General features: G+C 36.5%; 3 protein-coding genes across 3 annotated transcripts; 2 read left to right on the forward strand and 1 right to left on the reverse strand.

Annotated features, from left to right (window-relative positions):
• Nucleotides 1-1,391: 1,391 nt before the first annotated feature.
• Nucleotides 1,392-9,847, reverse strand: LOC113095106 (FACT complex subunit SSRP1-like). Its single transcript, XM_026260714.1, is given in 17 exon segments — nucleotides 1,392-1,490; nucleotides 1,615-1,738; nucleotides 2,096-2,141; nucleotides 2,597-2,635; nucleotides 2,638-2,728; nucleotides 3,276-3,281; nucleotides 3,413-3,485; nucleotides 4,943-5,164; nucleotides 6,044-6,172; nucleotides 6,489-6,592; nucleotides 6,713-6,842; nucleotides 6,937-7,037; nucleotides 7,524-7,717; nucleotides 8,748-8,853; nucleotides 8,957-9,142; nucleotides 9,210-9,316; nucleotides 9,741-9,847. Coding segments are annotated over 16 exon segments (1,644 nt in total). The 5' UTR covers nucleotides 9,264-9,316; nucleotides 9,741-9,847; the 3' UTR covers nucleotides 1,392-1,451.
• Nucleotides 9,836-11,913, forward strand: LOC113095107 (DNA polymerase delta subunit 4-like). The gene is made up of 5 exons (XM_026260715.1): nucleotides 9,836-9,980; nucleotides 11,002-11,103; nucleotides 11,279-11,368; nucleotides 11,590-11,701; nucleotides 11,785-11,913. The coding sequence occupies exons 2-5, from the start codon at nucleotides 11,004-11,006 to the stop codon at nucleotides 11,807-11,809; spliced, it is 327 nt and encodes a 108-aa protein (XP_026116500.1). The 5' UTR covers nucleotides 9,836-9,980; nucleotides 11,002-11,003; the 3' UTR covers nucleotides 11,810-11,913.
• A 1,330-nt stretch (nucleotides 11,914-13,243) lies between these two features.
• On the forward strand, nucleotides 13,244-42,109 carry LOC113095104 (sarcoplasmic/endoplasmic reticulum calcium ATPase 2-like). Its single transcript, XM_026260713.1, has 23 exons — nucleotides 13,244-13,675; nucleotides 14,434-14,553; nucleotides 14,678-14,695; nucleotides 15,044-15,126; nucleotides 16,227-16,331; nucleotides 16,461-16,599; nucleotides 18,915-19,081; nucleotides 20,233-20,388; nucleotides 22,658-22,799; nucleotides 27,799-27,965; nucleotides 28,215-28,303; nucleotides 28,541-28,643; nucleotides 28,721-28,856; nucleotides 29,478-29,602; nucleotides 30,308-30,529; nucleotides 30,676-30,787; nucleotides 31,448-31,689; nucleotides 31,763-31,983; nucleotides 32,352-32,554; nucleotides 35,089-35,174; nucleotides 35,309-35,442; nucleotides 36,291-36,408; nucleotides 39,858-42,109. Exons 2-23 carry the CDS (start codon nucleotides 14,436-14,438, stop codon nucleotides 40,143-40,145), a joined length of 3,174 nt encoding a protein of 1,057 aa, XP_026116498.1. The 5' UTR covers nucleotides 13,244-13,675; nucleotides 14,434-14,435; the 3' UTR covers nucleotides 40,146-42,109.
• The last annotated feature ends 14,541 nt before the right edge of the window (nucleotides 42,110-56,650 follow it).

A 56,650-nucleotide genomic window follows, 5' to 3' on the forward strand; every position in this document is an offset into this window, starting at 1 on the left:
TGTATATATATAATCATTAAACTGGTCTTTTTAAATTCCCATTGAGGTAAAATCTTGGAAGACTTCATTAGTTGTGTATCAAAATTTGGACAGAATTTCGCATTATGCTTAATTTACAATCCGACATAGTAAATATATAGGCAACATGTGATTGAAAAAAAATGACTGCTTGTTAAGCTGTGGTCACACAAGACTTAGTGACCACATGTAATGAAACTGCGAAGGCAATGGGTGAAAAAAAAAATCTGTTATTCAAGAAATACACCAATTTTGACAGCCTGACTTCTCAGGGTGTGACGTATGCAATACTCTGTAATCTTTTTCTGAGCAGCCACCTATACATTTAGCCACCAGTAATACTATGGAAAACACTGCTGCTGTAACTATGTTAACGCATGAAACAAATCTGTGAAGTGATTGTTAGTGTGTTACCTTGCGCTTCCGTCCCTTGCTTTGTCTGACTCTGATGAGCTCTCCTCACTGGATATGAACTCTCGACTCTTGAAGCTGTCGTTGCCTGTAGCTCGCTCCTCTCTTTTTCCCTTCCACCAGCTGACTTCCTTTTCCTTTTCTTCATTCTTCCCTCCTTTCTTCTTTTTCTCCCTTCAGGAATGAAATGTGGGAAAATGGTAAGACACGGCCAGTTACTTAATGCTAAGATCATATTTGGAACAATATGATGGTGAGTAAATACACTGTCCATTCAAAGTGAGCAAAGGACAAAGTTGTGAATATTTTGAGTACTTTTTTGAGCTGCCCGAGGAGCCTCCTCCACTCTCCTTGTACTCTCGCATCGCTCTATCATACTCTTTCTTTGCTTCCACTGCTTTCGCATCCCACTCCTGGTGGAAAAAACAAAATATCAGTTCAAGTTCAAAGGGAGACTGAAGGAGAAACAAGACAGTTAGAGGAATCTAATACATTAAAGGGATAGTTCACCCAAAAATGAAAATTCTGTCATTAATTATTCACCTTCATGTCATTCCAAACCTGTAAGACCTTCACTCATCTTCAGACACAGTTTAAGATATTTTTGATGTAATCCAAGAGCTTTCTGACCCTCCATAGACAGAAAACATTTACAAATTTCAAGGCCCAGAAAGGTCGCGAGGAATACCTTTCTGGGCCTTGATCGTGTTAGGATCCTTGCGGTCTATGGATAATATCTTCATTTGTGCTTTGAAGATGAACAAAGGTCTTACGGGTTTGGAACGAGATGAGGGAGAGTAATTAATGACATAATTTTCATTTTTGAGTGAACTAACCCTTTAATATTGTGGAAAGTCCACTGAATGTGTCAGTGTTTAGAGAGTGTATGTCACCTCTTTCTTCTCTTTGCCAAGTTGTTTCCACATCTCTCCAGCCTTTTTGGAGATTTCTGTGATAGAGATGCCCGGGTTCTTCTGATTTAATGCGGTCTCTGCTCGAGTTCAGCCAGAGCATGTAGGCACTCATTGGCCTCTTGGGGCGCTGCTGTCCTTTGCCTTTTTCTACACACAAGAAGCATTGAATTTTGAGTAAAAAAAAAAAACTTACTAAATGTACTTAAAATATATTTAAATAACCATTGTGCAAACTCTGTCACCCACATGTTTTATTCTTCCCTCTTCTCACCTCTTTCTTCCGTGGTTTTCTTTCTTTTACAAATTTCGCTTTCTTGGCTGGTTTCTTCTTCCGATCGCCATCACTGTCTCCGTCATCAGCGCTGCTTTCACTGGCAGAGGCCTTACTGTCATACCTGACACACAAATATGACTTAATGATTTATCACCCTCACCATTAAATAGTGTAAGCATGCTTGCTGCCTCAACATTAAGGTATTCTGAGGTTTTTAGTATCAAATCTCATTGATAGGGTATTATGGGTGGTTTTATAGATGTTTTTTGACAGTTTGTAATATCTGCCAGGCAAAAATTGCAAGTCTCTTCTTAACAAGCCTCATGACTTGAGGTATCAAGAGGTTTTAAACGACGCAGCACAAACTATACACCAAAGTTTAATACTTACATTTAAGAGTTTGTTCATGTATGAGAAATAAATAGTAATAATAAGTTTGTCTTTGCTAAAACTGGCATATCAACACAAAGCCTCTTACTCCTCTGCAATTTCATCGTCTTCTTCTCCAGGATTAAAAGACTCATCTAAAAAAAAAAAAAAAAGTAAAATGTTAGTGTCATTTTTGACATCTAAACATCTGCACCTAGGGGGGCAATATGGCAACAAAGTTATCAAGCTTATAGAAGAATAATAAATCATCATCACTAAATAAAAACAGAAAAATAATAATTTCAAGCAATAGAATAAATCAATGTAACAGTACAGTACAAAGACACAATTGAAATAAATCGTTTTTCATTTATGTCTAACAAAATAAATACTATAATAAAAATAACAAGAACATATCAGAGTTTCTTTTGTGTCTTATTGTGCCATCTATTATACCATAATTTATGCGAGAGTGTAGCATTATAAAATGACATGAACGCAACTGCAACAATCTGAAATCTCTACTGACACATTTTTTTACCGGTTTATTGTGTGTACACCGGTCATCTAAACACAAAATCATTTTTAGCTTGCAGACTGATTGGCTCACCACTCTCGCCCTCTGAGTCGTCACTGTCATTGCCCTCTCACGGATCTTGCCCTCTTCTTTCATGCGCTCCAGGTACGCATCGTGCTGGTCGTCGTCTGAGTCACTGTACATGTTATCATTACCTTTCATGCCCTGACAGAGTACAAATTAAAACATCAGGGCTATAAATAAAATATCATTGGTAAAGTTAGTATTTGTAACAAAGCAGACACAGGAAAGCCCTCTTCCAAGCAAAAGATTTCAAACCCACTCATGTTCACATACTCACCGGCCTTTATCTCTCTCACACACACACACACACACACACTCATATAAGCAATCCAGTGCTAACTCATTCAAAAAGCACTCCCTTGAGCAATGCTGTCTTCAGCACACAGAATTATCTATCATACAAAAGGTTTTCTCGTAAAGTGACCACAAAATTATATTCAGGTTTCGGGCACAATACTATTGTGGTCTTAATGAAAGTCTGTGTGATCTGAACACAGCGTTAAGCTGGTCAAATCATAACCAGCAGTCCGCCTTTCCACATTTTTGGTGGATGAGACATCTGCCTTAAGCCATCAAAGATATGAAAGAACACATTTGACACTCGGGTTGTGATTGAGACACGCAAACAAACACCATGCAGCAAGTTATTGGAGCACCGACACCGGACCAAACTGCAGGCAATACCAACCTTTTTCTACATGAACACAATACAGACATACACCACAAACACAAAGAGCAGAATAAGTGTCCGTCCACGGTGTGAGGGGTCTATGGACATGTCTAAGTGGATGAATATTATGTAGTGCTTGATAGAAGAAGACGTACCTCTTTGAAGCCTCTGTTCTTGATGCTTAACTTCTTAGCATTGACGAAGTCAAAGAGTTTCCCATATTCCTCCCTGAAGAGGAAGACAGAGGCAAAACAAACAGAGGATAAAGACTCTTTTAGTGAGTTAAAGCTTGTTCACACCAAGAATGATAACTATATGTGACCCTGGACCACAAAAAAATTCATAAGTAGCACAGGTATATTTGTATCAGTAGCCAACAATACATTGTTGGGTCAAAATTGTAAATTTTCTTCATGCCAAAAGTAATCAGGATATTAAGTGAAGATATTTTGTAAATTTCCTAAACTAAATATATAAAAAATTTCATTTTTTATTAATAATATTAATTTCTAAGGACTTAATTTGGACAACTTTAAAGACCATTTTCTCAATATTTAGATTCCTGATTTTCAAAAAGTTATTTCTCGGCCAAATATCGTCCTATCATAACAAACTCTACATCAAAGGAAAACGTATTTATTCAGCTTTGAGACTTTTCCTATATCTCAATTTTTTTTAATTTAGCCTTATGACTAGTTTTGTGTTGCAGGGTCACCTATTAGCTTTCATAAAGTTAAAGTTTAAAGTGTATCCAGAGGTTTTGTAAACTTAAATGCTTGAACTCTGGATTCTGATTGGCTGTCAATGTTTTCTTTCATAAGCTCAGGGGGAAAAAAAGAGGAAAGAGATTCAATCAATATTGTTCCCCTGTGCTTTTATCATTATAAGCTGTGGTGTGGTCATCCCTATCCCATTTTGTAATTGAATAACTATCTTTAGTACGTTATATAGGGAAATCTTGAATGTTTTAGTGAGATATGTTTTAGTTCATTAGATATGAAACACAGTATGTACAATGAGTATGAACAATGAGAGTTGTGTGTAGGATTTTTACAAAAATACAGAACCAGAATGTAGTGCAAAAGTGTGTTTAAGTTTGCTCAAAAAATGACCTGTTATTATTTACTCACCCTCATGTCTTGTCAAACCTGTATGACTTACTTTCTTCAGTGGAACACAAAATCTCAAGTGTGTGTTTGTTTGTTTTTGTCTACACAATGGAAGTCAGTGGGGTCCAATTTTGCTTGGAAAAAAAAATAGACAAAAACAGAAAACTTTTGGGTAACTATCTCTTTTAGTTTTGCAGAAAGTGTTGTTTCTCACACATTAGTGTGATGTGATTAACTGATGTCTTGGTGTATTGATTCAGTCATAATGTGTGTTAAATTGAAAATACTTTAATGTGCATAAAGTAGCTTTGATTTTTCCCCCCTTAACGTCTAATGTAGAAGGGGTCAGGGCACTAAAAGAGAGGGGCAATTTTATTCTAGAATAACAAATAAAATCACCACAAAGAGGCAGCACAGACCTTCTATGGCAGATGGGGGTAAGTGCTTAGGGACATAATGGCAGGAAGTGCCTTAAACAGGATATGGACACTGGCCTTTTCATTACTGGTGTGGTCAAGTTCCCACAAAGTTATGTTCTCAACAAATGGACAAGATTAACTGTGGGCTCATGGGTACCTCTCGATGCTGCTGAAGGTGTATTGATTTCCCTGCTTGGTCTCGATCTCGAAATCAAAGGAGCGGGTGGTGGTGGTTCCACGAGCGAAGTTCACACAGGCGATCTCCTCGAAGCGCAGGTGCACTGGGGGCTTGTGCACATAGATGAAACCTCTTTCCAGAGGATACAACAGCCCTGAACTGGCCTTGTATGAACATGTTATACACTGAGCACCTGAGTGACTAAAGAGAAGAGTGAGAGGAAATAACACTGGAAGGGGTTTTCACAAAAATACAGGCTTTACTGAATTTGCACAGATATTACTGTTTGTTCTACTACATAATTCCAGAATATACAGCAATATCTGAAACATTAAAGAAATGCATACTTTTATGCAGCAGGGGTGCATTCAGTTGATCAAATGTGACAGCAAAGAGACATTCTTATAAAAAAATCTACTTCAAATAAATTATGCCTTTCTATTCATCAAATTATCCTGAAAAAATTAATCATGGTTTCAATATACGCATTAAGCAGCTCAACTGTTCCCAACATTGATAATAACGTGAAATGTTACTAGAGCACCAAATCTGCATATTCCAATGATTTCTGAAGGTTAATGTGACACTGAAGACTGGAGGAATGATGCTGAAAATTCAGCTTTGATCACATGAGTTAATTACATTGGAAAATATATTTAAAAAGAAAAAGTTATTTTACATTTTAATAGTATTACATAATTATTATTTTTTTTATTATAAAAAAACGCAGCTTTGTTGACCACAGGAGACTTTTAAAAACTGCAATATTGAATATAACTGACCCCCAAACTTTTGTTATTAAATTACTATTAAAACATACATCAGGAAGATTCGCTGCAACTGTATTATATCAGATATTTAAAAAACTGCATTTTGGTGTATATTGTATTATATTTATGTATTTTATCCTCTTTAATCTTGAAAAACATAATATTAACAATATGTAAAAGTAGGTATATGTTGTTTTGTTTAAAATAATTTAAGCTAATTTATACTTTTGACTTGTTAAAAAAGTCTTTTTGCAGTTGTCGGTTTTTTAAATCTAATTTTCTTTCACCGAAACGTTTTTGCAGTGCTTACCCTTGGAAATTTCCAGGCACTGTGATCTTTCTGTTGACCAGGGCCTTCATGACTCTGCTGACCATCTCATAGAGAGAGCCAGACATGTTTTTATGAAGTTTCCCCTCAAAACGTCTCTCAACCTCATCCCTGCAGAACACGAGAGAGAGAAACCGTATTGCTGGATGGCAACACATTTTGAAGAATGAGTGTAAATGATGGAATACGTTTGAGTGACATATTCTTTTAATCCCAGGTTGCTCCAAGGTGACTGTCCCTGTAATAACTCTACTGTAACTTGCTTAGGATAAATGCATCTGCTAAACGACTTCTTGCTCTAAATTAGTTTCATCAACCTTGCTGAAATGAATGAAAGCTACCTTTCTACTTTTAGTCTTGGCAGCAAATGTAAAGAGTTTACATCCTTCAGAGTCCCTCATTCACTCACTCTCACTCACTCACTCACTCATTCATGTTGAGAGTAAGGCTGATATCCTCCTCCTTAGAAAACAGAAGAATGAGAAAATGATAGCGGGTTTGACCTTGTTTAATAGGCGGGTCCAGACTGATCTGAAACAGACAGAGAGAGAAACAGATCAATGCAAAAGACAAAGCCCTGTGATACTAGTACTAAAGATGGATCCAGACAGAAAGCACAGGTTGTTTAACAGACAATGATGCCACACTCACCACAAAGAACATTTGGCGCTGATCCTTATGAGGCAACAGGAAAAGGCGGAGCACTGTGGTGTATGGGATCTTGTAGTCAAATGTCTTACCATGCAGATGGAGGAATGTCGGATAAATGCGGATATCGTACCTACAGAGAGCAAAAACCATCAAAACTTTGCTAGTTCACATTATATTTTAATAAGATAGCAAAACAGTGTGGTGTTATGTTTATGTATATGTACCTGCCCCTTGGTGTGAGGCACTGCAACTCTCTGAAGATACACACAGCATCTCCTGTAGCCTGGATGACATCTGCCTTTGACAGAATGTTCTGAGCAAAAGCCTAAAACAGCAGAGAAGAGTACCGTGACCTCATTAGTTTTCAGTTGAAGTGGGCTTTACGGAGGCAAAGATTTTACTTTAGGGCTCTAACTGGAGTCTGTATAAGCTTAGAGAAAAAAAAACCTGAACATACAAATGAAAATAAATAAATTGATTAAAATAACGAAATATTACAATACAAAATGTACAAATTAAATAAATAATACATCTAACAGTACAGTACTATATAAAGTAATATAAGAAAAAAACATTATAATATTTTATACATTTATAATGTTATTTTTTCTATTCAAATTAGATTCAGTTGGGTCTTTTTACATGAAAATGTGTAACATAATTTTAGGACGTGTGTCACTCACACAAGGACGATCATATTTTGGGTCATCTAAAGACTGAAAACCCCTGCTTTATAGGCATATTATGATTATTACTTTTTAGACTGTGCCATCTGTTGGTCACTGTTAGGTAGTGGCCCACACACACTTACCTCCACAGGGTCTGCACCCTCCTCTCCTGTGGTGGGTGGGACATAGAAGCGCACCTCCATCAGGGATACCTCTGTGTCATCATTCTGATGAAACTCCACAGTGACCTCGTTCTTTCCCGTGGCACACTGGGACACACTGTTGAGCGGAATCTCAAACGCTGGACTCTCATTCACCTCAAATGAAAGCAGCGGTCCTGAAAAGCCACAGGAGGACAAAATATTTAACACTTGGATATGGCAGTGAAAGCTATGTCTATTAAAATGCAAAGCTGGTTAGTTATTAACAGTCTTCTATTATTTCTATTAATTATTTTGAATTGATTTATTATTTCTAGTGATCGACCAATACAGTCTGTTGATCACAACTTGTGTCTTAAAAATAAGGATGGCTGAAAGCTGATATAAAACTAATAAATTATATCACAGTATTTTACTTAAAGAGCCTAAGTAATGCATGTATACCAAGTGCTGTAATTATTATTTGTTTTTGTTTTTTATTTCTACATAATATTTACTAAATTAGACATTATTCAAATTATAGAATTTATTCACTATTTAAAAAAATTATAATCTGAAATTGATCTTAAAAATAAACCTGTAAAATAAAATAAAAATTATTCTTAGCTATGCTTGATTCTGTAATCCTATTAAAGTATTAAAAAAAAAAAAAAAAAAACGCTGATTGCAAGTCTATGTGCACGGGTAATAATTTTTTCCCTCACTGTAAATATGACACAGCACAGCATTGTTTGAAATCAAGGATTTAAAGTTTGTATATGAGGAAGTATTATAGTGTTTGCCTTTCTATTATCACTTTAGTAATAATAGTAATAATGTATTATTAATCTAGTAATATATATAATAGTAGTCTATTATTACTTTCTATTATTACCAATAATTTAGTTCACTTAAGAACTGTTAAACCAAGTAAATTAATAAAGAATGAGCACTCCAAAGTGTCTCGCTTAAGCAGCGCTTTTCAGGCAAAAAGAAAAACTTGTTTGTCGTGGCCAATAATTACAAAAGTGCCAAAAATCAGCAAATTTATGGTGAAATATCAGTCAACCACTAATTATTTCTAGAAAATCAAAAGTCTATTACTGTGAAAGTTAGAATATTGTACCATTCATCCTACAGCCCATAGAAATCTGAATTAAGGTCACTATAAAAAAATGTGATACTGTACATTTCTCAGAAATGGTGTTGCGTCAGGAATGCACTGACCATTAAATTTAGCAGTGCCCCAATTCCAGCCCTTCACACACATATCTTTCTCAACCAGCTCCACCTTGTAGTTGGCTTTGAAGTACTCTGAGATCTTTTCAAGGTCCTTTGCATAAAAAGAGAGAGAAAAATCGAAGACATGTAACGAAACAGTGGAGGCTGGAGCAAACTGATCTACTTTTAGTATTTAATCTGTATCTCAGACTCACAGTGTCTTTGAAGCCATCATATTTGTAAATGTTGCCGGTGCTGGTCCACAGCTTGATGCCGTGACCCAGACACACTCTCCTCCACTGGGCTTGAGTCAGCTCAGACACTGGAATGCTGTCCACCTTCCCAGTCTTACTGTTTTTATACACCACTGTCTGTTTACTGAAGCGAAGACGCCCATCGTTCTGCAGAGAGAGATCGGTCAGATATGTTCAAGAATAAGATCTGCAGGCTGTCATAGCATCTACTCACCCAGGTGCCCTTGACCTCCTGATAAATCTCACTGAATTCCAGAGTGTCGTTCATGTCTGCCACTCCAGCTTAGACAAGAGTGGACCTGTGACGTTCAAAAGCTGCGACTGCAGAGGTAAAAATCATACATATATACATTATACAGTATTCATATAGATTTTTTGTAATCGTCTCTTCTTCTATCTTCGTTTCAAGAGTGTTGTCAATGATCGAAATTTACTAACTGATGCTGAGTCTGCACTATTTTCATTGCAAGATGATTTGGATGTCATTTAGCGTTGTGCTATACAATAAGTATCTGCGAATCTTAATATAATGAAGAGGCACTTCAAATGCTTTTCTAAATCTAAACAAATAAATGGAGCTAGCGAAGCTATCATATTCTGGCATCCAGTAGCGGCTGGTGTTTTTCTGTTTTTATGACGAACGACAGATTTTAAATTGTCAGTAAATTTCTAACGTGGCTAGTTTATTTCGAACACGTTTATGGCATATGTAATTAAATATGTGAGATATTTGAATCAGCATTACTGTTATTCGGCGAGAGGATCGAGGCCGAGTCCCGTGTGCGTAGATTTGAGGAGCGCAGCGAAGAGGTATTGTTCGTCGTGACGCCATCACGCTCCGTGCGTAGCCCCGCCCTTCCTATCGAATGTCAGTTTTGTAAACGATCGAGCCACAAGAGCGAGAATTTAAAAGGCTTTATTGATAAAGACTGCTGTCAACATTGGCAAGTAATTGATCGTAAGACAACATCCAAGCAGCATTCAGGTATGCCGTGAATTTCATATATATGTAAGGGGATGCACGTGCAATTTTGCAAAAGCTTTAGTCCAGTCGGAAGCAGTGTTTTTCTATCGATCGATTAATAAAAATTGCCTTTACTGGTCATTTTAATGTTTTTTTTCTTATTCTACACAAAATGAATTGTTTTTGGGCTACTTTGCTGCATACGTGAGCATCTTTGAATAAAGATACTTTACTGTGCTTTGCTGCGATGTTTCCTATTTACAATGTATTGTAACAACCGCACAAAGGACAGTGAAGGCAGAGACCCGCACAATCAGATGGCAGTTTATACACGATTCTTTATTGCTTGTTAAAATATGGCATTATCTCATAAAACAGATTACCCCCCTTGTTTGCCAAAATTGGCCCACATACAAAACGGACGAGCTCACGTCAGGCGAGGAGGATACACAGGAAATCTTCAATTATCAGTTTATGAGTCCACCTAATCAGCTTCTGCAATCTCTGTACTATCTCAAACAGTTACATCGGTCACGAGCTCTCCTAGCCCAAAGTAATATCCCTAGCTTCCTAACACATTTACCCCACCACTGACTGCCTATCTTCACCGCCGGAAATACTAATTATCCCGAGCGGCCGTCTAGCGTTTCCCCATCAGTGAGAGCTCTCGGAATCTCTCTCGAATAGTACTCAACCCATCCTTAAATAATCATCATCTCCTCCTACATCAGCTGTACACTTTAATTCAATTAAGCCACAACAATTCATTCAAATTAAGGGGCGTGTACATTAACACCTAAATTCCAATTATTTCCTTCTCATTACAGTATCAAACGCAAGTGTTGTGTATACAATAACAATATGCATTTACAACATACTTGATGAATGATCTGAATATTAATGATTTAGACTTATCATCATGATAGATCCCTGTAAGACTTTAGTTTACAATTTTTTTTCATTGTTAGGTCAAGTTAACTAATCTTTCTTTATTTTCAGATATATTGTTAGATCAAGTTAACTAATCTTTCTTTATTTTCAGATATGACACCTAAGCGTGGCCTCATAACCGATACCTTCAAAGTTGTGAAGAAGGCAAGGAGGGGGGGCAAGAGAGACAAGTCTCCTCCACCGCCAATAGCAGGTGGGACAGGATGTTTGTTTCTGTTTGTGTATCTGCATGTGCATATTTCAGTGAAAGCAGAGATCTGTAATATGTCATGATATTCATAAAGTGTGCAAATTATTTAGAGCATGCAAATGCTCCAGTGGTGCACCATTGATGCAGCAGCATTTATAACAATGTTATAACTTATCAGAGCCTGAGCCCCCACAACTGAGTGAAAGAGAAAAAGATCTACAAGAACTGAAGAAGTTTGATCTGGACTATAAATTCGGACCATGTACAGGTGCATTAATAATTTTACTAACCGATCTCTATGTGTAACATTATGTCAGTATTTTTTGTCATTTCTGTAGTCTGTAAAGCAAAATAATCCTGAAATGTATCAGCCTTGTCACTTTGAGCTCTTGAATTCTTTTCAAAATAAAAATAACATATAATAGTGTGTGTGTGTGTGTGTGTGTGTGTGTGTTTGTGTGTTTGTGTGTGTGTGTGTGTGTGTGTCAGGGATCAGTCGAATGCAGAGATGGGAGAGGGCAGCACTGCATGGGCTGAATCCCCCGCAGGAGATTAAAGACATTTTACTGAAGGAGAGCACTGACCCAGAGTACACACAGAGGTATTAATGATATGCACTCCTATACTCTCTCCTTCTCTTTCTCTCCCTTTTACTGTAATGCTCATGTTCTTTCTCTGTTTCAGTCTCTGGCGTGACTATCCCCTCTGAAAAAAAGATGAGAAAAGAAGAAATACTTTTGTAGTGTTTGATAATATGTTTGCTTTGTTGTTTATTACACTACATTTTATTAAACATTTTATACTCAAAAGTTATTGTTGAGTCATGGTTTACTCTATGTGCACCTGTTCTATATGCATAATATCAATCACACATATCCTTATATGCCTTTTTTATTTAGTCTCTTTATTATATATTTTTTTATCTTTTTGGTATATTCTGTCACTTTTTATAAATTTGTGTTACATTTAAATTTTGTAAGTACCTTATAATCGTAAACCACAAATTAAAAGTTAAAAGGCCTATCTGACAATATTTTAGCAGCATTCGGTAAATCTCAAATATTTAAGTGGATCCCAAACAATTTTGCTAAAAGCATTAATTGTTTAACATATCGATTAATAATGATCACTTTTACCGATGCTTTTAAATGTTTTTATATGTAATTGAAAGTGGGCATGCTACATAAAAATGTTTTATGTTTTATTATAATTCTATAGGCCCACTTGCTTTTATAGATCTAAAGATCCCCTGTGCTGTGTGCTGCAATATTTCCTAATTAACAAAAGTTTTATATATATCATTCACACATATATAAATTACACTTACTGTAAAAGCTATTTTAACAGCTAGAAGTGCAAAAAAAAAAAATGCAATTGTCTATTGAGTGGTCAATGACATATCTGTGAAGTGAAATCGAAGTCAGATACATATTATTGATCACCCAATAGACAATTAGATTTTTCTTTTTCTTTTTTTTTTTTTGCACTTCTAGCTGTTAAAATAGCTTTAACAGTAAGGCATATGTATATGTAACATATGCATGCAGGAATTACAACAGTCACTCTCGAGAATGATATTAATTAGGGGCAGATAATTATTGCAATCACTGAAATAGGTCAGATACCCTTCCACCCATCAACCTGTTTGTTTGGCTAGAATTCATTATAATATTTTCACGTCGACGTGGATTATGGGTTTGACCAAATTTGCTGGCTCTGCATATCGACCTCATTCGTATGGTCCTAGTATTCACCAGCGAGCGCGTCATCAGCCTCCCTTGAGTGACAGATGGATGCGGGGGGAGGAGCTGGATTTATTGACCCAAGCGACGTTGTCCCGCCTCTTCGGTTAGAGCTGTTTCTCATTGGTTCACAACAGCGTCACTTAACATTCACGTAGCCTGAGTGGTTTATATAAAAATAAATTATATGGCGTTTATTGTCGCACGCAACGGTCACTAGTTAAACAGAAAGCCACAGTGTGGGTGGAAGCCTCGCCCTCCTGCAGTAAGAACGAGCAGGCGGAACTATCAGTAGATGGACGAAGCTGATTTGTCCACTCCATCCGTCCGGATGAGGTTTTGATCGCTCATTGGCTGCAGCGTTGCCCTTCGATACTGCGACTGAAGCGCCTACGGTAATAATGTCGCTCAGTGACCTAGTATTAAATAAAGCGACGGTTATGTGGAAAGGAGGTAGCGGTGGATTATAGCATCGGCTTGGCAATTTTAAATACTACCGGTACATTCAGGAAGACTTGTCAGCGTCGAAAATTTACAAAAAAAAAATCAGTCATTCATCCCACAGTAAATTATTTTTGTATAATATTCCGGATCATGCTGAAATCTGAAGGAAAACGTATAGCAGAAAATCCTCACTTGCCTTGAGCAGCGCTGCAGTGCGATCTCTGCCTCTCCGTCCGACTGGATTTCATCAGCAGATCGATCTACAACAGCACACACCGCATTGGGTTTTAACTGGGATATATTCTCTCTTGTCGCGGTTTAGCAAATCGGTTTGGTGTAACTGAAGTTATTGGTTTGCAGAGGACCGAATTAACGTTACAATTAAACTGGTGAGTAAGGTTTTGTCGGTGTGTCTGATACAGTAGATTGGGAAGTTATCGATCACAGTGCCTGCAGGATCAGTCATTAAGGGAATCTGATCAGCGCTGTGTGCGTGTATTTTGCCCAGTCAGCTGTAAGCCAAACTTGACAGAAAGATACACAATTCACAGCTCGTAATCACTCGCTATTATTTACATTTACAACATCATTGGCATAAAATGAACCGAAACGTTTTGCCTGGGATATTTATGTGTGAGACCTAACGTTATAGAGTTAAATATTATCCTGAATGGTTATATTCAGAAAGTCATCGTTATAACTAAACCTGCAGGTAACGCACAGTAATAACAGGTAGTTTCGCGTCTTAATACAGTTTCCGGAAAATATAATATCCTGGGTCTTTCATTCAGGGAGGTATCTTACGGTTAATCATAAATACACAGCAGGTGCGCACAGGTGTTTACTGTTACGTTACGTTTACGTTAGGATACAGTTTTTTTTTTAAAATATCGAAAGTTCCTGCTAGTATCTGAGCCTTGTTTGAAATTGAAAGCTATTATTCAGATAAAAATGAAAATATGACATGTTGAATCCCTTATGTTGGTCCAAACCTGACAGAAATCACTTTCATTGTTTCTTGTGTTCATGCAGTCAAAGTGGACAGTGACTGCGACTATTATTTTTTACATGGGAAGGTTGTCATTTTCAGGTAAGGCTGAGTAAAATATGATGGAATTAGATTTTGAAATCTATTATTTCCTTGCAGGGATGGACAATGCCCATACAAAGACGGTTGAGGAGGTGCTGGGATATTTCGGTGTCAACGAGACAACGGGACTGAGCTCTGAGCAATTAAGGAAGAGCAGAGAAAGATGGGGCCCCAATGGTACTACATATCTTCCACAACTGTTTTGTCCATTATGAACAATAGAAAATGTCATGATGAGATTGAATTTAACCTTTATATCTTATCTTCTGCTCATTTTACTTTGCTATAACCTGTGCCACAGAGTTACCTGCAGAAGAAGGTGAGCTGCTCCCTTGGGTTTGTGTAATTATTAGCAGATCTTTCATCATATTCTCTAAGTTAAAAGTCTCTCTGAGCTTACCTTTGTTTCATGGGAGATGCTGGTTGTCTATATAATTAGTTATTATTAGACTCCCTTGAGGAGGTTGGATGAGGTTTGCACTCTGTTTGTAGCTGAATAGATCTTGATTGAATGTTAAAGATGTATTTGTAATGTTTTTTTTTCATGTTTACGAGGTTTACATGTTCCAGGTTTTAGTTTTCTGAGGGTTCTTTTTCACTTAATGGAAAGTGATGTTGAAACTTTGTGACCACCGTAGGTCTTTATCATTTTTTGTTGTGTTTACAGGTAAGTCACTATGGGAACTTGTTCTGGAGCAGTTTGAGGATCTGCTAGTTCGGATTCTTCTCCTTGCTGCCTGTATTTCCTTTGTAAGTATAAATCAAAGACTGTGTTTACTCTCTACACAAGAGTAGTGCTGCCACAGCCCAATAGCACAAGCTTTTCACATTTATAGAGACCAAACATATATGCATTAATTCTACAAAACTCTAGCAATCTCCATTCATCCACAAATACTACTGCCAAATATCTATCCATCCATCTCAAAATATCTGTATAATTGCAAATTGATTTTAGGTAACAATTCAATGAACAATAAGTTAATATTGTGCTTACTGACACAATATTTTCAGTACTTCTGAAAAAAATTTTTGTCTGTTTTTGCTGAACAATTTGAGTGAGCTGATGATTCAGTGAGCTGTTCATAAAGACGGTCACTTGCTTTGTTTTTGAATGAATCAGTCATTTGAGCAAGTTGGTTGAATGGATCATTGAATTACTCACTTGACCTGCTGCCACCTGTTGGTGTAGTTTTAAATTTCATATTTAGACTATCATTTTATTAAAATAAAAAATTATATATATATATATATATATATATATATATATATATATATATATATATATATATATATATATATATATATATATATATATATATATATTTCAGTATTCAGCAAAAAATAGAAGAAAAACATTAATGCCTATTCAAACCCATTAATTGGCATTATTTATGCAATTCTAATAGCTAATTTTGGCCAATTCTTTTTAACATATCTTCTTTACCCTTTTTTTTCAAATATATTTTAAATGCATGTAAATTAAAATCTGTATTATCCTTATTTTAAGAATACATACTAACTAAAATAATGCTTTAGTTATCATTAGTTTAATTCTTGCACAGAGTTACAATTAAAAGCCTGGTTTGCTGTCTCAAGCTTTGCATACACAAATGTCCACACAAAAAATATGTTTGCACTAGATTTAAGATAAAAGTTAGAACCAACTGAAAGCCTTATTTAGAATCGATTAGATTTTTAAATGGAAATGTATGTTTATGCAGTTGTTCTGAATCTGGTTTGACATTTGCATGGGAACATGGTTTACATTCTGTTGGAAATCATAAAGCTTAGAGAAAAATTCATATTGCCCATGTTTTGCATTACATTGTTCTTTCTCTGTCTTTCAGACTCTGGCCTGGTTTGAGGAAGGGGAAGGAACAATCACAGCCTTCGTAGAGCCATTTGTCATTCTCCTCATTCTTATTGCCAATGCCATTGTAGGAGTGTGGCAGGTAAAGGCTATGTAAATTCTTAAATACCTCTTAAATATGTTAATATAAAATATATGAAGCCTGTGGATGAGACAATAATGCCGGGTGATTTGCTAGAAATTACAATTCACTGTGTGTATGATTTTGTAGGAGCGTAATGCAGAAAATGCCATTGAAGCCCTAAAACAATATGAGCCTGAAATGGGGAAGGTGTACAGACAGGACAGGAAGAGTGTTCAGAGGGTCAGAGCCAGGGAGATTGTGCCTGGAGACATTGTGGAGGTGGCTGGTAAGAATTAGAACTAGATTTCTACATCACTTTTTTTTTAATTTGCCAAATTAAAATGAATTTAATGAGACATTTATTTTTAGTTTGTTCATCGGTACGCTAATGTGTTTCATTTATGTCCCAGTTGCCTTTTATAATTCATTTCTAAGAGGCTGGAGTAAAAGTTAGAGAAAATAAAATAGATGTGGTAAGTGTTTCCATAAAGAAAAAAAAAGAGGTCCACTCTCAAAGGAGATGTCTGGAGATAATTTTAGGACATTGCTGAATAGAGATGGCTGTGTTCTGATTGTTTGTCAAAGCCAGTCAAAACTGCCTAGTACAGTCTGTCTCAAATGCATTTCTCAGGAAAATAGCCAGCTGTTCCCACATTTAGGCAAAGTATTGTTAAATTCATGTTTGGCATAGTTGGATTCTTTCCAAAAAACAGGCACATTGATTATCTGAAGTAATGACTCCCGTGAGACTGCTGCCCAAAATATCACAGGTCCCCACCATGTATTTATGAAAAAAATCTAATTTTACTTTTTTTAGTGAACAATGTTTTAGATTCCTTAAACAGGTTATTTACTTTTGCATTAATAAAATGCTACTGTCAGAATTTCCTGGGTTATGAGGTTTGTTTTAAATACTGTTTACATTTCTGAAATTATGCTTGGGCTTTAGGCCAGTTATGCATTGAACTGTCCTATTATTATTGTTGGTGAGCTGTGACTTGCAGCCACAGTTCCTTTTGCGTCAGTGAAGTTTTTCCAGATTTATTTGCGCATGTTATTTTTATAGGCTGTTTCCCTGGACGCATTAAATGTGCTGCATTCTGCACCTGCAACTGTAGCACTTGGCATCTTTGGAACACTGTCAGTTGCCTCTTGTTGCTTTGAAAACTCACATCAAAGTCTTAATCGTCTGAACCCATTTATAGCTGATGCTTGCTGCTAATTGGCAATCAACCTAATTTGACTCTCCTTTGTAGCTGCATTTGCAATTATCATTTGTTCTCTTCAAAGTAAATCTCATATTCATTTACATACATGTAACATATACTGTGAAAATCTGAGTACTCAAAATCTAATTTAAACCTGAAAAAAAAGAGATTGTTTTAAGATCTGAATCATTCATCCATCCATCTATCTTTTCCCCTCCTATGTAGGGTCACAGGGAGGATTTTAAATGGTTTAAAATAAATAAAATGAATGCACTAATCAAATAAGTGACAATGACAATGTAAATGTCTTTTAATTCAGTCATTCACTCAAATTTTTATGCTGATAATACATGATGTATTTTTATTTGAACCAATTTTTGAAGTGTTTGTGGTGTTTGGTATCAGATTTGACACAAACGGTTAAAACACAGTCTCAGAATTTGTTTTGGCCCTCCACTCAAAGTTCCATTCTAAGAGTTCCAAAGCTAATGAATAAAAATAAGGTTGACATTTTTTTGCGTCGAACTGTATCTTGATTGACATTGGTTTCTAAAGATAGATTGTAAAGTATGGGGTGCTAATCAGCAGTATTGTAGTCTAAACCTCAGAGTCCCACTGTAGCAAAAGGACAGTAGTTATTTAAAGCACTTAAATACCTTTTTTCTTCTTCAATTCCCAACATTTAGTGATAGAAAAACATCCCAGTATAGACTGCTTTTTTTCTGAGTGTTGCAGAAATGCTACAGGGGTCCTTTTTAATGTAATTAACACACCAGAGCACAGTCAATAATATATATAAATATTAAATATAAAAAGAAAGTTTTCTAAAAATGTTAGTTTTTTTTTTTTTTGGGGGGGGGGGGTATTTTTGCCTTTATTTAGATAGGCTAGTGTAGTGACAGGAAAAGTTTGGTGGGGATCGGGAAAGGTCCATGGGCTGGGATTTGAACTCAGGACACCCGAAGCACGATGGCGATATATGTTGGCGCTGCCCAAAAGTCTGTCGGCACAGACTATTTGAAATTATTTTTGATGCAGTCTAATAAAATAAAACAATTTGTTACCTTAATTATTATTGCAGTTTGAAACCTTTTCAACAAACATCATCATTTTATCATAAGTGGCTCCAAAAATATATTTCATTGGGAAAAAAAAGGAGAGGATGATAGTTAAATAGAAAAAAAGTCTGTCTGTTGCTCAAAAAGTGCTTTAACACATCAAAAGTATGTTTTTATACATTACCTAAACCCTTTCTCATTTGTGCTGATTACATTGGTTGCATTTCTGTAAAAAAACATGTATATCTTTGATACCTTTACTGTTCTCATCGCATAACATGCCTGATAAAAAAAAATTACACAAGTTTATCTTTTTTGCATCTGCTTTTCTCCAGTTGGTGATAAAGTCCCAGCAGACATCCGACTGACCTCCATACGCTCTACTACTCTGAGAGTGGACCAGTCCATCCTGACGGGGGAGTCTGTATCCGTCCTGAAACACACAGACCCAGTGCCTGACCCCCGTGCCGTCAACCAGGATAAGAAAAACATGCTCTTTTCTGTAAGATTATCTGGAGGGATTATGTTAGTTATCTGTCCATCTGCAGCGATTCTTTATGAATTTCAAGTTTTGTTTTTGTTACCTTTGGTGATTAGGCACTGGATAAAACTCGGCCAGATGTGGATGTGTATGATGGTTTTTGTACTGTAGTGGATTATTTCTGGCAGTTAAGTCTGTGTGTTGAATAAAACATCACTCATATTGTTTGCTCCCACATGGCTATAGACTGAGTCATCACATCACACAGGCTTTGAGCTCTCAGATGGATAATGACCACAGAGTACCAGCCTCAAAGACTCCAGCCCCACACCCACACACGCACACTAAAGCCTCCATTACTTCTGTCCCGCTGAGAAACTCTAATAGATGTCTGGCCATGTAAGGACAGGAACATAAACAGTGACTTGGAGGACCCATCCAAAATGAAAAAGCAAAACAATGATTGAAATGAGTAGCACTTTATTTTACAGTCCTGTTCTACTTGTGCTTACTTATGTATGTATTGTAATAATTATAATAACTGGGTAATTACTTGGTTCTAACCCTGAACCTACCCCTGAATCTTATCTTAACCCGTAAAGTTACCCCATATTATATTACAGTACTTTTTTGGGTAAGTACACTGTAAAATAAAGTGTTACCATGATATGACTTTAAATATCACACATCTAGGCTCCAAAATTAACTTTTTGTCTCAGCGGACAATGGTAGGTGTTAAAAAAGTACCTACTAAGTGCTATGAAAATATTATCAAACATATATGATGTTATTTGTTATTTATGATTTCATTTTCATAGCTTAAAGTCAGGAATATATTGCCCATAGATTTCTAAAGTTGGTACATTTTCAACTGAAGTAAAAGTTGAGGTAAAAAGATACTTTCTCTTTTAGTACGTCTAGTACTGCTTAGATCTAAATTAAATTACTTATCATTTATAAATAGCATTTTAAATAATGTATTATGTCACAATTCCTGTCCAACTGGCCAATAAAATTTTATTCATTTGTTCATTTTCTTCAATTTCTTAATTCCCAAGTTTGTTATAAGTACTGTAGGTGATGTTAATCAATCCTGGAAATTCAATTATGCTCATAGTAATTACTCTATATGACAGTTCATCTGATCCACTTGTGAATATGTGTTTGTGTAGGGGACAAACATTGCAGCAGGGCGAGCGATAGGTGTTGTTGTGGCCACGGGGGTGCATACAGAGATCGGGAAGATCAGAGATGAGATGGCAGCCACCGATCCAGAGAGAACCCCTCTACAGCAGAAACTAGACCAGTTTGGAGAGCAACTCTCTAAGGTAGGAATCTCAATTATCTGTGCTCTCTCTTTTTGATTTTGCACATTATCTAAATTTTCTGTATGAAAACAATGTGCAGTAAGAAGCAGAGCACTGTGCTCATTTTCCTTGATTTGTTTAAACAAAATGTGATTAAAATTACGAAATAATCTTATTTATTTTTTAAATATGCAACATTTTAGCATATATTTAATCTTGTATGTGCATATGACTTTCAAAAAGCTAGTTGGCTCTTTAATATATACTGTGCCATATATATTTCAAAAGATTAAAAAATCAGACACAAAATCTGTATCATATTCCATATTCTGCCGTTTGCTTAATTTAGCTTTTTCCTTGCTATACTTGATTTTTTTTAGAGCATATAATTTGCACTGTGATGGCAATTTGCCATTTTTGTACCTCATTATTGTACCTCATTATCTTTACTATTTCTGACCTTTTTGCTAATAATTAGATATATCATCAAAAAGTAAATATAACTTTGTAAATATAATATCCAAAAAGTGAAACTTGTATATTATATTCATTAATTACACACAGACTGATATATTTCAGATGTTTATTTCTTCTAATTTTGATGATTATAACTGACAACTAAGGAAAATCCCAAATTCAGTATCTCAGAAAATTTGAATATTACTTAAGACCAATACAAAGAAAGGATTTTTAGAAATCTTCGCCAACTGAAAAGTATGAACATGAAAAGTATGAGCATGTAGAGCACTCAATACTTAGCACTTATACTTAGTTGGGGCTCTTTTGCCTGAATTACTGCAGCAATGCAGCATGGCATGGAGTCGATCAGTCTGTGGCACTGCTCAGGTGTTAGGAGAGCCCAGGTTGCTCTGATAGTGGCCTTCAGCTCTTCTGCATTCTTGGGTCTGGCATATCGCATCTTCCTTTTCACAATACCCCATAGATTTTTTATGGGGTTAAGGTCAAGCGAATTTGCTGGCCAATTAAGAACAGGGATACCATGGTCCTTAAACCAGGTACTGGTAGCTTTGGCACTGTGTGCAGGTGCCAAGTCCTGTTGGAAAATGAAATCTTCATCTCCATAAAGTTGGTCAGCAGCAGGAAGCATGAAGTGCTCTAAAACTTCCTGGTATACGGCTGTGTTGACCTTGGACCTACCTCAGAAAACACAGGTGACAAACACCAGCAGATGACATGGCACCCCAAACTATCACTGACTGTGGAAACTTTACACTGGACCTCAAGAAACATGGATTGTGTGCCTCTCCTCTCTTACTCCATACTCTGGGACCCTGATTTACAAAGACATTTACATAACTTTGGACTACTCGGCAGCAGTCCAGTCCTTTTTGTCTTTAGACGCTTTAGATGCTTGGACAGAGAGCTCTGTGAACAGGCAGCCTCTTTTGCAATGACCTTTTGTGTCTTACCCTCCTTGTGCAAGGTGTCAGTGGTCGTCTTTTGGACAACTGTCAAGTCAGCAGTCTTCCCCATGATTGTGTAGCCTACAGAACTAGACTGAGAGTTCATTTAAAGGGGCTTTGCAGGTGTTTTGAATTAATTAGCTGATTAGAGTGTGGCACCAGGTGTCTTCAATATTGAACCTTTTCACAATAGTCTAATTTTCTGAGATACTGTATTAGGTTTTTTTCTTAGGTGTCAGTCATAATCATTAAAATTAAAAGAAATAAACATTTGAAATATATCGGCCTGTGTGTAATGAATGAATATAATATACAAGTTTCACTTTTTGAATGGAATTAGTGCAATAAATCTACTTTTTGATGATATTCTAATTATATGATCAGCACCTGTATACACATTGCCATTTACACTATAATTGTCATCTGCCATTTATACATCATTATCACTGTATCTGCACCCTCTCTTATTTTTTTTCTTTGTCATTTGCATTTAACTTATCTCTTGGCATCTATTCCTCATATCATATAACTGTATTTTATTGGCTGTGTACTTGTACTTTGCCCAATAACAATTGAAGTGAATGTATTCTTATCTAATCTAATATAGTATTCCACTCCCAAAACAGCCTTTGTTAAATAAATGAACCCAAAAATACAATGCAAATGTAAAAATACATTTACAGTATTTCATTGACAGATCCTCTCATTTGCTACGTAACATTTAGCATGCACTCTGCAGCAATTTGTCAGCATTGTCGAGCTCCAGAGGTTGGGTCAGAAGTAACTGTTTGAATTTGAGTCATTCTTTCTCTTTCTCTTTCTCTTTCTTTTTCTCTTTCTCTTTCTCTTTCTCTTTCTGTCTGAAGGTGATCACAGTGATCTGTGTGGCGGTTTGGGGCATTAACATCGGTCACTTCAGTGATCCAGTGCACGGAGGCAGCTGGCTGCGTGGAGCTGTGTACTACTTTAAGATCGCAGTCGCTCTGGCTGTAGCCGCCATCCCTGAGGGTGCGCAAATATTAACCTATTTTTTATCTTTGCCATAGCCATATAATTTAAATCTCCTTTTCTCGGGAATGCTATATGTTGGGTTCCAGATGTCTGAAAATATTTTGACTATCTTAAATTGTAAAAAAAAAAAAAAAATCACCTACAGAAAATAATATTTTAGGTTTTTGAAAATGTAAAGTTAGAAAAAGATTAAACTTTTTTTTTGTTTTTTATGGGCCCTTTACACATTCCCTGGTTCTTGGAAGTGGAAATTGGTTGGGTAAACTTAATTGGGTAAACTTATATAATGGTAAACAGAGCAACAAATAAAAGTTTTTAAATATACTGCAAAAATATAATTTCTGTCTTCCCATTTACTCCAATAGCAAAAGTAAAAAAAAAAAAAGTTTTAGTCCAGTTTTAGTTTTAATTATTTCAGTTACTTACCACCCGTCATATGGGCCGTCAACAACAAATCTCCAGAGTCCTCTTTCCGGGGCCTTTCTTTGTGGTGTCAGCTTCAAGGTCACGCTGGCAGGTTTTTCTTGGACAGTCTCTCCTCTGATTTCCCTGGGGGATCTTCCTAAGTGCCTTGCTGGTGATTTCTTGTGTTGTGTGAAGGCTGCTCTTGCTTTGCCAGTCCTTGCTTTAATGTCTGCATTTGTGCTGCCCTGTTGGTCTATGATGCTACTAGGGGTGTAACGATACGCGTATTCGTATTGAACCGTTCGGTACGACGCTTTCGGTTCGGTACGCGGTACGCATTATGTATACCGAACGGTTCGTTTGAGTAATTAATTATATTTGAAAAAAAAAAAAAAAAGAGAGAGAGAGAAATATAATGATATGCGTTCAACAAGGTAGCCCAATAACCCAAACAACGTAACAGGCAACGCCCCTGACACTCCCGAAGAAGAAAAAAACACCATCTTATATGTTTATGTTAGGCTACTCAGCAGGCGCTCGCTCACTCAGTACGCGCTGAAGGCTCGTTGCAAAATAGCCAATGCGTTTAACAGACTAGAAATGAGAAGATCCTCCAATAACCAACAGGTCTGGTGTTTGGGTGCACTTTGGATTCCCTTTAAGCTATAATGGTGATGGCAAGAGAGTGGTGGATAAAAAAACAACGGTATGTCGCATCTGCAACATGACAGGGTACACCAGCGGGAATAAAAAAAAAAAAAAAAAACACCAGCGGGAATATCTGGGATATATGCGTCAGTACTATCTGGGAAAAGACGAAAAAAAGGAGAAACATGCACGCAGCAAACTATCCCTGCAGCATTTAGAAACTATAGCTTACAGGGAATCCAACCCAAACACCAGACCTGTTGGTTATTTTAGGATCTTATATTTCTGGTCTGTTAAAGGCATTCGACATTTTGCAACGAGCCTTCAGCGCGTGCTGAGTGAGCGAGCGCCTTAGGGGCCGTTCACATATCGTGCCTAAAAACGCATGGAAAACGCTAAGCGCGTCTTTCTCCTCCTTTCCAAAGCGCTTGGGCAGAAGCGCTCATGAGGCGTCTGTCTTTGCTAAGCAACAATGACGTGCTCTCTCCATGAGACGCGGAAATTTCAGCGAAGGATAAATGGATTTGCAGCTCTAAAAATCGCTTGCAGTAGCGCTGCTACTAAATTTATTTCAAAATTGCAATCCATATACAACTATGATCAGCTGATCCTTCATCTTGGCTGAGCTCTCAACGTTGTTACGGGAAAGGATGAAGCTGATTGGTTAGTTCTTGTCACATGACCCGTGATGCGCTTGCGGCATTCTGAAAAGTTGAGATGTTTTTACATTTTGATGTATCTAAAACGTATCGAACCGAACCGAACCGAACCGTGACATCAGTGTATCGTATCGAACCGAACCGTGAATTTTGTGAACCGTTACACCCCTAGATGCTACACAGGTAGGTGAAGGACTACACTTCATTCAGGGGAATTCTGTGTAGAGCAATTGGCTCTGTACTGATGGTACCGACCTTCTGAATCTTGGTCTTTTCTTTGTGGATGTCGAGGCAAACTTGTGATGAAATTAATGCCACAATGTTTATCTTATCTTGCATCTGTTGTTGGCTGTGTGAAAGGAGGGCAAGATTGTTGACAAATTCCAAGTCCCTAGCTGTTTCCACAAGGTCCACTGGATCCCCTTTCTGCGTCCACCGGTGGACGACTTCATTATCCAGTCAATGGAAAGAAGGAAGAGGATCAACAACAAGCATCCTTGACGGTCTCTGGTTCACACCTGAAAGCTGTTGGTAAGCTGTCCTCCATGGATCCCCCTGCAGGACATGTCATCGTAGGAGTTCCTGATTAGGTTGACCATTTTTGCTGGAACTCCATAGAACCTAAGGAGCTTCCAGAGGGTCTCTTGGTCCACGCTGTCTGTCTAATGTTTTCTCATAGTCGACGAAGTTGATGTACAGTGGGGAGTTCCATTCCAGTGACTGCTGAACTTTTATGCAGAGTTTTGCAATCTGGTCCATGCAGGATCTGTTTTACCAGAAGCCTGCCTGTTCATCTCACAGCTGTAGGTTGATGATGTTCTTCATCCTCTCTAGAAGGACCCGGCTGAAGACCTTTCCTGGCACAGATAGTAGTGTGATACCCCTGTAGTTGTCACAGTTGCTGAGGTCACCTTTCTTGGGAAGCTTAATTATGGAACCTTTCTTCCAGTCTGCTAGTGTATCTTCTTTCTCCCAGAAAGAAGAGTTATAGCATATCCACTGACACATCCAGGTTTGCTTTTAGCACCTCTGATGGGATGTAGTCCTGTCCAGCTGCCTTCCCGTACTTCATCAGGGTAATGGCCTTCCTGATCTCGTCCCTAGTCAGCTTCGATGTCTGGGGTTTCGGAGTTACTGGGTTTCTCAAAATGTTCAGCCCATCTTTTCATCTGCTAGTCTAAGCTATTGATGGCATTGCCCTGCTTGTCTGGTGGTATCATACAGCTTGGTGGTATCATACAGCTCTTTCATGTATCCGCTGTATGCTGCCTGCTTCCTGCTTCCTAATACTCCTCTTCACTACTCTGTGAGCTTCTGCATATTCTTCTTGAGCCTTGGCCTTTGCTACTCTAGTCCTGCGGCTGTTGACTGTTTCCTTCTTCCTCTTCCTGTCTTCTATCTTGGTCAAGGACTCTGCTGTGATCCACTCCAAAGTGTTTCTTAAACCCCCACTACTCCTTGGCATGTTGATCTTAGTGTCTCTTTCACTTTCTGCCACCTGTTGATTACATTATCTTCCTCTTCGAAAAGGTCCTGAAGTACTTTGAACTTATTTTCCAGTGCCTGTCCAAACTGTTCTCTTATCATGGGGTCTTTAAGAAATGGTAAATGGACTGCATTTATATAGCGCTTTCAACAGACCACATGGCCATCCAAAGCGCTTTGCAAGTTGCCTCACATTCACCCATTCACACGCTCATTCATACACACTGACTGCGGTGTCAGCCATGCAAGGCGCCATCCAGCTCGTCGGGAGCAGCTGGGGTTAGGTGTCTTGCTCAAGGACACCTCGACACTTGGTCAGGTGGAGCTGGGGATCGAACCACCAACCTTCCGGTTTGTAGACAACCTACATGAACCACTGAGCCACTGCCGCTCCTCTTCTGTCTGAAGCATCTGTCTGGTTTCTCTTCAGCTTCAGTTTTAGTATTGAAACCACCAAGTGATGGTCGGGCGCCATCTGCTCCACTTCTCACTCTAACATCCTGCAGGGATCTTCTGAATTACTTGTTAATGCAAACGTGGTTGATCTGATTTGTGCTGTATAGTGATGTCCATTTACATTGTGGATCCAATTGTTTGGAAAGATGCTACCTCTAATGACCAGGTTGTTGAGTGCACACAGGTCCTCAAATCTCTCTTCATTCTCGTTCATCACTCCGAGGCCATGGGTGGCCATGACTTGATCGTATCCAGTTTTGTCTGACTCAAACTTGGCATTGATATCTCCCATGAGGATGGTGACATCCTTGTTTGCATAGGTCTCAAGGATCTTCTGCAGTCTGTAGAACTGATCTTTATCCTCTTCTTCACTATTGCTCGTTGGAGCATTGCACGGAAAGATGCTGAGATGATGCTTGGGCCATGCGTCTCCCATCCAATCAGAGCCCTTTGCACTTGTTTGGACAACATTAAGCCTACTTCTTGTGTGTGGGGTGCATCACTGTCTTCATGCCCTGAGTACAGTCAGCAACAGCTCTCCTGTCATCAGTCATCTCTGTCCAGCTTGGGTCCATCATGCTTCACTGATGCCTAACAAGGTCAGGTTGTTGTTCCTCATCTCGGCTGTCTGTTTCCTGACTCGTACATGGTCCTGACATTCCATGTGCCAATGTTTGTTTTCCTTAAGGAGAGAAGGGTAGTTGTGTTTTACAGTTACAGTGCGTTTCAGTAAATAAAATCCTTATTTTTATTTCAAGTAACAAAAATGTGTTTTATGGTTTAAGTTTTAACTATAGTAACCCTGACACAGCAATAGCATTATCTAGTATTCAGTGAAATAACTGGAAACACATCATATATGTGAAAAGGATCCATTAATCAAAGTTGTGACATGATTATGTGAACTCTTTTGTACAAAAGGTCAGATGCATTTTGGATAACTCTTGTAACCTTGAACATCAAATTTTACTTCCAAATTGAGTGCTGCTTTTAGGAAAGCAAAAGAATTTAAAGAAAGCAAATGCTAAAAAAAGCATTTATATTCACTTTGCTGTTAAAATAACTTGGCTCATATTTAAATATTTCATAGTAAATTAGAAAGAAGTGCACAATAGAAACCCACTGTTATAAAGCTTCCTGAAAATTAAATTTCATATAAATAAATATACAGCATTTAAATCTACACGCGTTGTTTGACAAAGTTTGATTTTCTTTAAAAATGAAAGGATTTAGAGAAATTTTGTTTAATATCTCATTGTACAATAGTACATTTTACTGTGCTCCACTTGTGCTCCATCTTTTTCCATAACTCATTCACTGATGTCTTTTTTTCTTTCTCACAGGTCTTCCTGCTGTCATTACCACATGCCTGGCTCTAGGCACACGCCGCATGGCCCGCAAAAATGCTATAGTCCGTTCCCTCCCATCAGTAGAGACACTTGGCTGTACCTCTGTCATCTGCTCTGACAAAACAGGCACTCTTACAACCAACCAGATGTCAGTCTGCAGGGTGAGAGAGACTGTGTCCAGAGCCACAGTTATTCTAAATGATGTACTTATAATAATAATTTCTAATAGTGCATAAAAATTCTAACAGATGCATTGTGGGATTTTATCATTCTATGATAGCTAGAAGATAATAATAATAATATTATCTAATAATAACATGGAATGATGCTTGAAAACCACGGATCAAACTTACTAATCGTGTGTGTGTTTGTGCATGCGTGGCTGTGCATGTGTGTTTGTCTGGGTGCAGATGTTTATTGTGGACATCGTGGGAGGTGAGAGGTGTTTACTGAACGAATTTACAATAACTGGATCTACTTACGCCCCTGAAGGAGAAGTGTGAGTTTATTTCACATCTAACTACACACACATACACACAAACTCACAGGAATCTCTTCTTAACTAAGCTGTGGTTTGCCTAAACATTTATGGGATGCCTTTCTTAAGATTTTTGCTCTATTCCTAATCGAACGCTTTTTCTCACTTTACCCATTATTTTTTCTAATTTCAGTCCAGAATTTTCTATTTGCTGTCCTCCTCCAATGCCTCCCATCCTCTTTTTTGTCTCTGTGTCAGGTATAAGGACGGTGTAATGGTATGCTGCAGTCAGTATGAAGGGCTGGTGGAAATGGCCTCTATCTGTGCCCTGTGTAATGACTCTTCACTGGATTACAGCGAGGTGTGTGTGCACATCTACATATTCTCTCTATCATTATGAAGCTGTAGAAAACTAATTTTTGCTGCATTTCCTCTCAGAGTAAAGGTGTGTATGAGAAAGTGGGAGAAGCGACTGAGACGGCTCTCTGTTGTCTGGTGGAGAAGATGAACGTGTTTGACACAGACCTGAGAGGCCTCTCGCCTGCTGAAAGAGCCACTGCCTGCTGTTCAGTGAGTGTTCATACAGTAATATGTTGGCCAACACAGAATCTCCACTTGGTGACAAGAGTATGATATGGTATATTACACATAGAACTATTTAAAATACTATTACTATTTAACGTATTATTATATTATTTTGAATTTACACACACACACAAATATGTGTGTGTGTGTGTGTGTGTGTGCGCGTGTGTGTGTGTGTTAATTAATACATATAAAACTATAACCTTTTAGCCATATTACCGTAGTATTTTTATTTATGAATTATTTGATCGTACGCACTTTAATATATTCTCTTTGTTCTGTATAGTTTATTTGTCAAGAGTAGATGAATGCACATTTTTGCATGATACATTTTTTACAGAGAGAGAAAAGTTGCTTTTTTATTGTTTGTAAAACTTCACCCTCAAGGAACTGAAAACACAACACTGGATTTTTTTTTTCATCAGCAGCAAAGAAAATTGGAAAAAAAGTGCAGATTCTGTGTGGACCTTATAAATTATTTTTATATTTATATTATTTGGTGGCTTTTGTTTAACTGCTGCTTGTGAAATTACTGTCACTAATGATGAGTGAGTTAAAGAAACCATCTAAAATGTACTTCCTTACACACTTCACTTGCGTCTTCTCTCAGGTCATAAGCAGTTAATGAGGAAAGAGCTGACTCTGGAGTTTTCTCGAGACAGAAAGTCCATGTCTGTTTTCTGCTCTCCAAACAAACTCACTCGCTCTGCTTCAGGTGCCAAGATGTTTGTCAAGGTCTGGTTTTCATCTTTCTTTAAAGCTTTCTCTATTCCATTCCTTTCATTTTGCATTTTTGTTGGAAGATCACTGTATAAAACTGTAACTACATATTTAAACAAAATAGACTAATACAAAAACAATCTATTTTAGCAAGAACAAATGTTGAAAAATATATTATATAACATAACATTCAGCAGCCTATATTTAAAACATTATTTTTCCTTTTAAAGTGTCGCATCATCTCAAAATTATAGAAGGAAATTTTTAGAACTGGAACTTTAAAGTTCCACTTTACTTGGACATCTTTGTTTTATATATATATATATATATATATATATATATATATATATATATATATATATATATATATATATATAATTTATTATTTATTTATTTATTTATTCAGCTGTGTCACATGATCCTGATCATTCTAATATGGATCATTCTAATATGCTGATTTTATCTGATTTTTTCAGTGAAGCTTAATATTTTTGAGGAAATAGTGATGCATTTTTTCTGGATTATTTGTTGTATAGTTGAAAAAAAAACAGTATTTTTATAAGTATCATTTTTTGTAATATTATAATTTCTTATCCATCTACAATTCTACATGCATTTTATCTCTTGATGCTGTGGATTTTAATTCCTATTACAACTTTTAACTGGTTTTTGATTCTTGAACTTTACTTTGAACACTTTCCTCACTATTCCTCTTCATAGGGGGCACCAGAGAGTGTGCTGGAGCGTTGCCGCTGGATACGGGTAGGAGGTGGTACACGGGTACCACTGACCTCTGACCTAAGGGAGCAGCTCTTAAGCACAGTAAGAGAGTGGGGCTCAGGACGTGATACACTTCGCTGCCTTGCCATGGCAACTAGAGATTCACCCCCTGACCCTCGAACCCTGAACTTAGAGAACTCTGCAGCCTTCACAGAATATGAGGTGAGCAAGTTTGTGCGATAAATAATCTGAAATCATGAGAATAAGTTTAGGACAAATTAATATGAAATTAATTGTACATGAAGTAAAATAAATATATATATATATTTGAGTGCGATAACTTGAACACTTTTTTTTGTCTCTCACAGTCGGACTTGACATTCGTAGGCTGTGTTGGAATGTTAGATCCACCCAGGAAGGAAGTGTTGAATGCAGTGCGTATGTGCAGACAGGCTGGTATACGGGTCATTATGATCACAGGTGATTGGAAAGGGAAAGTTCACCCAAAAATGAAAGTTCAGCCATCATTTACCTACCCTCATGTCATTCCAAACCAACAAGCCTCGTCCCGTCTTGAGAACCTTTCCCAAAGTTTTGGTTTTGGCTCAAAGGAGAGATAGAAACCTTTAAGTTTTCATTAAAAAATGTCTTGGGTTTTGTAGATTTAACCAAAGTCTTATGGGTTTGGAATAATGTTACGGCAGTGTTGAGGGGTAGAACATTACAAGCAATGCTAGTTATGTAATCTACTTACCTTTTTCTGGTACCTTGTAGAATAATTCATTAACAACAACTTACTTTGTTTTGCCATTTATTCACTGACACCTTTCTTGAAAAAAGTAACGCAAAAGCAATGTAATGCATTACTTTCAATAAAAAGTAACTTCAGTAAGTAATGCAGTTAGTTACTTTTTTATGGAGTAAAACAATATTGAAATGCATTACTCTTAAAAGTAACTTCTCCAACACTGCATGAGGGTGAATAAATGATGAAATCTCAAAGCTCAATCTCAGTGACAAATATAGTTCCAAATACAAGATTCCAAATCTATTATCTAATTGTGCATGGGCAGGGTAAACACAAACAAATATGCATGTGTATGTCAATCTAAGGTCTTCTTCCTGTGTTGGTTTGTCTAGGTGACAATAAGGGCACTGCCCTGTCTATCTGTCGTCGAGTGGGCATCATTACTGAACAGGAGGAAGAGGAGGCTGAAGGTGGGCCATATGGCAGCGGCCTCACAGGACGGGAGTTTGATGAGCTGCCTCCCCACCTGCAGCGAGAGGCCTGCCGCACCGCCCGCTGTTTCGCCCGCGTTGAGCCAACGCACAAGAGCCGCATTGTAGAATATTTGCAAAGCCTCAGTGATATCACAGCGATGGTAAGTGTTACTAGACATAAGACGCAAAAGTGCAAAAAACTCAAATGAATGAATGCCTGTGTTTTCTGTCCAGACGGGCGATGGTGTGAATGATGCCCCAGCTTTGAAGAAGGCTGAGATTGGCATTGCTATGGGCTCAGGCACGGCTGTGGCTAAATCTGCTTCAGAGATGATCTTGGCAGACGATAACTTCTCAACCATCGTAGCTGCAGTGGAGGAGGGCCGTGCCATTTACAACAACATGAAACAGTTCATCCGTTACCTCATTTCTTCTAACATTGGAGAGGTAGTCTGGTATGTACAGACAAATATCACAGTAAAGCCATGGTCACACTATACTTTGAGCAAGCAAAATTTCTGCAGACACTGCAACAGTTGTAAGACGACGTCACTCTCCATGGCATCTCCTCTGAAAATATATCCAGAAGGCTGTGAAATATGTGCCAAGGAAATCTTTCACCCAATTACATTTGCAAAAGAACATATTCCAAACAAAGAATACAAAATACAAAAAAAAAATTCCTTCCATCCCATATTTTTTTTCATCACCATGTCCACTTAGCTCAGATTCCCAATTACACAGATTCCTACTGAATGGATGACTGGATTTCCTCTGCAAAATTTCCATTTTAAGCATTGTATTTTTTCTCTTTGTCTCTTAGTATTTTCCTCACCGCTGCTTTGGGAATGCCCGAGGCTCTGATCCCAGTCCAGTTGCTGTGGGTCAATCTGGTGACGGATGGTTTCCCAGCTACTGCTCTCGGCTTCAACCCCCCTGACCTGGACATCATGTCCAGACCCCCACGCTCACCTAGAGAACCACTCATTTCAGGCTGGCTCTTCTGCAGATACCTCATCATCGGCTGTGAGTCATTTACACACATCACTCCTTGTTATTTAGATTAAAACCTTTCATTATTGTATATAGGATAAAGTTATTGATCAGGTTAAGTCAGATTCTATAATACACAAGAGCAGTCTTTTTTTTTCTTCATTTTACTTGATGCAGGGGAAAACTCTTCTTATCCACTAAAGTGTTTTTTTTTCTTTTTGTGACATTCCTTGTTACAGAGACGAAAAGCTCTTAAATTTGAAGTTATGCCAGACAATCAGTGCAAATGTGGTATAAATGTGAAACAGATCCATTTTGTCCCATGTGTCTAACAGATAGCTTTGTGTGAGGTGTGCAGCAGTGATTAGACTTGGTCTGAGCCATCTGGCCCCTTCTAATCCAAACATGATCAGTGATCACATCTATATTTCACATTTTTAATATTAATATTTGTGTTATCTTTCACAGTAATTTTGTTCAAAACTCAAACCCTTATAAATGTATGAGGCCGCATGTAAAAAAAAAAACAGGAAAAGAAAATTAGGGGTGCTCCGATTGATCGGCTACCAATCACAATCGGCCGATAATCGCTTTGGGACTGATCAGCAGTCTCTAAAAAGGCTGATCTCAAAGAAACAATATCAAGCTGATGATGCACCTGCAGTGAGAGGTTTGGCATGATGTGCAGCGGCACCATCTCTGTCTGGTGCGGGTGAAAAAATGATAAAGCTATTATTCTGTATTAAATAACTTAAAAAGTAATTTGAAAACCTTGTGTGAAAAGTAACTTCACAAACAGTGGGAGTGAATCACCACGCGCTCTCTCTTTCTCTCTCAAAATATACAAATTACTTCAAATCACCACACATCGCATCTCTATAAGCACAATTGAGGCAGTGTCACATCGTCATTAAAGTTTATAAATTGCATTACTTTTTAATTCTTGCCCGTGTTTAACCATTCAGCGCTGGAGACCGTGCACTCATGCACACTCGGAGCATGTGCCAGGTTCACATTCCTCATTTGCAGTGACATGTAAATGTAGTAATTACACCATACATGCATATTATTAAAGTCTACTGTGTTTAACAGTCAACACATATGTATTTTTGGTTAAGTATAAAGGGAAAGAGCACTTAAATAAAAAAAATAAAAAAGCTTATTTATTTGTTTGTTTGCTTATATATTTATTTTTGTGAAATGGTGTTTTGTGCTAACATCTATGCAAAGTCAGTGCAAGAAACTAACATCATGGTTAACAATTACTTGTTTACTTCTTACATGAAGTTAGTAGGGGTGCTCTGATCACGATCGGCCGATTGTTAATGCGCATCTCGTCAGTGAAGCCGGTTCTCTAGTCAGAGGTTAATTCCATCAGGTGCGTACCTGACACGCACCTGATGGAATTAACCGCTGATTAGAGAACCGGCTTCACTGACGAGATGCGCATTAACAATCGGCCGATCGTGATCAGAGCACCCCTAGAAGTTAGCACTTAGAAAAGCGCTGAAAGGCGCAATTTAAATATTTATATATTTAAATATTTAAATAAAATTTGCATACAATTCAAGGTACTGATGTTTGCCTACAAGACAACATCTGGCACTGCACCAATATACCTAAACTCAAACTAAACCTAAACTCTAAACTCAAACCTATGCGTCCTCCAGAAGCTTGCGTTCTGCAAGTGAACGACGCCTTATGTTGCCATCCCAAAGAGGCACAACATCACTATCACAGACCTTTTCCTGGCCTGTGCTCAGCTGATGGAATGACCTCCCTTTCTTAATTCGAAAACCTGAGTCTTCGGCCATTTAAAAAAAGAATAATAAATCTGAAGACACATCTTTTTCACCAACACCTGCCAAGCTAATACTAGCACTTACCTATTCTATTCTGTTCTATTCTAAAAAAAAAACTAGCTATGTGTATTGTGCTAGACTAAATGAGAGTTATCACGGCATGGTTGCTCTCGCGTTCCTCTGATTGCGTCTATGGTTCTCCTAATTTGCAAGTCGCTTTGAATAAAAGCATCTATTAAATGTAAATGTAATTACTCACCCTCATATGCTATTGCAAACCCATAAGACATTTGTTCATCTTCAGAACACAAATGAAGATATTTTTGAAGAAATCCGAGAGCTTTCTGACTTACTTTCTGCATAGACTGCAATAAAACTGACATGTTCAGGGCCCAGAAAGGTAGCAAGAACATCGATAAAATAGTCCATGTGACATCAGTGGTTCAACAATAATTTTGATAATGAAGGTCTTTAGGAACGACAAGAGGGTAAAAGTGAAATTGTTGTACATTCCTCAACAGAAAACAGCATAGACTAAAAGACTGATTTTGGATTTTCAAAATCAATATTGGTTCATTAAAATGCAGATCAATTCCAATTGATTAACCATTACTGTCAACCAAGCGAAGTAAAAACAAGAGAACAGTCAACAGACTTAACTTTCTTAAACTCTCTTTCAGAGCCTGAATTAAATTTAAAGAGCTCACTCTGAATATCTTGATTTGCTAAGTTGCATTGCCATCTCTTTCTCTCTCTATTCTGTAGGTTATGTAGGGGCAGCAACTGTTGGAGCTGCTGCCTGGTGGTTCATGGCGGCTCATGATGGACCAAAGCTCAATTTCTACCAGCTGGTAATAAAAATAATTTACAGCAGTGTCAAAGAGTACAGTTCTGATTCTTGTTTTGTCTTAAATCAGAAGGTTGAATTTTTGTTGATCCTGTATTATAGTAAATGTATAATTTTTCCCTGTTGTTTCTTCTATAGTCTCACTATCTGCAGTGCAGTGAAGGTCATGCTGAGTTTGCAGGAGTGCAGTGCTCAGTGTTTGAGTCTCCTTACCCCATGACTATGGCGCTGTCTGTGCTGGTCACTATAGAGATGTGCAATGCCCTCAACAGGTATGTGATTTAAAAAAAAAACTAAAACTTGTAATGACTGGAGAATAGCACACATAGTGCATATATATAGTTTTGACTTGGTATTTTGCTGTCAAAAAACAAAAACTTGAACTATAGTGTTTGTTATTATTTGTACACAGTATATTATACATCAGTGTGTTGTTTATCTAATACATACTCTATCGTTCAGAATTTTGCAGTCTTCCGATTTTTAAATGCTTTTAAAACCAGTCTCTTATGCTCACCATAATTTATTTGATCAAAACTACAGTAACATAAGTAATATTGTGAAATACCATTGCAGTTTAAACTAGATATTGTCTATTTGAATATATTTAAAAATGCAATTTATTTTTGTGATGGCAAAGCTGAATTTTCAGCATCATTACTACAGTCTTCAGTGTCACATGATCCTTCAGAAATCATTGGAATATGCTGATTCAGCTGCTCAAGAAACATTTCTTATTATCAGCAATGTTGAATACACTGCTGCTTATTATTTTTGTGAAAACCACGATATATATATTTTGATTATTTAATTAATAGAACGTCATTTACTCGAAATGTAAAGGTTTTAATTTATTTCCAAAAAAAAATAAAAAAAATTAAAAAAAAAAAAATATATATATATATATATATATATATATATAGGTTATCGACCCCAAATCTTTAAACGGTAGTGTAAATACATTTAAGTAAATGTCATACATGTAGTTTAGATTTTGAAACAATATGTTTGATTGAACCGTGATCATACTGAAAACGGCAGAACTTTCTACCTATGTTTGACTTTAAGACAGCAGGGGAGCATGAACTTCTCTCATTGTCTTTGTGTGTGTATGTTTCAGTTTGTCAGAAAATCAATCTCTACTCAAAATGCCTCCGTGGTCAAACCCCTGGCTGGTGGGAGCCATCTGTCTCTCCATGGCCCTACACTTCCTCATCTTATATGTGGACCCTCTTCCTGTAAGTATTCGGCTGTGTTCTCCAGAATTTGTAAAGATGATGCTGCACAATCACAGAAAAATGCTTCGGCATAATGAGGAATGTGAGAAATGTGTGTTTAATAGTTTGGACTTGTGCATGCCTGTCTGGCATAAACCACAATGAAAGTAGTTTTCTAATCAATCTGGAAATGATGGATTTGCTATTAATTTCACAGATGATGAAAGGCTTCCCAAAGAAAAGAAGGAAATGACTGAGGGTAATACAGTAAATCATAACCCCCTCAAAGCTTTATGGAATATTTGCCATATTTATAGTACCAGTCAAAAGTTTTATACTCACCAAGGCTACAATTATTTGACCAAAATACAGTAAAAACAGTGATTTTTTTAATATACATTTTAAAATATAATTTATTTCTATGATAGCAACGCTGAATTTTCAGCATCACATGATCCTTCACAAATCATTTTAAGATAAAGCTTTGTGAAGCTTTTGAGGCTTTTTCCTGATTGTACCAAAAAAAGATTCAAAGCTTCAGCGCCTCAAAGACAGACCCTACCAAATGACACCTAGTGGGCAGCCGCAATTATAGTAGCCACTTTCAAATGATTCCCACATTCCCACATTAACACAGAATATCTGCCACCTAACTACTATTTACACAATTAGTATTAGTTCTGCTCAGTATGTAAAGTTATGAAATTATGAAATGAGTTCAATTGGGCAATAAAGCATTGCTTACTAGTATTAATGGTTAATTAACAAGCCTTTGTAAAAAGAATGGTAGGCAAATTAATTTGAGGCAACAATCTCAGCAGCTGTGCTGAATTAATGTTTTGTCATTTGCAGTGGTGGACAGTAACGGAGTAGCTTTACTTCGTTACTGTACTTAAGTAAATTTTTCAAGTATCTGTACTTTACTTGAGTAGTTTTATTTTGAGTAACTTTTACTTTTACTTCACTACATTCCAAAGCATAAAATCGTACTTTTTACTTCACTACATTTCATAAAACATATCGTTACTCCCTATAATATATCACGTGCTCCGACACGCAGAAGCAGTGTCTGATTCATCATGAATGAACTGAGTCTTTTCAAAATAAACCTTTAAATCGGATCGCGAATCGCACCAAACGATTCGTTTAGGAATTAGAATGATCGGATTGCAGCTGTTCTGGAGTCGACCACTCACTGATTCAAATGAACCGTTTAGTTCGAGTCAGTAAGAACCGGGAGATCTTGTGAGCGCGCGTGCGTCTGATGTTGCTAAAAGTAAGTTATTAATGTCGAAATATTGGATTAATTATTGTAACTGAAAACATATTTAGGTCAAAATTGTCAGTTGTTTGGGAACTAAATCCGTTGTAAAGAGTGATCTATTTAAGCCCACTGAAATGCTCGAGTGCACATCAATTTTTGGTAAAAAAAAAAAAAACTTTAAATAACACAGATTAAATACAATAACTCATGCACGTTCAAATTCCCCGCTGCCATAATGTTAACAGTTTTATTAAAATGTTCTATGTGACGTCTGTTTTTATATTGTTTATCAACAGTAACGTTATACATATGTATATTGTTTGGATTAGACGAGTAGACAGACATGAATATTTATTCATAACCGTACTGAAAGTAAGTAAATATTGTTAGCTGATGCTAACTGTCTAGCTAACAAGCTTGTTGGTGCTAAGTTGAGGTAATTTATATAAATAATGTCCAAATATTTTTATTCAACCACCTATATATATATATAGAGAGAGAGAGAGAGAGAGAGAGAGAGAGAGAGAGAGATTACATCTGGGTAGAAAAGAAAGGATGTGATGTTCAGAACATGGTAACTACAGCAATTATTAAAGTGGGAAGAGATGTACCCTGTTTGGCCAGGGTAGTTTTTAAACCATAGACAAGGTTTGAGAAGGAAAAAATTATTATGAAAATATAATTATATTTTCCTTAATGTTCTTCCTAACTTCAGGCCTTTTTATCATGTCATATATAAAGTTACAGTACAGACCAAAAGTTTGGACACACTTTCTCATTCAAAGAGTTTTCTTTATTTTTATGACTAAGAAAATTGTAGATTCACACTGAAGGCATCAAAACTATGAATTAACACATGTGGAATTATATATGTAATTATATTAATAACAAAAAAGTGTGAAACAACTGAAAATATGTCATATTGTAGGTTCTTCAAAGTAGCCACCTTTTGCTTTGATTACTGCTTTGCACACTCTTGGCATTCTCTTGATGAGCTTCAAGAGGTAGTCACCTGAAATGATCTTCCAACAGTCTTGAAGGAGTTCCCCGAGAGATGCTTAGCACTTGTTGGCCCTTTTGCCTTCTGTCTGCGGTCCAGCTCACCCCTAAACCATCTGGATTGGGTTCAGGTCCGGTGACTGTGGAGGCCAGGTCATCATCACTCTCCTTCTTGCTCAAATAGCCCTTGATGCCTTCAGTGTGACTCTACAATTTTCATAGTCATGAAAATAAAGAAAACTCTTTGAATGAGAAGGTGTGTCCAAACTTTTGGTCTGTACTGTAACTTTGATGTTCTGTAAAACAAACTTTAAATTACTTTGTTCTTATTGGTGAAAAACAGATGGTCAACTCTGTTTTCTCTCAGATACATCACAGTGTAAGCTTCACGGTGAACATTACTCTCATCAGCGTAGTCCATATCAACAACAAAAATATATCTTGACTCCATATAGTGGTTATTTTGGAAAAAATCCCAGCTATTTTGAGCAGTAGGATTATAAAAAAATGTGTGCTAATATAACATTAAATTAAGTAGCCTATATAAAATTGCAAACATCTATCTTTCAGTACTTTTTTACTTAAGTACATAAAAAATTGAGTACTTTTGTACTTTCACTTGAGTAAGATTGAAAAAGGAGTACTTTTACTTTTACTGGAGTAATATTTTATTATACGTATCTGTACTTTTACTCAAGTACTTGATTTGTGTACTTCGTCCACCACTGGTCATTTGACAACACTTTAGCACACTACTCTAAAATATTTGTTGCTTATATACTGTTTCACACACTATTTAAAAAATAGCAGGCAGTATACACTGTGTACTGGGCAGTAAGAAGTAAGGAAGTATGCCGTTTCGAACACAGCCCATGTTCTGTTTGTGTGAGTATTGTAATTCAGTGACACATCCTTGCTGGAAATTTTTATTTTTATTTTTTATAAACTCTTGCTAACCCATTTTGAACTTTTGAACTATAGTGTGTCATTCCAAAAACCTTGTGGTAACTTAATGTGAGGAAAATCAGGCGTTTGTGACTTACACAAAGCTGTCATTTTGCTTCAGTAGCATCTAATAGCATAGAAAAACTTACTGGTACATTTAATCGCATGGTGTTCTGTGGAAGAGGGTTTGTAATGGTCTGAGGGTGATTTAATGATCATTCCAGTAAGCAGTTGACAAGTCTGTTACTGTTCCTCTCTGTAGGTCATATTTCAGATCCGGCCGTTGTCTTGGCCCCAGTGGGTGACTGTTCTCAAGATGTCCCTGCCTGTTATTTTAATGGATGAAGCCCTGAAATTCTTGGCCAGAAACTACATTGAGCCTGGCAGCGATCTGCAGCTGGAGGAGGATGGAATCGCAGCCAGCGGAGTGACTGGCAAGCTGCAACGGGCATTTAGGGGTGTGTCCTGGTCATTTGTGCTCATCTCTGGCCCATTGCTGGTCTGGATCTTCAGCCTGGACTCAGACATTACCAACATCTTCTGGGATTAGAAAGAAGGAAGATGTGTGTGAGTGCGTGTGTGAGTATGTCTGAGTCAGAGAGAGAGGCAGGCAGAAAAGAAGCTGATAAGCAGAAGCAGTAAAAAACGATCCAATACAGAACAAATTTGGAGCTCCGTTTGAAAAACCAAGATGTAGGGATGAAATCTAGAGCAAGACCAGGACAATCACAGATAAAGGAATGCTGGGAAATATTAGGGACATATAGAGGAAGGGAAATTGAAATTGGCATGTTTTGTGCTCATGACCGCCTTCTTCAGTTTATCTGTGTGTCACTGGTTTTGCATTGTTCTTCGGTTTATTATTTGTATTATTTATTTATTTTTTAATACACATACATCTGTATTCGTTTTAGTTTTATGAAATAAGTTGCTTTTTATGTGTGTAATTTCTGTAATACTAGCAAAACCAAATGTCTTATATTTTCAGGTGAGACATAACAATGTTGGCTCATCCATTGGAATGAATTTTTATAATTTTAACTAATCCATGAAAGACAGTGGAAACGTTTGGCACTGCTAATTACACAGAAATTACACACTTCCCTTTCAAGCAATGTAGCTGTGACACCTCAAAAGCATGGCAATTGTCTGTCAAAAACTCCTTTTACCACATGCTGTCACACATCCCTGATTTAATACTTTTTGTTGTATATGTCTTATTTGGAATGAAGGAAAATTTTGTGGGCCCCTAAGACAATTTAACTAAATATTAGGCGTTTTGCTTTAAGTCAAAGCAAGTTCAAGTTCAAGTAAATTCACCAAGAAGACTGTAAAAAAATGTTGTTTAACCTCTGGTGTGAATAATGCCAAGTTCCATTAGTTATCTGTTTGATGTTTCCTCACTTGCTTGGGATAAAACAATTTTTTTTTTTTTTTTTTTTTTTTTGTAGCAAAATACAATACTCAATACTAACATACTTATGTCTCTGGCATTTTCTTTTTATTATTTGTTTGGTACCCAAACCATTGTTTTATTTTTTCATTTTTTAATCAAGTCATAATGTCAGTTGTCTCTTTTGTTGTGACATTTATTTAAGTGTCCTCAGATTCCCACAGTCATATGACGAAAAACAAATCATTTCAGCATCTTACCTGGAATGCATCCGTGTATCTGTAACTGTTTTTGAAAATTGTCTCTCTCTTATATGCCTGCTATTCAGCAATGCATCAAATTTTAAATTAAGAAATACTATTAACATTCTTGAAACCGTGTGTCTTATGATCTTTTATTCGGGTATGCCAGCTAAACTGTGCTTCATTAAAAATCTTTATACATGTCACACTGCTTGCAGTCACGTACTTTTTTTTTTTCATGGGGCTTGGGATTTCTCCACAGTTTTACACAGTTGATCATGTTGAATCATTACTTTCAATATGAAGAGGGGATTTTTTAAAATATTTTCAGTGTGACTGCTTTTGATTTATTGCTGTGCCTGTATGATGGGAAATTTGCCTGCTTTTTCACCTTTAATAGGACCCTCATCTAACCAGGGGCCAATTCATTTTTATTAAGACCAAACATCATTATCAGGTCTCCAATCATTATATTCTGGTTACTTTTGGAAATAGCATCTGTACTTAATCAGAGCCCCCCAAAAAATTGAAAGAATAGGTTGAATTCTATAATAAGCTTTCAAGTTCCAGGCAAAAAAGGGACAGGTTCATGTTCATCATCAGTTTATTTAAAGTAATTGTTTCCCTAACCTATCTCTGAGGCTTAATGGGTTTTTTTTCATTGAAAACCATTCCAGAAAAAGGAACATTATAAAAGAGAAAAACACTGTTCTGTCATTTTGATTATATTTATTTATCTTGAAAAAGAATACATTTTGAATTTAGTAGTATTTTGTTATTCATACAGTTGATACCATAACTGTCATTTAATCACTGTTTCATTAACGGAAATGGAAACTGCTTCATGAAATGGAAAATAAACTCTTGGTTTGAAATTCACTTGTTGTGTATTTTTTTTATGCTGATGTTGACGTCACGGCCGAACTTTTAGCCAGTCACTAGGATCTGCAGAAAGACCTGATGATTCATGAGTGCCTAAATATAAGTGTTTTAACACTCAAAATGTGAATTACACCTGTTTAAGTTAGATATAATCTATATATATTTATATCATGTCTTTTTTCTTTTAAACAGTCTAGATGGAACTTCGCTAAAGACTTTAAGCCCGAATCGGACGGCAATTGTATCTAATGGGGACCGCTGTAAAAAACAAACAAAAAAACATTTACATATCACCTCAGTGATAAAACTCATGGATTACGGCTGGCGATTATTATTATTATTATTGTTTTGTTGTTGTTTTTTAATTGTCGGATTAATGAATGACGACACAATTTTGATTGTCATATCTTTGCATAAACAAGTGTGAAATACATAATTACGTTGCTTTTTCCTAGCTCTTTTTTGCATTTAAATTCTGACTGTTGCATGAAATGATGCATGTGTTTTGTTGAGGGTATCGGTAAATTGCTTGAATGACGTTTTGCCAGTGACTGCTTGCATCATATTTGGTCACTCTCATTAATATATTTGCCCCGATTTGATCCATGCGAAATTTAAAATCTAAAGTTATTATATAGCCTATTATTTTGTCGTCATTATTTTGTTTTAAGGAGTTAACATCGCTCTTACCAACCTTGACTGACATATTCTTTCCCATTAGTTTGACATTCAAAGTTTTGGCCGTTTTTTTTTTTTTTGTTTGTTTTTTTTGGAGTGGGCGGGTTTTGTGAGCTTTTGGGATGGAAAACGTCCATAAAATCTGGTAAATTATGTGATCTTATTTTAAACGTCTCCGTAGCGGCTGGGCTGATAATTTACCAAGTATATTTATGTAGTATTATGAGTAGCGATATTGAATATATGATCGCTAACAGAGTTTCCAAGATTTAATTCAAACAGTAGCCTATATATACAAACTAAAAATAAATGGACCTAGAACTATAGACTTCAGAAGTAGGCTTAATTAAATATCACAACAGACAGCTCTCTTTTAACACAGACTTTTAAGAAGGGATGGTATTTGTTTCAAATGATAGAACAGGTAAGTGAATTTATATGATCTTGCTATAGGCTATGTGTGTATGTGTTTTCTTTACGTTTTCTGACTAAAAGCCACCAAAAAACCATTTTAAAGTGGTTAAGCAAATAATAATAATAACAATCGGCAATGATCCCCCAATACCATTAGTGTGCCTCCTCTATTTTAAAACCCTGTGAATATAATTTTTTTGTTTTGTTTTGTTTTTCAAAAAATCTTTATTGAAAGAAATCTATCAATACAAAATATTTCCAATATATACCAGAGGAAATGTCAGATGCACAAACAAGGTCTAACATATCATATATATAAAAACACACACACACGTTAAATTATAAATAAATAACTGTAAAAAACGTCAGGATATTCTCAGTACTTTTGGTTTTTTAAGACAATTTAGGACACACATATTGCATTGTATGTAAACACGCCCCAATAACCTGATCCACAAACACTTTAGTTTTGTCCCACATAGAAAGCTGTTGAATTTCCGAGGGACATGGGGTATTTGATAAATTGCCCTTTTTTTCTTCCTCTGAGCATTTGAGCATCTGCAAATACAAAGAAACATCATTACCCATCTTGTGTTACACATGCATATGAACTGCATTCAGCTAAAACACTTCATTACCTCTAAGTTATCAATTAGACCTTGAATTTCGTTCTTAATTCTATCGCCATCGTTCTGGAATGTCACCTCACAGTTATAATACTCACAAAGTTTCTGTAAAACTACAGCCTGAGAAAAGAGCACATACATATCAGATACAGTACAGTGGCTTAGCATTTCCAATATATAGCTAAAAAGAACTGTCCAAAGTAAGATGTCAACGGTTAACTTACCACTCTACAGTCAGTTTCTGAAGAGATAGTACTGTTTAGAGTAAGTGGGAACTAAATATAGATATGGAATTAGCATTGGATTATAAACAAACCAAAAACAGTTGAATATTTATGCCACAAACGCACTTACATTTTCATTTATTAACAATTCTATTATCCTTCCAGCCTGCAGTCTTATATTTCTGCAGGTCTCTAGACTCCTTTCAGCTAAAGTGTGGTTCCCATGTGGTGCAAAAATACCAGATCTCACACACAGCAGCAGTAGAAGCGTGAAAATCATAGAACGCACTGTAAAACAAAACATATCGCGCTTGCTTAGAAAGCAGAAAACAAACTAATTCAGTCATGTACTTAATCTTATAAAGACTTACTTGTATTTTCTTTGTTGGTTTGTCTAAGGTCTTCGCAAGTGGGGTTTTAGAGTTGGGTACTCTGGGTCTTCCTTTGTGCCACGACTTCTGCAAATGTTCCCAAATCTCCATCTTATATATCTAGAGGTCATTTCCTCTGTTACCATAAATTTCAGGCAGTGGCCTCATGTATGTGAATTTTTTGTGGGTGTGTGAAGGTTGATTGGATATGTTTCACCGCTACTGTTAGTTAGAATTTCTGAGTCCTCCTGTTATGATCACTGCTTATCACATCCTCTAGTAATGTTGTAAACAGGTTAATCGATGACCGCACATCTCTGGCACTGCATATTGTGGTAGATCATTTGGACGGTTAGTCAGATTTGATATGATTCTTGTTATTGAGTCTTCCCATGTTTTTCTAAGATACTAGATTCCTTGACCCATTTTGGGTGGTAAAAAAAATAAAAATACAGCAAGACATTCTACTTCAGATTCCTTTCAGATCTTTCCTCTTGTGCTAGAAGAACCCCATTAATATACCAACCTACTGAAGTACTGAAATCTGTTTTGTAACTTTGTAATACAGTGATAACCACCAAATGCAGGTAATGATGAGAAAAGTCACATGATGTACCACAGTCCATCACAAGCAGCTTTAAAAATAATAACATATATAGAACACCATCATGGTAACACACATGAAACTGAAATAATGCAATTAACATTCATTTAACAACATATAACATACAACAGGTATAACATACAACAATTATATACAAAACTGATAAGACAAAAACTAAGAAGAAACAGTTATTTCAACAATAAAACGTCAAATTTGAAACGTAACACAGGGAATTCTGGTGAAGTCAATTTACATTTTTTTTCACTGTAAATTATAGTCTTTTTCAATTTAAAAAAAAGGTATACTACCATAAAATTACATGTAATGTCCGATACATTTTTACACCGTATATACGGTAGTAGGGGAATTTACCATTAAACATTTAACAGGTTTTTACTGTAGCATTTTTACAGTCTTTTACCGTTAAATTCACGGTCAAGTTTTACAGTTTACATTTGTACAATGCACTTTTATCTGAAAACAATAATTCACTTTAGCACTGAAGTTCTTTTTCATGCCTTGGTTAGGCGACGTCACAAATTGATTATTGTAATTCTCGTTTATTTGGTCTGCCTGAACAACAGCTTAATAAATAACAGTAAATTCACAACACAACTGCTAAATTGCTACCCACTCACATAACTCCCATTATTTATATATATATATATATATAGAGAGAGAGAGAGAGAGAGAGAGAGAGAGAGAGAGAGAGAGAGAGAGAGAGAGAGTTCCTGTTCGCTATCCCATTCAATATAAAATCTTGTTGCTTTCCTATAAAGCACTCCATAGGCTCCTGTTTTTTCTTTTCAGTTGTACATTCTTTCATGTTCTTTGAGATCATGTCCTCAGCAGACTTAGTGAAAGTTTTAAGTTGAGTTCTTTTGGTAGTAGGGCTTTTTAGCCCTATGGAATTCTTTCCAACTGCATATTCATTAGCTGGATTTTATTTCCCTTTTTATAACTCAGATTTAAACATCTGTTTAGAATTGCTTTTTTTATTTTACATTTTTTATTATTAAGAGTACAAAACATATGGGTGAACACAAAACACATAAAACAGCCATGTAAAAGCAATTATAGTAATATCAGCAATGAAAATAAACAGCAACGACAATCTAATTAGTAGTAGTATTAAGGGGGGTACAATGGTGTTTCAGAGTTGTTCACAGTGTTAAAGAGATGGATTCTCATGCTAAACATGGCCAAAGTAAAAAAAATAATAATTTAGAAGAATGACTGAGAATTTTTGTGCCGAAAATCTTGCTTCCGTTTTGGTACAAGTTTCGGCTGTTTTTTTTTTTTTTTTATCGAGGATCTAATGACGTAAGAAAAGCGAGCCCGCACACACACATTGACCAGAGGAGAGCAAGACCGCACGCATCAACGCGCTTCAAAATCATCGGCAGGGCTGCATAGGATTTGTTCGAAAATGCCTCCAAATAAGTGCATTTTTGGATGTGAGGGAAAGTTTACCGTGTCCAGCTTCCATAAGAACCCAGCGTTACATGAACAGTGGATGCACTTTGTTTTTCCAGGGCAGCAACAGAGTGTATCAAGTGCGTTCGTGTGTTCTGGTCATTTGAGTGACAAATGTTTTATAAACAAGGCCCAGGTCGATGCTGGATTTGAGCATCCTTTTCTATTACAACATGAAGCCATTCCTGTGATAAGACCTCATTCATGTAAGTACAATTGCATAAAATTTATGTATTTTGTTGGAAATCAGCACATAAGTGAATATATGTTAATGGAAACAACACAAAACATCAGTATTATAGCTCAGCTCACAGCACACCTCCAGGAGGCTTTTCCCGCAATGAATCGGAAAGCTGTATTTTTCTTTTATAAATATGATAAAACTAAACACTTTTTGGATATATGAAGGATGCAGTACTACTCTAGGTACTCAAGATTAACATGAGTTTAGGTGAAACTGTGTATGTTATGCAACATTTAAGTAGTATTGACATGCATAATAATAAAGATGTTGATGATAAAAATAATAACTTGTGATGACAGCAACAGTAACACCAATGATAAATGTAATAATAATAATAATAATAATGTAATAATGACACATAACCAATACATACCACATGGATCCTAGCTTCTGTGTCAGTGTTCATGTCTTTTAAATAACTTTTAGTGATTTGATTAGTATGCTTGTGTTTTGTATATTTTGTACTGTTTTATATATTTTTTTCTTTTATAATGTACAGTGTCCTTGAGTGCCTAAAAATTAAAGATGTTATTATTATTATTAGAAATTTTTGCCTATATACAGTTAGGAGAGCTGGTTTCATTTGATAGACTTTTTTTATTATTAAACACTAGCTTTTGAACAATAAATCTAATTATTGTTTTATTTTGGATTTTCTGTAGCACACACTAACCAGCTAACTTTTTTTTTTTTTCAAATGTGACTAAGGTAATCCGTTTTTTTTATTTTTTCCCGTAATGATGATATCAGAAGTAGTTCCCTCACAGGGATAGACAGAAGAGCCGCGAACTGTGACAGACTGATGTAACGTTAGTCCACGCCCCATTAATGTTGTTTGTTACGAAAACATTTTGCCTAACGCTCATAGTTTATGAATGAAGTACTTCGTCTGGCAGCGTTGCTGATCGTCCACAATTTTGCGGTCTTATCTTACTTCCAGAGTCTTGCGGTCAAATATAGATGACAAAGAAGTGAAATCGAGGACTGATTCAGCGTGTTGCAACCAATGACTGTATGCTTACAACATTCATGACGCTATCTTTGACCAGTTGCCAACTCTAGCGAGACAAATGAGCAACCGCAGCTTCAAAAACAAGACCAATATTTTTTGATAATTTATTATCATCAATATTATTTATTATCAATGGTTTACTACCAATAAATGAGCCTGCAACATATTAAACTGAAACTACCCTTATCTGAAAACTGATCTTGCATAAAATGTAAGCATCTGTTAATTAAAATTATAAAATAGATATATTGAAATATCTGAAGGCCTGACATTTTACCACGAGAGAATAATTAAAATACAGAATATATATAAAATTACAGTCCATACAGACACAAACAAGACTAATATGTTTTTTTTTTTTTTTTTTTATAACCGTAACGAACACATACTAGGATTTATTTAGATGTGAGGAAAAAAAACCTTGCACACTTTATTGTTTAAGTGTCATGATACAATATACACTGTAAAATAATGTAATATATACTGTAAATGTACAGGTGCTGGTCATATAATTAGAATATCTTAATTATTTATTTCACTATTTCCATTCAAAAAGTGAAACCTGTATATTATATTCATTAATTACACACAGACTGATATTTCAAATGTTTATTTCTTTTAGTTTTGTTGATTATTACTGACAACTAAGGAAAATCCTAAATTCAGTATCTCAGAAAATTAGAATATTGTGAAAAGGTTCAATATTGAAGACACCTGGTACAACACTCTATTCATCTAATTAACTCAAAACACCTGCAAAGGGCTTTAAAACATTTAGGGGAAGTCGTGGCCTAATGGTTAGAGGGTTGGACTCCCAATCGAAGGGTTGTGAGTTCTAGTCTCGGGCCTGATGGAATTGTGGGTGGGGGGAGTGCATGAACAGCTCGCTCTCCAACTTCAATACTGCGAATTAGGTGCCCTTGAGCAAGGCATCGAACCCCCAACTGCTCCCCGGGGACCGCAGCATAAATGGCTGCCCACTGCTCCGGGTGTGTGCTCACAGTGTGTGTGTGTGTGTGCTCACAGTGTGTGTGCGTGTGCGCGTGTGCGCGTGTGCGCGTGTGCGTGTGCGCGTGTGCGCGTGTGCGTGTGCGCGTGTGGCGTGTGCGCGTGTGCGCGTGTGCGCGTGTGCGCGCGTGTGCGCGTGTGCGCGTGTGTGTGTGTGTGTGTGTGTGTGTGTGTTCACTGCTCTGTGTGTGTGCATTTCGGATGGGTTAAATGCAGAGCACAAATTCTGAGTATGGGTCACCATACTTGGCTGAATGTCACTTCACTCACTTAAATTGTCTCTCAGTCTAGTTCTGTAGGCTACACAATCATGGGTAAGACTGCTGACTTGACAGTTGTCCAAAAGACGACCTTGCACAAGGAGGGCAAGACACAAAAGGTCATTGCAAAAGAGGCTGGCTGTTTACAGAGCTCTGTGTCCAAGCACATTAATAGAGAGTCGAAGGGAAGGAAAAGATGTGATAGAAAAAAGTGTACAAGCAATAGGGATAACCGCACCCTGGAGAGGATTGTGAAACAAAACTCATTCAAAAAAAATGTGGGGTAGATTCACAAAGAGTGGACTGCAGCTGGAGTCAGTGCTTCAAAAACCACTACACAAAGACGTATGCAAGACATGGGTTTCAGCTGTCGCATTCCCTGTATCAAGCCACTCTTGAACAACAGGCATCTCGCTTCAAAAAGGACTGGACTGCTGCTGAGTAGTCCAAAGTTATGTTCTCTGATGAAAGTAAATTTAACATTTCCTTTGGATATCAAGGTCCCAGAGTCAGGAGGAAGAGAGGAGAGGCACACAGTCCACGTTTCTTGAGGTCCAGTGTAAAGTTTCCACAGTCAGTGATAGTTTGGGGTGCCACGTCATCTGGTGTTGGTCACCTGTGTTTTCTGAGGTCCAAGGTCAACACAGCCGTATACCAGGAAGTTTTAGAGCACTTCATGCTTCCTGCTGCTGACCAACTTTATGGAGAAGAAGATTTCATTTTCCAACAGGACTTGGCATCTGCGCACAGTGCCAAAGCTACCAGTACCTGGTTTAAGGACCATGGTATCCCTTTTCTTAATTGGCCAGCAAACTCGCCTGAACTTAACCCCATAGAAAATCTATGGGGTATTGGGAAGAGGAAGATTCGATATGCCAGATCCAACAATGCAGAAGAATTGCTGCAGTAATTCAGGCAAAAGGAGCCCAAACTAATTATTGAATGCTGTATATGCTCATACTTTACATTTCTATATTTTTCAGTTGGCCAAGATTTCTAAAAATCCTTTCTTTGTATTGGTCTTAATTTATATTTTAATTTTCTGAGATACTGAATTTGGGATTTTCCTTAGTTGTCAGTTATAATCATAAAAATGAAAAGAAAAAACATTTGAAATATATCGGTCTGTGTGTAATGAATGACTATAATATACAAGTTTAAATTTTTGAATGGAATTAATGAAATAAATCAACTTTTTGATGATATTCTAATTATATGACCAGCACCTGTATATGCTTTTTGAAGTGGTTCATTGTATGTCTTCATGGCTATAATGGAAAATACATAAAAAAGAGAGACATGATTGCATTTAATTTTTCCAAGTTTTTTTTTTTTATTATTTTTTTTATTATTATTATCATTCTGAAGGCTCTGTGTTATTAATCAGAATCAGAAAGAGCTTTATTGCCAAGTATGCTTACGCATACAAGGAATTAGTTTTAGTGACATAAACTTCCAGTACACAGAGACAACAACACACAGAGAGAAAAAAAAAGGGGAGATTTACAAATTGGCAAATAAATACGTGTATAAACAATTGTGCTATAAATTATAATGGAATAGGATGGAATGATTGAAAAATATTTCAATCGTTAAAATGCCAGGTTTTAATTGATCATAGGATGTCAATGTTTAAAGCTGACTTAATACATAATCCAACACACACACAGGTTAACAAATGTTTAATGAAGTGATCCAATTTTGAATTAGAATAAACTGAAATAAAGCTCTTTAAATAAAAAAAAAATGGTGTACCCATTTCTGTGACGTGCCTATTTCATAACGTTTTAGGTCTGGATTCTCTTTGTTGACTTCTGAGGAAAAATGAAAATGATTAGAAATGTGGTCAGCAGTCTGACTTCTTAGCAGTCCCTTTTAGAGTAGCTCTGTAAAGATAAACCCCACAAAGCTTACTGTGAGGACTGGACATTTTTTAATTTTCTTACTTTTTCCTGAAATCACCCATCTCATATATGACAACTAATAATAATCTATTTAATAAAAGGGTTAAAAATATTTTATAAAGTCTACAGGTGCTTGTCAATAAAGTAAATTTATTTCAGTAATTAAACTCAAATTGTGAAACTCATGTATTAAATAAAATCAATGCACACAGACTGAAGTAGTTTAAGCCTTTGGTTCTTTTAATTGTGATGATTTTGAATATTAGAATTATTATATTAGAATATGATGACATGCCAATCAGCTCAAAACACTTGAACAGGTTTCCTGAGCCTTCAGTATAATGGTGAGTGATGTCAGAAAAAGAAAGAAAGAAAACATACCTTGGTTTACAATATCCCTCCCTGCTGAAAGACGCCCACTAGCTCTTCTGATTTGGCCCAAACTTTGATCTCTGAACAGTGCCCGCCGTTTCCTCTACAGATCACAAATCACATTTGCACCATTTGTCACACTGACATGTGGCGTAAAAGGGAGAGTGCACAAAACTTGTCATTTGCAAGCGAAAAACAGCTTTGAGACTCATAGCAGCAGATTCAAGCCGTTGTCGTTATACACTTGTGTTTGTGATAGAAAAATCATCCAAAAAAAAAAAAAAAAAAAAATATATATATATATATGTGTGTGTGTGTGTGTGTGTGTGTAAGAAAAACATTCTGCAAGTTTGCAAATACCATTTCAAGAATTCACATTCTGATTTGCGGATGTACAAAATTTGTCTGTGACTTCACATTTTATATGCAGTTTGTGGATGTGTTTTTGCACCATATTCATTGCAGCAATACTAGCACAACATGTGAGCATACCAGTTTCTTGATTTGTGACTCGTATGGGATTTGTGCATCTGCAGTGGAGTACAAGTTTGAAACTTTTGTCTGTGACTTCAAATTTACTGGTACACATTTTTGGCTATTCTCTACAACTACCAAATTCCACTGTCAAAGACGGTTAGTTGTTTTGCAACAAAAATATCTTCATACTATTGGCCTTACTATGAGCAGACTGAGGGTGCTCATAGTAGGCTATATTCATTGGAGAATACAGTGGACATAAATGAAAATAAACGAAGTTGCTTGTCAGGTTTCAATAACAAGCAACCATATGTTTCAAAATAAGACTAAAAAACGCAGCACGCGACCCAGGATTTTTTTCACACAACTTTACAAAACAAAACAAAAAATAATAATAATAACATAGAGAAGCCCAAAGTCGCGTATAATACGAGGATTTGGTAACTCTTTGACAGTAGCTCGCCTGCTTTGAATTTTTATTTTAATTTTTTTCCCGATTTTTCAGTACATCAAGCTAACGTTACTTTAGCCGTGCGCAGGTCGTTAGAAGTTTTTGTAGTGTTAGCCTGATAATATTTTCAAGACCCAGCCAAGGTCCATTCACTTGGAGATTTCTCTCGCCACATGTCGTTAAACATTAATTATACGTATGTATTTTGCAGTATTAAAATAGTAAACCTCATTTGGGAGGAAAAACCCCTCTCTGCAGCCAGGTAAGGCAAGTTTCTTCGCTTATGACCACATGAGGGCGCCGCTGTTACTGTGAATGATCTCCCAGGCCTCGGCACTCACAATCCAGTCGCGTGCGCTCTTTGGGAAACATCCATAAAATTGAGTTTGGTTTGGAAAGGTGGGGAGGAGGGTCAATGTCGAGGGCCATTTATAGACAAAACGCGCAGAGAGAGAGAGAAAGAGCATACAAAACTTGACATATCCTTTTTAGTTTCCACAAACGTGCAATAAGCCTACAACCTGGACTGCACGAACAGAAAACGCTCAATTATAGCAAGCACTTAGCGCTGGAAAGGATAAGTAACACTGAGGAACCAGACACATGCCATTGCTATAAATAACAGTACATTAGACAGTGGTAAGTTCACTCTCTCCATGTTTTCAAGATTTTGGAAACTTGTCTCAAGAGACAAGTTAACAAATGAATGTCATGTTTTTATTTTCTTTCTTTATTTTTTTAAAACAATTTATTAAGATTTGTAAATGCATTGGCTACCTGACAACATTTGTTCCCCTCTCTAATAACTTAATTGTACGTTTGTGGCATAAAGAAGCTTAATTTGTAAATAATGAAGTAAAAGATGTGATTACTTTAGATTTTTTAATCTTGAAATGTATATTTGAAATTATATTTTTATAATCAGACTATGTTTGGGGCGTGCGTTTTAGAGCATGATGCATTCATTAAAAAAAAACGTAAGATTTAGCAGTCCCAATGCAATAATTAAAATGGCTGTCTGTAGTATGCATTAAACTCAACTTTCTTACAATAGATAGTCAATTATTTATGGTCTCATGTGCGGGCGGTGTGTTTTTTCCTTTAGGAAACTGAAGTGCGTACGCGGCACTTACAGTGAGCTGCTGAGCACGCGGTAGCAGCTGCACTCAGTGTGAAGGAAACAGCTGTGTGTGTGTTTTGTGTATGTGTGTGTGTGTGTGCAGAGGTTTTTGACCTTTCGAAACTGTTAATCTGTCTTGAGTGGAAGCTCCATTTACTTTGTAGCCTAAATCGTTGCACAATTAATACACTTTTTTTAATGATTAATACGGAGGCCATGTGGATCACTGTGATGGAGGTAAATAAATATCTCAACCTTTTTCAGTCCCTTGAGAAAGATCATTCGTTTTTCCTCAGAAAAGTTTTGTTCTCCTCGAAGTTCCTAGTGCACCTGGAAAGAGCGTGAAAGAGCCTAATTCAGCTTCGCGGTGTTCTGGTTCAGGGCTCGCGCAGAGAGACGCGTCTCAAAACGCTGAACACCGAATTTGCATCTTTTTGACAAATACATACAAAATATGTCAAAATACCTGTCTTGGAAAGTATGTTCGAAAAAAACTGTGGAGTAGTATGTCTTAAGCGAAAGTAAACAGTTGAGAAAAAAATAGTATGTTGTATTATACTGGATGCAGTCATCTCTTTTAAAGTGACCGCGCCTTAATTAGTTAATGTTAATCCAAGAAAATGAAAAAAAGAAAATCACTCACTGCTCTTGACTGAATTACTTTGTAGTTTTAACAAGAATTAATGCACATTCAAAACAACAATTATTCAGACACCATATATATATATATATATATATATATATATATATATATATACTAGTAGGTGCAAGACACAAAAAAAAATTATTACTAATGTGACCTTTTCACACCACCCACAGACTTAACAGAATTAAGCATTGCTTGGTAATTGTTCAACAAAGTATTGTGTAAATATTGTCATATTAACAGTATGAAGTTTTGGTTTATTGTAATCCATTACAAATCTTTCTATCAAAGTTATCTGACATTATCAAGATGAATTTGTTCTGACAGTTTAACACTGATTTCTTGTCATATTTTATTACCATTTTCTAAACCATAGCAAATAAACTGTGATAATGTGAGAAATGTTGGAGGTGTCTGAATACATTTTATTTTGATTATATATTTAATTGTTACAGTGAAGACTATGCAGTGCTATTTTACATTTAATTATTCGGTTTCTGAACCTAGACACTTACAAACTTGAAAAAACTAAAACATTGTGTTAATAGCACAAATAAATAAATAGAATGTGCATAAAAATTCAACAATTTCAAACAGGGCCCACTGTGCACCCTGCAACGGGCCCCCGCAAACCCCAGCTACGGCACTGCTTATTATTATTATTATTATTATTTTATTATTTAATTTTTTTGTGTGCCAAATTTCACTACGTTTCTTGTCGTCCTGTAAAACCTGTTAAAAAAAAACGTTTCATAGCCTTATTTTAGCATGGGAAATCTATGGAAGCACATTTCCATCACTGAATAAAAAATTAAAAAGGAAATTGCGACTTTTTATCTCACAATTCAGATTTTTTTTCTGACTTTGCAATTCTGACTTTCTTTTTACAGAATTATGAAATAAAAACTCCCAGTTGTGAGATTTTTTTGGGAAAAGACTGATATGTTTTCAGAATTGCTAGGTTGTATCACTCAATTCTGTGAGAATTGCGAGATAATAGTCAGAACTGTGAGGGGGAAAATCGCAATTTCCTTTTAATTTTTTTTTGTTTAGTAGTGTAAACGGGCTTTTAGTACCTCCTAAACACTTAATACTGTGTGGAAAAATGAAGTCTTGGCATTAAGCTGCATCAGAGAAATAAAATATATTCCACGTGGAGACCCAAATAACAACTAAAAACAGGATACAGAAGTTGTGCTTCTCATCGACACTTAGCCTATGTGTGTAAGTTATGAAGAATAATTAAAATAACAGCTTTAGTAGTAGCTTTCACATGTGTCATGAGCTTGATGGTTGCAGTTCAGTAAGTGATGGGTAGTCATCGTATAACGAAAGATTCTCTGACAGATTCAGCGAGTTCTTTCAATGAAAGATTCATCAGACTGATCCAAATCATTAACTCCTAAATATGAGTCTTTTTGTGCATTCATTACAACTACATACTCTTAATAGCTGCTGGTCACATTGTACAAAGCGCTGGCAATCTCTGCTTGGATCTGCAACATATTTGTGGTGTTTCACGTCACGTCACTAACAAATTTTATGTGCTTCCTTATTATTGCAGATGTGATGTCTATCAGTAAAAAGTGCACTCTTTAACAGGGAACTGTGTTTTTCTGTTCCAATAAATGTTATTGTGGAAACAGTTCATACATCGACTGCCTTTCTACTATTCTCCTATATGTCTGTCGATAATATTCGGTTAGGAGTTTGTAGTTAGATTGGGAAGTTATTACATGTTTTATACAATGAATTACAGCATTTGTCTGACATTTCTCTTCATTCTAGTGGTAATGATACAGATACACTTTACAGCAGGATCCAACTCCATATCAAAGCAATGTTTATTCTATGTGTTGGTGAAATCTGGTGTACCATGAAGGTCTGTGACTATTTCTGGTGTCAGCAGGACAGGGGGTGTGGTGGACATGTGCTCTGTGCGTAATAAAAAATACCTCGACCTGTTTTATCCATGTGATGAGGCCCAAGTAGAAAAAGCTGCGTTCAAAACATAAACCGATATAAATCACGTGTAAATTCACAGAATTTTTTTTTGCAACCAAGATACTTGAGCAATCATTTGCATTCTGGTCTAATCATGATCTCCCATCTCTTTTTGCAACATACGGTAGACATGCTTTTCAAGAATGTAATGAACAAAGAGGACAAGTCTTGACATACATTTGTAACAGTCCTTCCCTCCCCTGAATTCTTCTCATTTCGGCTGTTCACACTCAAGCAATAGAATGAATAAAACCTCAGTGTCCTGAATGAGTGCAAGTTCATGGTGTGAAAGGGCGTCTGTTCATAAATTCTTACATTAACTTTTGTGGTCTTCAGTACACATTCAGGCATGAATAAGTCTCAGATGCAGGCAGGAATGTTTTTTTTTCTTTCGAAAGTGTTGTGTATAAATTTGGTATAAAGTAGGATCTCAAAGACATGGAGAAAGGGTCAAATTTTCCCTTCAAGTTTTATATTTTATGTTTGCATTTAAATTTAATTAAGTGTTCAAATGTTTTGTGTTGTGTCCTAATTGTCCAAGCCTGAATTGTTGTATTAACATCATGTAGAATGTATCCATTCTTTTGGTTTCTTCATTCTCCAGTGCAATGGCTCCGCCGCTCTCGCAGGCCTACAGGAAGGCGCTG

Source organism: Carassius auratus, unplaced genomic scaffold (assembly GCF_003368295.1).
Source record: "Carassius auratus strain Wakin unplaced genomic scaffold, ASM336829v1 scaf_tig00215626, whole genome shotgun sequence".
In the NCBI taxonomy this organism is placed as follows: domain Eukaryota; kingdom Metazoa; phylum Chordata; class Actinopteri; order Cypriniformes; family Cyprinidae; genus Carassius; species Carassius auratus.

Bases quoted from the DNA above. Each gene is read 5' to 3' on its own strand.
- LOC113095107 (XM_026260715.1), top strand. From the start codon at position 11,004: ATGACACCTAAGCGTGGCCTCATAACCGATACCTTCAAAGTTGTGAAG. The intron at 11,369-11,589 runs GTGCATTAATAA...TGTGTGTGTCAG, and splicing joins TAAATTCGGACCATGTACAG to GGATCAGTCGAATGCAGAGA. The intron at 11,702-11,784 runs GTATTAATGATA...TCTCTGTTTCAG, and splicing joins GACCCAGAGTACACACAGAG to TCTCTGGCGTGACTATCCCC.
- LOC113095104 (XM_026260713.1), top strand. From the start codon at position 14,436: ATGGACAATGCCCATACAAAGACGGTTGAGGAGGTGCTGGGATATTTC. The intron at 28,857-29,477 runs GTGTTCATACAG...GTCTTCTCTCAG, and splicing joins CACTGCCTGCTGTTCAGTGA to GTCATAAGCAGTTAATGAGG. The intron at 35,175-35,308 runs GTAATAAAAATA...TTTCTTCTATAG, and splicing joins AGCTCAATTTCTACCAGCTG to TCTCACTATCTGCAGTGCAG.